Here is a 63,209-nt window from a genome sequence, read left to right on the forward strand (position 1 = left end):
GAGGGAGGAGGCGCGCCCAGGCCGCGAGGAGGCAAAGGAGACTTGGGCCGAAACCGGCCCAAGGGAAAGAAGGGGAATTTAAATTGTTTTCTTTTTATTTTAATTGATAAAATGAACTTTGTATTATTGTAATTATTTCTTGATCTCCGAAAATTCACGGGAAATTTTAGAGAGTATTTTAGGGCACAAAGAATATTGCAAAATATTCCCGGCCAATGATTTTTAAGGGAAAATTTTAATTCTCCCAATAATTCACTTGATTAAATTGCTTTAACTTTTATTTAATTTCTAGAAAATGCATTATTAATTGATTTTTAATCCCAAACGAAAATCGGGGCGTTACAGGAAGCGAGGGAGGGGAGCGTCGCCGGCCACCACCCTCCCCCCCACCCCCCCCCCCCCCCCGCCCTCCTCGGGCCAGATCTGGGAGGGAGGGAGGGGCCGGGAGCCACCGCCCGCCGCCACCCTCCGCCTCTCGCCGGTAGCCGCCGCCCTCACCCCGCCCCTCTTAGGCCAGATCTGGGAGGGAGCGAGGGAGGGGAGCGCCGCCGGCCACCGCCCTCCGCTGCCGCCTCCATCGGTAGCCGCCACCCTCCGCCGCTGTCAGCGCCAGGAAGAGGACTTAGAAAAAATCTAGGGTATGTAGCCTCTATTTATATTCACTATGTATTTTCGCAAGCGGACCACCTAAGAGGTCTGTCTATAAAAATGAAGGGTATTTCCGCCTACAAAAATGAATTTTCACAGGCGGGCAGCGGGTTTCACCCCGATTTACATTTTTTAGGCGGCTATTTGGCTCCGAAGGTCATGTCCGCCTGTGAAAATAAATACCCAACGTCGGTAAAAATGCTTTTTCTAGTAGTGTTTCGCTGGTATATGTGTCGGTAAAAATAGGTTATTGACCCAGCGCCTGTAACCGGCCAGTTCAGGATCAACATTCTGATCCATGAGTGCGAGTCAAGGTTAATGAAATTTTAGTTTTCCAAGTCAAAAAGAAAAATGCATATGTTTTCGCCCGTTTAGTAGTATTTCTTGATGGAGATTTAAGTTGGAAGAATGGAAATTATCCGTGTGGTTAAGAGCAAGTATAATAGTGAGCTATAAGTCTACTATAAGCTTAGGTGGAGGAGAGAGGTAGTGAAAAATTAAGGATGCTGCTCTTATGCAAGAGCTAGCTTATCACAAGCTCCAAGACAAATCTATTAAATGCATAAGTGAGAGATAAAGAGAGGAGAAGAAAATTGTAGCCAACCTTATAGCTATTCTATTATATATATTGGCTTTAAGATGGGCTAATAGTAGGAAGTGGGCTCTATTATTATCCTTGCTCTTACGGTTATGGTTAGATGAAATTAGAGTCTATGGTGCAACAATCTCCAACTTTATTATAAGCATGGATATTAACTACCCTCTGACAGGAGCTACGTAATCTGGGCGTGAGAGCTAATTGGCACAGCTGCGTTGACCGTGCATGCTTGTCTCATGCCTATGGCACTGCGTTGGGCCCAATAGGCATACAAGTATATCGGTTTAGCTCATTAGCTTATCAGTCTCGTAGCAAAAACTTAAATTTTAAAACCTAATTTTAGAACTAATTTTGATGTTTTTGTTATGGTAGTTTATTTTTAACATTGCCTTTTAAGTCACACACATATAAAGAGAAATTTTCTTTGCCAAGTTCACCAGTTTCTTTATACGTCAACGGAAAGTTATTATTTCTTTATATGCCATTGGTTGAACTTTTTCTTACCCTATATGCCATCTATATCACCATCTTTTATACTTGTTTTGACTTTAGTCAAAGTCAAACTACTTCAAGTTTGACTAAGTTTATAAACAAATATAATAATATTTCCATTAGCAAATTAGTTTTATTAAATTAATAATTAAATATATTTTATAATAAATTTATCTTGGTTCAAGAAAATCACTATTTGTTTCTATAAATTTGGTCAAATTTGACTTTGAGTAAAGTCAAAACATCTTATAACCTGAAACGGAGGGAGTAATAGGGACACAAAATTACAATATTACCCTTTTAATCCCTCGAGGGGATGTCTACTCGTTTATTTGCGTGTCATCCAAATAATTATAAAAATATATTTTTCAATAAGATAGAATAATATGTGATATATCGCTTCACAAATATGAAACTTTAAATTTCACTTTTACAAATTTTTTTAGAAAAAAAATTCAAATTTGGTTATGAGCACACGTATACTAGTTTCAATTAAATTTATTGTTTTTATTACAACCTGTGAAGATCAAATTTGAATTAATTTATTGATATATCAAATATTAATTTATCTTATCATTTATTTTTTAAATATTCATAACAATTTTAATGACTGTAATAACAAAGGGACATCCCATGGATGGACTAGCAAAAATGATAGACCAACTATAAGGTGAAACCATTATGCTTAAGTGCGTATGTTAATAATGGCTGAACAGAAGCAATTAGAAGAATATATGAGGGTAGTTTTATTATTTTGCTGAAAGATTGACAAGGTGAAAGCACTTTGACCGCGATAGTGGCATTTAAAGGATGAAATTTTAGTTCGATGGTTTATAAGGAAACAGTAACTTTTCAGTGGTATATAAGAAAATTCATAAACTTTGAGTGGCATATAATGAATTTTCTCATATATAAAATTTTTACTCATAAACTATTTTTGTCGCTACTAAGCTCTACCGCTAATAATCTAACTATAGGCGATACAATATGACTTACAGGTTTGAAATTTTTGTTTAATTTTGAGTTTTTGAAATATTCTTAAATAAACTAAAATATTGTAATAGAGCCTTTGTAACAGAAAGTTTTATTTCCCCCGAAAGAGAAAGTTTTATTTAAAATTTTAAAAATCCGAGTAAAATTTCTAAAAAAGTTTAATCGTTTAGCTCATACTTTAGAACTTTCAACTCAGAAAACTTTTATAGATATTTCAATGACACTAATGCTGGCACTATTTCTTTACACAAGCAATGGATTGTTTCTTTCTTTTGCAACCGATGTTGGATAAGTCTGCTTCTTTGTCTACTATTAATATGAAAACCACTGCCCTAGCAGTGTTCATGCTAAAAAAAATATGAAAATTACGCTATACTCTCTTCAGACCATTTTACAATTTTTTGGCTACTTGCATGCTGGAAGGGGCAATTAACTTGGGGAAAGGATTGGGGGAAGCAACACTGGTGCGATGATGGAATCATGGACGAATGACCGCACCCAATAGGATTTAGGCTCTGTTTGGGGAGCTTTAGATTCTGAGAAGCAGCTGTTTGGTAGCCAGCTTCTGTGAATCTGGAAAAGCTTTGAAACCCAGCTTCTCCAGCTTCTTGCTTCTTAGTTCATTTTTCAGAATCTGTAACTACAGATTCTCAGAAGCTATGGATTATTTGGGGTAGCTTCTAGCAGAAGCAGCTTTTGGAAAAAGCTGCAGCTGGGAGAAGCTCCCCCAAACAGGGCCTTAAATCCTTGTGCTCTCAAAATTTATGGCCATGTTTGAAAAAAGGAAATGCATAGTTCTGATCCTTTGGAATGGTCTCGATGCCTCCTATTTCACAGGAAATAACAACCAAAGCTAAATGAAAAATTCATTCTGAGGAACACCTAGAGGTCTTCCGACTAGCTCCACAAGGTGGTGGGCTAGCTAGCCTGGGTTCGGAGTCTCACCCCTTCTATTTATTTGATATTAGATCATTTCTTAATTAATATTCGCGTTTTTATGAAAAAATTCCTTCTCGCTCTCCCCTATGTTTCCTGTGATCCAAAAAAAAAAAAACCTCAGGTTTCACTGTGATCCAAACACCTCATGTTTCACTGTTCCTGTGTTTTGAATTGCTTAGTTTTTCATTTACACTCAACCACATTCTTATGTTTCTTCCCTGTCCCTGTCTTTTTCATTTTTTTTAGTGCGTGTTAAGGGGGTGTATTCGTGATCATGTGCGTATGGTGTATATATGTCTTCAATGTAATTAAAAAAGAGAGGAAAATTTAGGTAAAGGAGTGTCCAAATTAATATACAATACATAACCTTTCTTACTCCCTCCGTCCTATAATATAAGGGATTTTGAGTTTTTGCTTGCGCTGTTTGACCACTCGTCTTATTAAAAAAATTTTGGAATTATTGTTTATTTTTTTACTTACTTTATTATCCAAAGTACTTTAAGCACAACTTTTCATTTTTTATATTTGCACAAATTTTTTGAATAAGACGAGTGGTCAAACAGTGCAAGCAAAAACTCAAAATCCCTTATATTATGGGACGGATGGAGTAATAAGCATATGTGGATGTGTATATGTTTTGAATTCCTGTGTTTTACCTTTTTTATAGTGTGGGTTTGTGAAGGGAAGTGTAGAGGTGGCCATCCAAGGTAGCCTCCTGCTTGTTTGTTAGCCGATGGTGGGACATTGGTCGGTGGCTGTACGTCAAAAGGGTTTGGAGGGTGGGGCTAGCTGCTGCTATATCCACAGAGACACTTTGGCATGCGAGGGTTGGGAGATTCTGAGCGAAAGCCTAGTCCTTTCAGGGCCGACAGTGGGATGCTCTTGAGCATCGTAACCCCGTTGGGGGGCACTGTCATGGTGTCTCTTCTCTCCATAGTGGAATCCTCAGGTGAAAACCACATCCTTGTTTCCTAGGGCAAGCAATGGCAACGCCATCGACATCGTATATTCTTCCTAAAGACGTCGCTTGGTGGTACATTTCCGACCTAACTTTTGTCCAGACTTTGTCCTCTTGTGGCATCCTAATCGTCTCAAGTTGATCACGTTGGAGCGCCTAGTGGGAGAGAGCGGATCCATTCTTCTCTCTTACCCTCTTCCCCTTCAACCCTAAGATGTGGATGGAGAGAAGTGTGTTGGGTATCGTGCCTTTTGCTCCCAGTAATTGGTGTGTCATAGACGCTTAGTTTGATTAGCCATTTTTGTTTTTCCTAATTAGCCTCCCAGGATAACTTTTTATATTTTCTCCTACTATATTAATATGAAACCTCTATTGTCTCGTACAGTTCGTTTAAAAAAAAGAAAATATAACCTTTCTTCATAATATACATAACATTACATCTGCATGTGTATGTGTGCAGCTTTTTTAAAAAAATAACAAAGAGAGGTACACCATGCCAAGGATAGAAGTGGTGGATGTTATCCACAGAATATCTGGTGTCTTTTTCAGGTGAATGCCTTCCCACTTCCTATATCAAAATCCCCCATCATTTGCAGCATTTGCACTCCCTCTCCCTCTCTCTCTCTCTTCCCACTAAACTCTTTCAACCTGGAGACTGGGACAAGGTGGAGGAGATCAAGGTGGCAACCCCTGCAGGTGCTGAGTGCAGGAGGTGCATCCTCCCTCCCATTGTGTGCTCCTCCTGCTATGCACCTCCAGCACCCAGCAGCTGCAGCAGCCATGGCTGCTCCTGCTCCCCCAGCAACAGCTCACCTCCAGCAGCAGAAGCCTGCAATGGCAGCAGGCAGCAGGCTCATGGGACAGCAGCAGCTCCTCCTCATCCAGAAGAGAAGAAGCCTGTGAAGAGCAACCTCAAGAAGGCACCACCAGCTGCAGTTGCAGCTCAGGAAGAGAAGAACAGGGTGTCGTTGGTGGTGAGCAGGAAGGTGACCTGGCCGGATGCTCAGGGCAAGGATCTTGCCCATGTCCTGGAGTTCCATCCCAGGTAGGCATATTGAAAGAAAAAGCCCAAGAAAAATGTAATTTAGTGGTAATTAAATTGGATTGTTTCAAGGTTCAGACAATGGTCTGACATGAATGGCTGGCTGCTATTTTCTGAAATATGATTCTTTTTAGGCTCATTATGGCATATAAATTCAAAGTTCATGATTGATGCTAAGTTATATACTGGAACTGTTTTTCTTGATAGATTTGTCTTTTGGATTGCATGGATCGACTAATGGTTTAACTATTTAATTTTTCATTGAAAGCATATTGGAGGATGGGAATCTGAAAGGAGCAACAAGATCCTGCATTTGTGTGATTATGTGAGCTAGATTGAGGTAAAATAAATTTATATATGGAGTTCGCGCGTATATCCCACAAATTTGTCAGACCGTGTGTGGATTTAAACAAAACTGTTACATAATTATGTTTTCAATCAAACTGGAGTAAAATGGCACTACATATATTGACCTCTTAAAATTGTTTTAGATCTAAAGATACTGGTCACTTTTGCTACAACGCTAGCTAGCCAACTCGCACCAATTTTTGGTCAACTAATATAGAAAGCTGGCTTGTTCTCTTATTCGCAACTGTTATATGACATTGATGTAATATCAACTGTATGTCCAGAGTATACGGAAGTTGAGAACTAGTAATCGACTTCCAGTTTTCGAAACATATAAATATTCAAAACAATTAAGAGCAAAGCTCCTGCTTTTACTATAAAAAAGTTCAAAACAATGGTGTTCAATTATGTTCTGTTCTTATTCTTTGGTGAATTTGTAGATCTTCTGCCCTTAATTAGTTTCGGGGAAAAAAATTGTGCTCTTCGATTATGTAGACAATTAATGTCAAAAGAGTGTTCTTTTCAACACACATAGCGGTAGAAATGAATCCGCTCAGATTTTGTTTGAAATTCAAGATTTACTTAAACTAAATCAGTTCGTCTAAACTTCTAGTACAAAAACCTAGTACTGTGAACACGTGGGCTGAAATTAATGTACTAGACGTAGGAGTACCTCAGATTAATGGCCCAGTGATGATCCATCAACATCTCTCTAAGGCACAGACACAGCTGCTGCTAGCTGGTCTTTGCAAAACCGACAACGAGCTCTCTTGTCGGAGGGTCCCACGCGCCAGACAGCTAGATCCCCTTGCCCCTCTCAAACTTCACCTTCATGTCATCCTTCCATCATCGAGAAAAATCAATGATGGAATGCCTGTAATTTCTTATGGGATTGAAAGTTATAAAAATATATTGTTTTATCATTGTTTTTAAAATAAATATGAATATTAGTTAGGTATGTATGTTGCAAAAAAATAATCGCTTTCACTTTATCATGGGCTGAGACCATTGTTTATTTTAACCATTCTTATCTACTCCAAAAACATTCATCAGGAAAGCTTAGGGCCTGTTCATTTGTTATGCTATTTTCAACCTTACCAAATTTCGGTATAGTTGCCAAAAAAATGGCTACATTTACTTTGCTGCCAAATTTTGGTAACTATATAAGAAATCCTACCAAAATTTTGGCAAGTCAATGCAAAAATTTGGTAAGGTATTTTTTGGCATCAAAGTGAACAGGCCCTTAGACTATCTCTATAGTTAAAAATATAAGTTCTAGGCTACTACTTTCTAATTTCTCTGTATCGCTAGTCTAAGGCCATGTTTGATTCAGATTAGGATTATTATAATCTGGATTATTAAGAGTAAGCTGAAACAACCAGGTAGATTATTATGATAGATTATTATAATCTAATAATCTCCTTTGGAGGAGATTTTTTCAGATTATTGAGTGGCTAAAGACTCACTACCCTTAGATGCCTCCAATAATCTAGAGAAACAAACAACTCACAGCTTATTCTATATCAGCTTATTATAATTCAGCTTAGAGTAATCTGATTTAATAATCTAGATTATAATAATCTTAAACTGAAACAAACAGGGCCTAAGGCTCTTTTTATTTAGCTTAAAATTATTAGAATCTACAGATAGCTTATTATAATGTATAAGCTAGGTTATTATAATATGGCAATCCACTCTAAAGGTGCTTTTTTTAAATTATTGGGTAGCTAACAGCTAACAAACAGCTAATAATCCAGATAATCAAATAGCTAACAGCTTATTCTATGTCGGCTTATTATAATCCAGCTTATAGTAATATGGCTCAATAATCTAGATTACAATAATCTTAGGGCCAATTTGATTTGGAGGAAAAACATGGGGATTTTAGAGGATTTCAATCCTATAGGAAATGTTTCTATGAAGCCCTTTGAAACAAAGGATTGAATCATATCCAATCCAATCCTTTAAAATTCCTATGGAATGGACAATCCTATAGAGATTTTGGAGGAAAGTTACCAAGAGATTGATTTTCCTCCAAAATCTCTATAGGATTATCCATTCCATAGGAATTTCAAATGATTGAATAGGATTCAATCATTTGTTTCAAAGGGCTTCATAGGAAAATTTTCCTGTAGGATTGAAATTCTCCAAAATTCTTATGTTTTTCCTCCAAATCAAAGGGGCCCTCAACTTCTTGGTAACTTTCCTTTGAGTCTATCTATCTCATCCAATTCTTAGGTTTTTCCTACGATTCAATCAAACGGTTATTCATGTGTTTTTCATGCGTTTTGCAATCAACTATTTTACACTTACATTCCTATCAAAATTCTACGTTTTTCATGTTTTCTCAATCCTACGATTCAAAGGTACCCTTAAACTGAAACAATCAGGACCTAAATCTACTCTCTATCTCTCAGCTCTCATAGCAAGAGGTAAGTGTATTTGAATTTTTCACAAAAAAAAAGGGGCAGGAGTGGTAGTGGCAACCGCCACCAGTACCAAGTATATAAATATTATTGTTGAATTTATACGGAGCATTTTTTTAAAGAAATTTCTCCACTATTTTTCCATTAGAATATAGCGATTATTTCTAACAAATAATACCTTGACTTTATTAATTTGACCGGATAAAGTCTAAGGTAATAGTTAGAGGCAAAAATTTGCTTTTCTGTCCACATGATTAACCATGTTGAAATTTCAGTATTCAGATGATTTGTTTGCATTGCATCAGGTATGTGAGCATGAGTCAAAGCACATCTCGCAAGGCAAAAGGAGAAGGTACTGTTTGTCTGAATGCATGAGCTGATCTGGTTCTGCATGAGAAGAGCCAAAAAAGCCAAAGCTTTCCTTGAGCACCGTCATCAGTGCCTGCTCTTCCAATTAACTGTATGCGTGTGTCTCCTCCGTGGTTTACATCCTGGCATGTCCAAACAAATTACTTCAGTGCTTTCCGTCCTGGCCACCAAAGCAAATGTCAAGACTTGGACAATCTAGAGAGAGAATAACATTTCGCCGTCTGCAACTATCTTTATTTATTTTAAGAGATAATTATACCTTGGCTTGGGCGTATATTTTTATCTACTTGCTTCGTTCCAAAATATAAAGGATTTTGCTTGGATATAACACATTCTATGTCCAGATCCGTAGTACTAGAATGTGTCCCATCCAAAAAAAAATATGTTATATTTTGGGATGGAGCATGTCAGAATTTGGATGGAGAGAAGATCTTCTGTAGTATTACATATGCAGTACTGCTCACTAATATGTGGGTCCCATAGACCCTCGGGTCTACATGTCCAGTGCGCAATACTGCACATACATTGATATAGAGGATCTCAATCTATCTATCTATCTATCTATCTATCTATCTATTATCTATCTATTATATACTAAAAGTCCATTAATCTTCCTACAAACACTCTCAAACCGCCACATGGACATCCTATAAACGCTCCTAGATCGCCACGTGGCAGGAAAAATCCAAACCTTCTATTTTCATTTAAGTCTGTGGACCCATTATTTTAGACCGTTAGATTAGATCTTTTAAAATTCCACCACTCCTAATCTTCTTCCGTGTACGTAATAGGGTGTAGAAAAAGAACCTCCCTACTAATCTACTGCACGTGCACGTATGACACAATTATTTGTGTGCGAATTTTTCGTTTTGAACAACTCTTATGCACAAGAAGTTTTGTAGAAGTTGGTCTCGGCAAGATGAACAAACCTGCCTTATGAATATCTTATACATATAACAACTTAGCACGACGCATAATCTGTGCATTAATTTGTACACCTATCGAAAAGTATCCATCCATAATCACAGTACAGAATTGTAGTGTTGTGCCCATTGTCAATGTCATTAGCAGATTGAAGTAGTGTCTGTGCGATGACAAGAAAAATACGTACAAAATGTTTGCTAGATAAAAGCCAAAAAAATTGCATACATACCTAGGACACACCATTCTCCAAAAAAAACATATATAATACCTACCTATGCAAGATCAGGAAAAAAATAATGATCCCCTCTCGATGCTCAGATTAAAAGTTGTTATGTTTGTATGCTTATGATCTGTCCGCCTAAGCTTACATACTTAGTACAAGCTATTCGCTGAAAAAAAAACATATATGGATGCTACCTAGGAATGTACTATTGCACGGGGAAAAATAAAGAAAAATAAACAAAAGTTCGGATCTATAATAAAAAAGATATATCAAAACCCACTAACTCCTATGTTAGTGAGAGATTGTTACTCGAGCAAATATTTTTCCACATGGTACTCGGTAGTGTCAGCCGACTTCACATGTTAGGGAGACATTCACATTTAATTCTAATCGTATTACCCTATTAATTGGTACTGATGGTTATCTATAATACATTTGGACATAAGACATGGAGAACTATATATGTCTGAAGTATTCGTGATTTTTTTATTGTATTACTAATGTGTTAGGCTCTTTTTATGGTACTAAAACAATTCCATTTATTAAAAGGGACCCAACTTTTAAGACAATAATAATCTGTAGTGGTGATAGGTGTGATAGGTGAGTTTACATGTAAGCAGGACTAAGTGATTATTGTTTGAAATTTGAGAGACATTATTATCATTTAGTGTATCAAAGTCTATCATCTATTTCACTTTCACGGTATAAGTATTTTTTTCTTCTTTTTTAGTTCTCATTATATGATAATTTACCATCTCCTACAGTGAATATCTAAGATGAATATGGTGAGATAATACTTCTTTTTTAGTGTTCTTTTTATCATCAAAACATAAAATACCCGCGCATCAGCGCGGGCTTCCTTCCTTGTTGATTTGAACAAGGGGTAGAGAGACATTTTCACTTAAGACCAGGTAAATTTGCATAAGGTTTCATCATGTACCCTTCTACATCCTCCCAAAATCTCTCCCTTCTGCCTTGAGCTCGCTACGCCGGTGAACAGGCTGCCACGGTTGCCGGCAGAGGTGAAGGGCGGTGTGCACCACCACACTACGCTAGACAAATAGCAACAGTCGCGAGTCCATCTCCTCTTCTTTAGCTTCCTTCTCCTCAAGGCTCAAGCTAGCTTGTGCTGGTGAGCAGGCCCCTTGCTCGTAGGCTAAGATTAAGCATGCGAGTCGGTCGAGTTCAGGTGTAGGTGGACATGGAGCTCGCCTTTTTATTTCTAGCCTGACCTCTCACTCAAGATCTGGCTGGACCGGAGGTCGAGCCAAGCGCCTACAGAGGAGAGGCGAACTGGACGAACCTTGGCAACGAACAAATGTGATTTGGAGCTTGGAAAGAGTACACCCAAGATCTCTCATCTTATCACCGAACACGAATTACAAAATCATCTCTCAACCCAAAAGGCCAAAACCAGATACAAAACACATCCTCTAACTTCCAAACACAAGTACAAACAAGGTCTCTCAGCGGTATTATCCATGTTTTTGGCTGGCATAGCGTATACGTGGCTCCTTTGAGTGGATTTTCATCACACGTAACATTGACAAGGTGCTTACATGGCATTTTGATCAGGAAAGAAATAATAAAATAATAAAAAATGGTGGGGTCCATTGGTCAGATCCCCTTCTTCCTTTTCTCTCATCTTCCTCAATTTCTTGCGCAAGCAGGGAGAAAGGGCAGAGGAGTAGGTGACCTCGACGGCAGCGGCGCTGGGGATTGGAGTGGTAGCCGGCGGCAGGTGGCTCAAAGGAGCACCAACGACAACGGCGGTGGGGAGAGTTTGAGGGGAGAGAGTGTGTGGAGGAAGCTCCTCGTGGGTCTCCAGCGTCGCTGCCGTTGATGAATCCATCCATCCATTGCTTTCTGGTCGCGCAACTCTCCAGCTCGTTGGCTCACCCCATAGGCCACAGCATCGCTACTATTGGAAACGATAGGCTACTGGGACCGGCACGACTCTAGATCGGGGGCGGGAGGAGCAACCTAGGTTGTGTGGCGATAGCACGGCATTGGGAAAGAGCAGCTGTCAGCAAAGAGGAGGTGGGCATCGATGGCGGCGTCACCGAGCCCATGAATCGGGAGCTCAATGACGACCTTGAGCTCGAGGCCGCATTCGACCACGGTGAGCTCGCGGGGGTAGGAGTGGCCGGGAGACCGCCATGCTCCTTCCCTGCCGACCGCCGGCCGCGCCCGCGACGCCGTCCCTCCTCCCCATTGGCCGTCATCAAGAAGATGGGGACGGTCGGTCGAGCTCGATGACGCCGTCATCGGCGACACCCAACTCCTCCAGGGCCAGCCGTGCTCCTCGAAGGGGAGGATAGGAGAAGAGAGGAAGAGAGGTGGTGAGGGAGAGGAAGTAGTCATTGACATGTGGGGCTAACATGGATCCCACGCTAACTCAGCTGCCACGTCGGACAAAACCGTCTAAGTACCTAGAGTGACCTGGTTTTGTAAATTGAGGGATGCCATATATTTGATTTTTTGGTTGAAGGACGATTTTGTAATTCGGTAACAAGATGAACCTCCGATGTACTTTTTCCTTGGAGCTTTAGACCAGATCTGGAGCAACACGTGAAGATGGTAGGCCACGGGCTGATCTCCTGTTCACCAAGGCTGTAGTCTGTAGACGCATGAGGATAGCAGCAGTGGGCAAATCTCCAAAAGTCGGCACCGTGACCAAGGTTGCTCGCCGACGTGATGAGCTTGACTGCTCGAGGAGGGTGAAGGGAGTGAAAGAGGGGAGATGTTTGAGAAGAATGGCACAAAGAAGTGGCACACGTAAATGTTGAAATGATATGATCTATATGGGAATATGGGATTTGGCAAGAGATAAAAAAAATAGCTGAAAGAAACCAAACATGGTGTAATAGTCATTTGTGCTCTAATACAGCACAAATGAATTGAGTTTGATTTTGAGAGATCTTATAACTTGTACCTATTCTACTAATGATGGGAGTTTCATCCATCGACCCTCCCGTCGCATCACACACAGATAATAACCCACTCCAAAAACTGATCCAAAAATATCACCACACAACACCAAGAACAATGCCAATCAGATCAGCTAACACAACCCACTCCTGCATAAAAACTGGCACTCCACATCCTCACCTAACTTGTTGGGTGGCAATAGAAGAAAAACAACTATATTTTTACGTATGTTCATATGTTTCTACTCTCTTCCATCATAAATACTACTCTTTTGTGTTGTATGTTCGTGGTCCGCATGACCGTGAGGTGCTAACCTTATCTTTTTATTTTGCTACAAGTTTAGGTACACTAAAATTTAGGAAAAAGTCCAAATATCCCCCCTCCTAAACTTTAGATGAAAGTCCGTCTAGCACCCTGAACTTTAAAACCGAACATCCAACCCAACTGAACTTTGCCATACTATCCATATTACCCCCTAAGGTGGTTTTAGATGACGGTTTTGTATATTTTGGAAGTTTAAACGAACAATTTTGAATAACTAATATATCATATTTACATTTGATCAGTTATAAATCATCATTTTATTCTTATACAGTAATATCATGCTATTATTATGTTGGTACTTGTTTGGAAGCGGGAGGTAATAAGGAGAAAAAACATTTAAGTCAAAATTTTAATATATATGTTCAAAGTGTATGACATGTAATTAAACTCATCCAACTTATATACAAATTAGATAAAAACCATTATGCAAAATCATCCTTGGGGGTTATATAAACGGTATTGTAAAGTTTAGGAGGCAAATGTCCGGTTTCAAAGTTCAGGGTGCTAGATGGACTACTTCCATCCAAAGGTTAGGGGTTATTTGGATTTTTTCCCTAAAATTTTTAATATAATGCTCATTTAGAAGATGTGTTAATTACCCAATAAAATGAGATGCTTAATCTGTCTGTCAAAGAAAAAGGATATCACTATATTATTTTTAATGGTGGAAAGTTGAGGTTAAGAATGCAATTTTAATAGTCAAATAAAAATTGAAGCGGAAGAGGTTTTCTAGACATTGACATGGGAAACTATTTTGATCCCAATGTTTCCTCATTTGTTTAAAATTACTGGAATAGTTATAAAAAATCTTTTTAAAAAAATTTAACGGCACTCACACAACATATATATACCATTCAAAAAAAAACTCTAAGTCCAAACTCCACTCACACGACATATGAAAAAACAAATTCAACGTATGAATAGTAACGGTACTATTCACACCTAAATTTTTTCTCAATGTATAGGTCAAATTTAAACTTAAATTTTAGTGGACTAATATATGTCAATATACTTTATATTGGCATTTTTTTTGAAAATTTTCACAATTATTTGCATTGGAATTAGGGGAAAAGATACACGACATAATATCCCCTCAAGCAATTAGAATCCATTCCCCATTGACATCCAAGTTTCTTTTTATGGGAATTACTATCAGGCTTTGCCCAACGGTATAGCTTTTATAAAAAAAATATTTATCTCATACAAAGAGGACATAGAAAAATATGAAGAAAATTACAAAGTTTGTAATCAATCAAACACTAGGTGTTTAAGGAGGTCCTTCATTCTACACATATGCAAGAGAAGTTCTCTCCTGAACTGAATCCTCCATCCTTAAAAAAATATCAAATCATTTATCTGTTACCAAAAATGCCAATAAGCTATAAAGAAAATCCCAAGGAAACCCTTCATTACAAAGCACATTCTTGCCAAAACTATCATCTCGAAGAAGTTGACATTGGTGCTCCAACTGATACCCAAGTGCTGCCAACATTCCAAACAAAATGGACAAACAAAGAAAAGACGCAGTCTTGTTTATCTCCTCCTTTCAGAGCAAAGAACACAAGTAAGATCATCATCTTTTTTTTCACAATGCCTACGGTCTAACATATCTTTTGTGTTCAGTCGGTCCATCGATAAAAGCCAAGCAAACATTTTTATTTTCATTGACATCCAAGGTGATGTCGAGGTTGAGAATAATAAGATAACAATAACTATGAAAAAAATGATAGCAACAATTAAATTAATATTTGGTTTTGACAACTGTGGGAAATGAACTAAAAGCAGAAAGGGGAATTAAGTGCATGGTAACCGGATGGGAGACTTGGCTAAGCTTTCTTTTGTCATCAGAAGCCAAGATTCCCGCACTCCTAGGGTTCTTCTTTCTCTATTTGAGAGGGGGAAGCGTGTGGATCTTACTATTTCAGTTTCTTGCTAGTAAAGCATATACTAAACGATCCAATACGAAAAGTCGACCATGTCATCATGCATTGCAAGCTTGCACGATACAACGTGTTCCATTTAAGCAAAGGAACGAATACAGCAACGAACTAGTAAAAGATACGTCGTCATAAAGAATGGACACACACACACAGAAGCGATCGAGTAAACTCCAATGCACCGATGCACATCATAATTTAGAGGTCCAATGCACATCTGTAAGAGAAGCTAGGTCAAGCCAACAAAGAATTGCATTCGAAAGTGACGGTACCGAAGATGATATTTAAGGAGCAAAGTTTTGCATCTAGACTAGACTGCTGGATAATATACATTGATATATAGCGTAGACCAACTAAAGAAAAATAAATTTGAGTTTGGCATTACTATTTACAAGGATAGCTTTGGCTGTTTGCCAAATTAATTTATACAGCAAGAGCAATGCTGCTTTAGATCAATCACGGATATGATGGCTCCTGTGGGTGTATCTCAAACGCTGCCGTCTGGGCACAAATGATGGGTCATCAAGGCTCCTGTTGATACCTGAACGATGGCTACTACCATTCGGCTGATCAAATAGCTGGGGACGAAAGCCATGATAGTCGCTGTTGTTCCTGTAGGGTCGATTCAACAAGCCTCGACGCGCTAGGCTCTGTCTACTCGGCCGTCGGATACGGTGCCAATCTGACCGTGAGCTGCTCCTATTGGTGAACGAAAACCGGGGCAACACTCTGTTATTCTGAGGCTGAAACCTTGGCAGTCCATGCCTTTCATCTGCCCAGATTATTGATGATTCTGGAGCTTCATTCGGCAAGAGCCTAGGGGAGTTATACCTGTTATCAGGTGATTCTATTGAGTCGCGCCACCACTCATCGTTGCTTTCATCTCCAGTGTTTTCATCAGGAGACATCGCATCTCTAGTCTCAATAACATAGTCACCAACTATTATTGCCCCAGGATTCTGTGACCTAATTGCACTTATGACATCACCAACCTCCTGTTCACGCTCAAGGCGATCCCAAGTCCTTTTCCTCGAAAGATCCACATGTGCAGGCTTTGCAAGCAAATGGGCGGTTCTAGCGTGTTCACGCAGCTGCTCGTAGGTTCCAACAAATTTGCAGGAATCATGAGAACATGTTCTCAACTTCTCGTTAAGATACTTCCTCACTTCTCCAGCAGGAATCCAGCCAGATACAGAACCTCTACAGAGAGGGCACTTCAAGTCAGCTGAACTTTGCATGGCATCATGACATTCTTCCATTAAAATGCTATCTTCTACGGGTAATGTTGAATTTGCAGGTTCTTGGTTATTAGCATTATTGACATGTCTTCCTAGTCTTGGGCTTTGTAAATGTCTGGGAATCATACTATAGTGAGAGCTTCGTTCAACAGTTCTGTTATTGGAGTTTGAAATCACCGAAGTGGTTGAGTGTGAAGCACGGACCTTACTATCTCCATTCATTTTTCTGAATCGATCTAGGCAATTAGAGTGTCGATGACTTGTGTTACAAATGTAACATCTACAGCCATTCTTGTAGGAACTGCATACAAGTAAAACAGCATTGTGGGGTTGCTCCATACAAATAGGGCAAGAAATCCTGTCCCATTCCATATGCAGAGCAGTGCATGATGTGACTGTAGATCTGTTACTTTTCCTACTTGTCATCTTGAAATCAACTGTGTTGAATTCACTTGATCGTTAGAATTTTTGAAAAGGAAAAACTATTCAGTGTCTCAAACTTAGCATTTACGCAATTAGTGAAAAACATTACCTTGCTAAACATATCCTTATATACTCATTAAAAACCATCAATTTTATAACAACAAACATGAATGATCCAAATTAGAAGTGCCAAAACAAAATACCAAGGCAAATTAGTCAGGTCTAACACAATTATTAAGAACTGTATAAAAATGAATTTCAGATCATTTAGCAGGCATCAGATTTTAGTTTTCCAAATAAATATTAGTCCTAAAGAAAGTATTGTGGTGACTAGTGAGGACGATCTCATGCATAAAATAATTAGAAAAAAAAACGAAACAAGTGAATGAGAAAGTGCAGCTAAACAACAACTATTCTTGAATCATTATATCCATGGTTCCTAAACAAAGATTGCACTAAAAAAGAACAAACTGCAGAACTCCCCCCTAAAAACATTATTTTCGGTCTTCTATGGTGTATAGAAATCAAGAAAGTTTGTTTAAATGCAGAAGAGGTGTTGGCAACATGTACACAAACAAACAAAACAACAGATGAAAAACGAACAAATGGGACATCATTAAGCATATACAAATAAGTACATTTAACTTATCTTTGGACAGAATGCTAGTACTAACCTACAGGGAGCAGTTGTATGCACTGAACACTTCAAAAGAACAAAGGATGGTTATGGTATTCACGATAGGAATCCTGAAAAAAAATGTTTACAGTTAGTAAAAGAGAAACTAGGTAAGCAGAATCTACGTAAACAGAATCCAGTGACGAGAATAAAGAATCCAAAACAACTCTGTACAGACACAACAATAGGTATCAGCACATTGTGGTTCATCTGGACCAAACATAAATTCACCATACTTTCTATCAGTTTGGACAGGAGTTGCAGAAACCATTATAATCAAACATATTCAGCTGCAAACGGCTAATTTTGTAGCCATTCTCCAATTTATCTCATTATGCTAGACACAGGAGTTACCGTAAGAAAATATTAGATCTCCTTCAATACATTATGTACGTGTATGCATCCATCTATTTCAAACGTTCCTAACCAAATCTACACGTACGAACTAGAATTAGGTAAAGTTTCCTGTAGGAAAAATGAACAAAGGTCCTTGAGCCACAACATTTAGTGAGCACGCATGTACAGCGTGCGTGAGTTTATTATAGCATTCATGATTGCATAAAGATTCAGCACTACATAAGTTTTCATCACATGTATTACGGTGAATATCTCCTAAATTACCATAGAAATGGACTATTTTCAACCACAGGCTTCTATATAAACACTAAAAAGCGTAAAATCGCGCAGTGATCCATGCACAGTTGGCATCAAGCAAACTTGGCCCTAACGGATTCATATGTATCCTGGATCGATCATCGTCAGACCTCCGTACAAATCAATACACGAACGAACGACAAGGACAGCAACCCACGAAAGGGGAGAATTCCTGACGCTCCTCGTTCATCGATGCCTTGAAACGATAGAAATTAATCCCCCCGCAACCCACTCTTGTTACAATCTCCGAACAGATCAGAACCAAATCGCTGCCCCCCCCCAACCCAAATTCACCCAACGAGACCTACCCCAACGAGACCTACCCAAATCAGCGACCGATCACCGCAAACCGAACCCTTCCCCCCACACAACCCACCGATCGATCGGGACGGATCGACCGACCGATCGGTCGATCCGCAGGCGCAGATCAAGAAGCAGGACACCGACGGCGGGGGAGGGAGAGAGAGAGAGAGAGAGAGAGAGAGAGTGGAAAGAGGGGGGAAATTTTACGGGGGGGTTTGACGCGACTCCAGATCGGAGGACCCCCGTCGCCGTCCCTCCGCCGCTGCCTGCCTCTTCTTCTCTTTTTCTTCCCCCTTTTTTTTTTTCCTCCAGTTTTCTTTTCTTCTCGAGGAAGAGGTGGGTGGGGGGTGGCGTCGCTTGCTGCGTTTGCGTTGCGCTTGCGTTTGTGTGGTCCGCGCGTGAGAGCATAGGTCGCGGTTTTATAGACGGGGGCGAGGGGAAGGGAGGAGGATTTGCTTTCTTGGTTTCGTTTCGGATTTTCTTTCTTTTTTTTTTTCCCCTTCGGTCGGTTATAGGAACCGACGATATGTTCATGCGCCGGGTTAATCGGGTTAGGTGTACCGCCTCTCTCTCTCTCTCGTTTGCGTTCTGTTCTGTCACGCACTTGTAGTGGGTCCGATGGCCCTAGGCAGTCAGCCTAGGGGTGGCCCACGCCTCACATCCGACGGCCTTTGGTTTGATTTGATTATTTTTTTTTTCGAGGGACTGTGTAAGCAGGCGTAAAGTGTAAAAAAACGTGATTAAGGTTATCCTTTATCCGTCTCAATACAAGTGCACATACTTCATAGTACAGAATGTGACATATTCTAATACTATAAATCTAAGTAGATAGATGTTAAATTATGAAAGGAGTCAACACTGTTTTCGTAAAAAAAAAAGGAGCCTAGCAAAAACCCGTAAGGGTTAAATTAAGAGGTTTGAATTGAATTCAATTTATTCTCATTTTGGAACATGTCGTAACTCAAATTTTAAATGCGCTATTTCACGAAAAAAATGATGGAGAATGATGCAAAAGGCCTCCCATTCAACCCTACGCTATGATGGGTGTCATAACTATCAAACAACAGCTCAGCGGGGAGATTGTGGCGCCTAACGCAAAGCGCTAGAAGGAGGAGAAATGGATTCCTGTGATAAAGTTGTGGCTGTGGCGCACAGAATCTAGAAGATCAAGGAGATCTACCTTCATTCCATTCCCATCAAGGAGCATCAGATCGTGGAGCAACTTGTGTCGGGGCCCAAGAAAGAGGTGATAAAGATCACTTCTATGCAGAAGCAGACCCGTGCCTGGTAGTGCATCAAGTTCAAGATGTTTGTTGTCGTCGGCGATGGGGACAGCCACATTGAGCTCGGTGTCAAGTGCGCCAAGGCAACAACGATGTCTGGCGCAATCATTCTTGCCATGTTTCGTTGTGCCGGTCAGAAGGGGCTACTAGGGAAACAATATCAAGAAAGCCCCACACCGTGTCGTGCAAGGTTGCCGACAAGTACGGCTCTGTTACTGTCCGCATGATGTTGCCACCCATGGGCTCCAGCGTCGTGGCGACGCGTGTGCCCAAGAAGGTGCTTAAGTTCGCCGGCATCGAGGACGTCTTCACCTCGTCACGTGGCTCCACCAAGACCCTCAGCAACTTCGTCAAGGTATCTTCAATTCATCTATGCTCTGTGAAATGTTAGCTTCAATTCGTCTTCACCTATTGTGCGGTTCCACCTAACCACACCACTGCACCATCGTGCTCGTCATGAGGCCGCCGCCAACAGTGCTTGCCTTGGGAGAGAGATGGAGAAGAGAGGAGAGATAAGAGTCGCTAACATATAGGTCCTACCTACTGACTTAGCGAGTTAACCGTGGTCAATATGTCACGTTAGCAGAAATCATTTATCAAACCACAAAAGAAATCTATTTGCACCGGTTTTGCTCTTTGAGAGATGTGACTGAATCATGAGCAAGCATTGGGAGAGGCAATATAGACTTTTCCTGTCCGTGGCGTCGTAAGTTTATATGTGCTGTGCTTTAATGGGCTGAGCTCAAACAACGAACAAATTGGGTTAGGATTTTGTTCAAAGTGGGCTTATATGGGCCTGACCGGATTGGATTACGTCACTATAAAGCCTGTTGAGAGCGTCGGTTTTTTTAGTGCTAGTTCAGATTGTAACTAAAATAAATCTTACCAAATTTTAGTAGGATTTCTTACGTATTTACTAAATTTAACAACATATTAAGCGTAGATATTTTTTATAACTTTACCAAAATATAATATGGTTGAAAATAGCATCAAATGAAACGGGCCCTTAATTTCCAATACAAGCCGCCGCCGCTGCCTCCGTTCCTGCGACAGTCTCGCCCTCCGAGACGCGGTGCGGCATCGCCGACGCGGAGCAAACGGGATGGTAGTGGGTCAGGGGAGGGATCGTCGTTCGCCGGGCTTCCCCTCGACGCGCTGTTCGAGATCCTCCTGCTCTGTGGTTTGGTTGCCCGCCAGCAGCCCGAGGGAGATCTCCATCTCCCGCCCCAGCGGCTCAGCGCCGTCTGCCGCGGCCGTGGTCATCAACGCGCACGCGTCCTGGTCGAGCCCGTCGTTCCTCGCTCCATCGTACGTCAGCCAGGTTTAAGGCGCATCACCAGTTCACCACCGACACCACGCTGAACCCGGCCATTGGTGTCGACAAAGAGCATCTAGATTCTATCTATGTGTGGGATTAATTAGTAAAACAGCATGGATCAGCACGAGACATGATTTCCGTTGATTGCTCCGGCTGGCCAGCTGACTACCAGAACGTACGATAAGTTTTAGATCAATCAGCATATACTCATCCGGCCGGAGACTAGGTCATATTTAGATTATAGCCAAAATAAACCTTGTCAAGTTTTGACAATGCTAAAATTTTAGCAAGAAAGCAATATTGTCAAAATTTTGGCAGGATTTCTTATGTATTGATTATGTATTAATCAAATTTGGCAACAAACTAAACGTAGATATTTTTGGCAATTTTACCCAAAAAATAGTATGGTTGAAAATTGTATCAAAATGAACCGGCCCTATAAATGCCATTGTCACGTCTAAAGTAAAATAAAATTTTGGTGAAGTGTATCTCGTGATCACGTATACTTCCTTTGAAGTAGTACACGTATATGAACTTTTTGGGTTTACGGACTCGAGCACTCAATTGACTTCCGATTTCATGCATACAAATCCCATTGGCACATATTGCATTCTCAGCGGTCTTATGTGTGACCTTCTGATTTACTTTTTGAGTAAATATAAAAAAACTGCAATTATCTATATTAATATAAAAAGAAGGAGTTGCCCCTTGCAATCCTACTGGTGAAATCATCCTATCTCATCTCATCCGTCCATCCACCATCTCATCTAATCTATCCGTCCATTCACCATCTGATATAATCTAATCTATTCTCAATCGCTGTGCCAATACCACCGATTCCACCTCCGAAACGAGATGATTCCGCCCCGAGTGCGCGATGAGTCCGCCGCACCAATCTCCGCCCCCTCCTCCACTCCTCGCATCCTCCCTCCTCTCATCTCATCCACGCGAATCCCCGCCGCCTCACTCGCTCCACCCGATTCCCCGCTACTGCCAGACCAGCCGCCCCCTCCTCCCTCCTCCTCAGCCGCGCGAGGAATCCCCGCCGCCTCGCTCGCTCCTGATTCCCCAATGCCGCTGCAGTCCACTGCCGGACCAGCCACCCCCTCCTCGCTCCTCCTCCCTCCTCCTCTCAGCCGTGTGAATGCCCGTCGCAGTCCATCGTTGGACCAGCGCCGCCGCTACCGCGCCTCCACCGCCGGACCACCTCAATCGCTGCACGCCTCCTCGCGAGTCCCCGCCGCACGCCACCGCATCGTGTGCCCCTGCAGGCGCCGTGGTGGTTCTCCTTCCCTAACCCGTCGAAGTTCACCGGAGAAGCCCGGCCCCTTCTCTCAAACTCGCTCACCAGAGACAGAGAAGATGAATAAACGCGTGGAGAGGAGGAAGAGGGTGAGTCGCATGCTGCCTGCTCCGATTCCCCTCCATGTGCGCGAGTTCTGGCATCACGGCATGAACTACCTCTTCGGCCCCAGGGATCTCATGCCTGTTGTGAATGTGGTTGTCTGCATCGGTTGTGATCCGTTCACGGACTGGCTTCTTGGTTCTTTCTGAACTCCATTTCTTGACTCGAATCCACATTCTCTGATTTTTTTTTTGGTCTTGTATCTATGTAGGATAGCAGGAGAGAGATGGTGCAGTCCACCGCTGCCACTGACGGAGCCGGCCGTGGCTGGAGCCAATGTTGTCCCCAGTCGCCGCCGAAGCTGAGGTCGTCCCCTTCCGCCGCCGCACTCCACCATTGCCCCCGCCAGAGCCGAGGTCTGCCAGAGCCGTGCTCTTCCCCATCCGCCGCTGCCGGAGCCGATAGCGTAATGTTAATCATATTTTCGCATATTGTGTGAAATATTTTGTTGTATAAATTAATGTATGGAGTCAGGAGCAATATGCTCTAGAAATACATGGTTATGATGCTACCTTCAACGTGCTGCTGCTGGCCTGATCTTCCCTTGGTGATGAACAACAAGATACATGGGAGAATGGCTCTGCAAGCCAACATTGTTGACAAGGACAGGTAAATCAGATTCACTATGTTGCAGCTTCAATCCAAAAATATTATATTGCACACACAATTCACATATGGTAAATCAGATTCCCTTGCCGCCGCCGAACTCCACCGCTGCCACAGGTTTTGCCCCGGAGGTGTTCGACTGAATGCCACTCAACCAATACGGTTTCTATTTATTCCTAACCATTGCCTCATATATTTTATTGTTCATGGGTCTATCTATCTCCTTACAATGGAGGGATACATCGTTGGGCTAGGACTAACAGCTTGCAGCTTGTTCACCATTCAGCTGTAAGAAAATATTGTACATGGTTTATCCAGTTGACGATGATACATGTTGGTTGGTTTTCATACTACTTTAAATGTTGCTCTATTAACCTCCAGAGAAGATCAAGGAGGTTGTTCCTACGAATACAAATCATGCTCAGACGCTATTAAATCAGCCACTGATTCACATATTCACAAAGCTTATTTTACATGGTACATACTCTCTAGCATTATTCAACAAACTATCTTTTGGTTGAACAGAGACTATTGATGAGGCTCTTCAAGACCTGGATGATTGCCTAACAATTGTGATTTTGTTTACAACTACTAGGAGATGATGGTGTGTGAATTGAGAATCCTTAATTGTCATCGGTTCAGCGCTATAAACTCCCCTATAAAACTTACCATGAGGCATCTATATCTTGATTCCATATCTCTTTTTGCTTTTGTGGTATGTTCAGTTTCCCTACAAAACTCTATCCATTTTACCCAATTCAGTTTAATTAAGAAAGTTTTCAAGAATTAATCATGAGTTTAACTCTCAATTGTTCGCAATGCTAGCACAGGTGCAGTAATGTCATATGACAATGAAGATTTGATTCGGCAATGGAGGCAAATGCAGTTCTTTTCCCTTCCCGTACCTAATTCATATGCTTTCTATTTAATCCTTGCAATTGCCTCAGAAGTTGAATGTATCTAATCTTGTTTTCTTCCTAGGCTCCTCGGTTATCTTATTGGTTTGTTGTTTGCTTGTTAGGAGTGAGTTGACGACAAATTGAACTGAAGAAGAATTTGTGGGCGAAAAGTGCTACTGGTACTGTTATTAAGTGTTTTCAGTCATTTTTCACCGATCGATACCTGTTCAGTCATTGATTTCAATCTTGACGGTTTTCCACATGTACTTTTGGCATATTGTTTCTTGCATGTGACCTTCTTTATGATTGTATTGCAGAACTATATTCTTCTTGTGAGCATTCATTTATCCAATTCTCAAGAAGTCAACCAGGCTCCTGTTTTTTAATTTATTTCTACATATCTATGTATTTATGAATAATTGTTCCAATTCTTATTTGGTTACCACTGCTTCAATCTTTTTCAATTTTAAAAATGATTTGACTAAGGTAAGGGCACCGAGATTTTGGAAAACAATATCATCGAGAATGACATGAAATCTGGTTTGTTCTTACACATGATTTGGGCATGATTATCAATTTTCGGCTGTACTGATATTTGGTTTTGAATTTAATTTGTGTCACTACAATAGGTATTTGTTAAATGCAGCTATGGTAATGTACAGTTCTAATTTGAAGTTGGAAGATTATATCACTCCCAATTATTGAATGTTTTTCAAATGAATACTCTGTTGTGCTATTTTAATTAAGTATATGCATGTCAAGGGGTAATGCACGTGCAATGTGTCACTGTATCAACTGAATAAACATGAACGTGTAAGGACATTAGAGCTGTATAACCAAATTTAATGATTGTTTTCTATATCCAATGTGGTGAAAGTTAATTATATAATGCAAGGATTACATGCTGTCAATGTAATCGTATATTTAGTTACATAGACTCCTTCCATCCACTAAAGTTACACCTATTACTTTTATCACCATGACTAAGAAAGAAATTAATTAATCATGCATATAACAAAAATTAAGGAGCGTATACACGTATGCAGCTACTGAATATTAATATTGCTCCTTGGGTTCTAATGAAAGATTTAATTTACCTCTCTATTTAAGTTTTCTTGCATAGAAACTGCAAATAGGAACAAATTATTTAGAAAAACTAAAATATGAAATATGGCTAACTCTTGGGATGGAGTGAGTATATCTATCTATTATATATTAAAAATCAATTAAACTTCCTACAAATGCTCATAAATTACCTTGTGACACTTATACAAACACTACTAGGTCGCCATGTGGCACTAGCCATCGATTTTTATTTAATCTGGTGGAGCCATTATTTTTAACCATTAGATCTATCTGATAATAGGCTATAGTATTACTCTGCAATGCAATTCTACAAATGAGAAAAATGAGATGCTAGCTGATCACTTTTTTTTCCAGCTAGAGATGCTAGCAACCTCACATAAGCAGTGAGCATAGTGACTCTCAGACAAAGATACTTCGAAGTTGTTTCTGTTTTTTATACCAGTGAAATATTTATGTGTAGTTATCTTTTTGTCCTTGGGAGCACCTGGGCCCGGAGCACTCATATGGAGCTTTGGAATTTCTGTTAATAAAGACGGATGGTGCATTGCATCTTATATTGTCACTCTAGGAATAGATGTTGCAAGTTTTTATAGAGATCATTGAAATTATCATCCCACTATAGTCTATGAAACTCAATTTTTACGTGAAGAATTTATATAGAGTATTGCATAAAAAAGGTAGCATTTATTATTCTACTTCTGTGTATATAATGTTACAACGTGCCTTGCACGCGCACGATAACTAGTTTGAATAAAACTATCACTTTACTATAGTTTTAGCTTTGTATTTGACAAAACTGTAATAACAGCAAGCGATTTTATCATAAACTATAGCTTTATGCCTTTATCACAAAACTATGACATGTGAGCCAAACTTAAACAGGGTGGGTATGGCAACTGTACATAACCGGTGGGTCCAATTCTATAATACAGTCAAAACGTTTTGTAGCTGATAATATTGTACACTATTATATGCAATTCTCTGAAGCGACAAGCTAAATTTGCACTGAACTGATAGTTCTGATAAAATAATTAGGGGGTTACGGACTCGACCACGGAGCTTCAATTAACTTCTGATCCGTTGACCAAAACTGCCATTAAGAGCAGGTACAATAGCAGGCTATAAGCCAGATGTAAACATATTTTAATAAGATAAATAAGGAGAGAGAAGCAGCGGGCTACAGATTTATACCCAGCTGTAGCACGAACTTCGAGACAAAGTGTGTGTATGATATGTGGAACCATGTATTAATAGTATTAATAGTATAGTATGTAACTATTGTATGAATAAGCTATTAGATTGGCTATAAATTAATTGGAGCTAATAGTTGGCTATACTATTAAACTTGCTCTAAGCTATAGCTAGTTTACTTACACGGCGCCATTAATGACATAATATCCATGCGTAATAATCTATCTTACCTACTGATCTGACTAATTCGCCGGAAAATGAGGGAAAAAAGTCGTACCATGTTCCCTTCACCAGGACGAAAGCAAGCGGCATACTCTAAACCTATACAGCTCCTTATAAATTTCACCAGCTCAGGAGGACGCCATGCAGATCAACACATAAGCACTTCCACCGAGGCGAGAGCTAGCTAGCAATCCCAAATCCCAATATCCCATCGAGCATTATGGCGTCATCCCGGCTGGCCTTGCCGGCCGCCATCTTCTGCGCCGTCGTCGTCGCCGCGTCGCTGGGTGGAGCGGCGGCGACGGGCAAGACCGGCCGGATCACGGTGTACTGGGGGCAGACGAGCAGCGAGGGCGGTGTCGAAACATGATTTCGGCAATAATAAAAAGGGGTAGCACACGAGACCTAAAAGTGGATGGATGCAGAGACAAAGGATTTAGACAGGTTCAGGCCCTCTCAATGAGAGGTAATACCCTACTCCTGTTTGGGGATTTGAATCCACCGGTTGTGTATTGATCTAACGATCAGGTTGTCTCATGCCCCCTAGAGGGCCTCCTGCCCACCTTATATAGGATGGGAGCAGGATTACAAGATAGAAACCTTAACCAATAAGGTACCGATTTCCTAAATCTACTTTACAATCTTATCAAACCAGGACTTTAGGCCGTTCCATAATATACAGGGAAACGTAATACCCAAGTCATGATCTGTTACATATTCCATACATATATGTTATCCCCTATTACTAGTCAGATAACCATGCCGTGTGGGTATGGGGTACCCATAATCTCCACAGTAGCCCCTGAGACCTTCAGAGTCGAAAATATAATCTTCTCTCGAACTAGATTACTCTAAAGCCGAGTGCTTCAATCATCTTCGCCATGGTCTCCCGAGTACTTTTACCAAATCTGAAGACTGTGGAGGGCTGAAAAATAAAGTCAGGTGCATCGAATAGATGCACCTAATAGGTGTAGCCCCCAACTATGTGATTAGCTGAACAAACTAAACATATAGTCAAGGAATAAATTATCCAATTAACCGAGTGGTTTTTGATAATTATAGTCAACCAAGTGACTTGATACCAATATATAGCATATGCGGTGTGAATCCCCGAATAATATGATCCAAGTGATATACCGACTGTTTGGCAAAATATGATGCGTACAACGTAAAGTTGACAACATCTTTGAAAGTTCACATAGCAAAACAACTATAAAGAAGCTTGAATGCTGTGAATAAAGAAATTTCCAAAGTATTGGGCATACGCCATGCGCACACTGCTTTAACAGATGTGCTTAAGTCCCTAAAAGACACATGGTTTCACCACACCTGGAAATATATGGCATATATGGTATAACATCCGAGTAAGTAAACTCATAAAGGATTTACCAACCGCCTGAAAAATGACCATAATATATAATCAGCCTAAGCCATAATATTGGTCAATAAAAATGCACACTTACGTGGCAAAAAGCAATGATATTGTATCCAATCAATTGCTTGATAAACCCAAACAGCACCTTGACTATATAAAAAAGTCAGCGGGGCAGCTATATAAAGCTTTACTGTTTGACACCTTTTAAGATGCATTGTACCAACTCCTAAAAAGTCGAGTAACTGCGGTATAAAAGGATTTTAAGGTATTGGGCACTTGATCACGCGCACTTTGGCCTAAGCGAAAAGTGCCTAAGTCCCTAAAAGAACGTGACAGGCCACACCTGAAAATATGGGCTGCAGACATATTAGGCCTAGGCCAAAAAATATGCCTTCGACACCCTTTAAAGGATGATGCATGTAACATGCTCTCGAGTAATAAATTTTCCGGGTAATATAGACCAAGTGTAGCTCATATGAATAGCTTCTGATCTGAATGATTATCCCTTATGGGATACACCAAAATAAATATAATAATTGAATCCCGACTGGCGCAAGTATTCGGTTGATAGCCCTTACGGGGAATAATAATTGGTCCAGTCTTTGAGCATAGAAAATAGACTCATGACTATGAATCCATGTGGAATGTATCCGGAACAAGTCCAAATTGGAGATATAATCCTCACGCTTGAGTTGATGAGCCCCTGAGCATATAGCTTGTCCTTCTGTCATAGTCAAAATTGTCTATTGGCAATAGCTGACGCAGTCGGCATGGAGATGAAATGACCAACATGAAGACGAAATTGCTCATCAGAAGTAACGGAAGATGTCAGTGGTAGTAAAAACAGTGACACCAATCAAAGGTAATGAAGTTGCATAACCATGGAGGCGAAGAAACCAGTCGGCAACAGTCAGGTCAGCTAGCAGTGAAGATGTAGGCGCCCAACAACAACGAAAGAACAGTCGGTGGTGACAAAAGCAAACCGACGATGAAGACGTAGACGCGCATCAACGGTGATGGCGAAATCCACCAATCATGAAGATGAAGAAAATAATCGGCGGCGACAAACGCATCCGACGGTAATGATGATTAGCGGCAACAGAGATAGCCGACTATGATGACGAAGTTTCCCATCAACGGCAGCAGAGTAGGCTATGTTGAAGAGGCTTGACAAGATGTTGATGAAGATGACGATGTCGGTGATCCAGTCAATAGCGATGTAGCAGCCGATGATAACGATGAGATCCTCTATCGGCAGTTGCGTAGTAGGCCAACCGTGAAGACAAATAATTGGAGGAGAGTTGATGTTGTTGCCCAACTCGTCTAAACCGAAATATTTGAAGTTGTTGAAGTAGAATGTCTGTTCCGAAGCAAAGATGAAGATAATGACTCTTGGAGTTGACTCATTGGCTGATTAATTGATTTCTTCAGCTTGACATAAAATTTATCAAATTTTGAGCCTTGTATTTGTGTAGCCCCCGACTCTTTGATTAGTTGGGAAACAACTGAACATAGAGTCGAGAACTGTAGCTTCTTGTCGTCGAATAGTCATTGCTTGATTGAAGATATGTGTTGAAGATGTCCAAGTAGAAATCCTGAATATTGGAGAGCCACTTGTTGTAGTAAAATAACATGGCATTGCATGCCGAGATGTCGAGATTCACAAAGACGTCGTGGTTGGTGAAGTAGCGAAACTTACGAAGTAGCAGCAATAGAATTTGTCAGTGCCGAAGATAATAAAGATGAAGTCGCTCTACCATGATGACAAAGTTGCATTGCCGTGATGAAGTGAACACGAGTCGGCGGCAACAGAAGCAAACTGGTAGTGAAGACGCGCAGTTGTGAAGATAAAAGCACCAGTCGGCGGCGGCATAACCAGTCGGCGACGGAAGATGATGATGTCCATCAGTAGTGGTAGCTGTATAAACCAGACGTAGAGGTAAGGGCACTAGTCAGCAGCAGACGAGACGACCGGCGATGAAGATGTAGATGCCCAACAACGGCGGCATAATAGGCCAGCCGTGCAGGTGGAAACACCAGTCGGCGACGGACGAGGCGGCCGGTCGGTGAAGACGTAGACGCCCAACAACGGCGGCATAATAGGCCAGCCGTGCAGGCGGAAACACCAGTCGGCGGCGGACGAGGCAGCCGGTCGGTGAAGACGTAGACGCCCAACAACGGCGGCATAATAGGCCAGCGAGCAGGTGGAAACACCAGTCGGCGGCGGACGAGACGGCCGGTCGGTGAAGACATATACGCCCAACAACGGCGGCATAATAGGCCAGCCGTGCAGGCGGAAACACCAGTCGGCGGCGGACGAGGCGGCCGGTCGGTGAAGACGTAGACGCCCAACAACGGTGGCATAATAGGCCAGCCGTGCAGGCGGAAACACCAGTCGGCGGCGGACGAGGTGGCCGGTCGGTGAAGACGTGGATGCCCATGAACGGTGGTGTGACCAACCAACCGTTTAGGCGAGGACACCAGTCGGCGGCGACGGAGGCAAGCCGATGGTGATGTTCTGACTGATCCATTCCTGGAGCGTAAGAGATAAGCTTAAAGCCATGTGACGGAGCGTGGGGGCTCCTCACCGGGAGACCGCGCAGGCCCCCCTTTGCAGGTTCGGCCGGGGACCCTGGGTGAGATTCTAAGCTCCTAGTTTGTGGAAGGTTCGCGAGAGTGGAAAAAGCACAAGACACGGGCGATGTATACAGGTTCGGGCCGCTGAGAAGCGTAATACCCTACTCCTGTGTTTTGGTGGATCTGTGTATGAAGAAGCTACAAAGAGCTGGAGAGCTCGAGAACTCTAACTCCCTCCTTCCTTTCTTTTTCGTCCTGGATCCCCCTCCCCTTTTCTAAGTGGGCAAGGTCCTCCTTTTATATCTCAAGGGGATACCACATGCACCATCTCTCTTTTTTGTGTGGGGACTTATCCTATCTTTTCATAAATGGACGGAGATTTGTATGATTGCCGTCCGAATGACCTTCTGATGGGACGGCCCATACCTACCTCCACTTCCGCCGGAAGCAGGCGCGACGTGGGAACATGGCTGTCTGCTGACGACATGACCAGTGTCAGACCGGTCACAAATCGGTCATTCTTGTCCACCACGTGTCAGTTTAGCAATCTGCATGTTCGTCCTTCTTCATGCAATGTCTTGCTTGTAATGGTTAGGATGAAGCCTGGCATATATCTGACCGGGTCCAACGTGCCACCTCCAGGAGCTAACACGCCGGCTCCGGCTAGGGACGAGTACTTGGAGGCTCTCATCCTGACGGGATGGGGCGAGGCGTGCGTCAGACTGCCTGTCGCCACCTAACCCACGATCTGATCGGTCTGTGACTGGTCACATACCGGATAAACGAGCGCGCTGCACTGGGTTACATGCGGCGTGACGCGCTCGTCCAAACCGCAATAAATGCGGTTAGGTGAGCCCCGCTGCGCTCACCTAACCCATACACGCGGCGCAAAACCTACAAGGGGTCGGGGCGCCTCAACCCTCGGGGCCGAAACGGGAGCGGTCCGACCCCTCGGGAAGACAAAGAGGGGGCGGCCACATCACCCTCGGGCCCGACCCCCCCGAGGGGGTCAGGCCTCGTGGGTGATTGCTCCTGCCCAAGCCTCTAGTCATGATACTCCCGGTCCCATGTCACCGACAGTAGCCCCCGGCGTTATGCCAGGGCGATCGCCCTCCTCGAGGGAAACGGTCGGGCGTGACGCCACTTCCTAAGGCCTGGTGACAGGTGGGACCGGTCTCCATGGTTGGGCAGAAACCCAACGGTCGCCAATCACGCACATCGGCAATGGTAACTCGACTGTCAATAATGAGCGGCCTCTTCAAGGCTGCCACATTACTCGAGTAGCACGCGAATCGGGACGAGCCGGTTCGTCTTGCCTGGAGATATGGTGATGGCGCTTCGGTCGGCGAGCGTAATTAACGCGCACACGATATGTTCCATCTCGACTGCCACAGCCGCATATCCACCTCATGCGCCGCAAGCGGGCGAATGGGATTAGTGGAAGCGTGGGCGCGAGAAACGAGGGAGCGAGATAGTGGGCGCGAGAAGCGAGGAGCCGGGCACAGCGTTGGCAAGGGTATAAAGACACCGAGGAAGAGATTTGCTTCCTTCCTCTCGCCATTATTCCCCTTGTCTTCGCCGCTTGCGCCCTAACTCCTTGTTTCCTGTGCCCTACCTTCGCCACTCGCGCTCGCCCTCAAACATCTCTTCCTCCGGCGTCATGGCACGGGGCTCCGCTCTGCTCGATGGTAGCGTGCTGCCGCCTTCCCGCATCGTGAGCGAGAGGCAGGCCGGGCTGCCGCGCCGCTTCATGCCGGAATCTGCCACCGGCCGGGAGATAGTCACGCTAGGCGAGGGACGCCCGGCGCCATGCTACCCGGGGCGGTCCGTCTTCTTCCTCCCTTTTGCAATGGCGGGGCTGGTTCCGCCATTTTCTTCTTTCTTCATGGATGTTCTGGAGTTTTACGATCTCCAGATGGCGCACCTCACCCCCAACGCGGTAATGACATTGGCCATCTTCGCGCACCTGTGCGAGATGTTCATCGGGGTGCGCCCATCCCTTCGGCTGTTCCGGTGGTTCTTCACCGTACAGTCGGTGTCGCCGCCGTCGGTGGTTGGTGGCTGCTACTTCCAGCCGCGGGGGCCGGTGCTGAATCGCTACATCCCCTGCGTCCTCCGCAAGAAGTGGGATGACTGGAAGAGCGACTGGTTCTACACCCCCCTCGCCGACGAAGTGCGCCTCCGACTTCCGAGCCAGCCCCCGGCGCAGGCCTCCAGCTGGCGGGCGTCGGTAGATCTGGGAGACGGCTATGACGCCGTCCTCGACCGCCTGGCGGGCCTGCGATCCCAGGGGCTCACAGGGGCCATGGTGTACGGCGACTACCTTCGTCGTCGGATTGCGCCGCTCCAGCGGCGCGCCCGGGGCGCCTGGGAGTACACTGGGTCCGAAGACTACATGAGGACCCACCAGGGGGTCCGATGGGACTGGGCTCCTGAGGACTTCAAGATAGTGGTCCAACGGGTGCTGAATCTCAGCTCCGTGGAGGCATCCCTCATTCCTCAAGGAGTCCTCCCCCTCTGCAGCGATCCAGATCGCGCCTCCATCCTGACCATCATGCAGGCGGTCGGGGCGTCGGAGGAGCGGGCTCCTCGAGGCCACGATGGCGCGGGCGGGAGCCGCAGGGGGGAACAATCTACCCCGGGAGGGGGTCGTGCTTCTGGGCCCCGCGACGGGGGCCCGGGGAGCAGCCGCCCTGCCGACGCCCGGGGGAAGAGGAAGCAGGAAGGAACCCCTCCCCCATCTCCTCCCCGAGGGGGCGGGGCGGCGCGTGACAGCAGCAGGCGCCCGGAGGGGGCCACGCCGACGTCGCAGCCCGAGGGGGAGCGGAAGAAGAAACGGCTCCGCAAGATGGGGGGGACAGAACCATCCCGGGGAAACCTTATTTCCCCTCCAAGGTGGTCGTTTAACCGACCCCCTCGCAGGTTCGTCCCACGCCCATCGTGGCTGTATTCATTCTCTCAACGCGAGTTTTCACTCACCCATCTTGTTTGTCCTCTGGTCTTTCTTCTGTTTCAGCGAGATCCCGTCGCGTCCCTCCCGCCATTCCAAGTCCGGCCAGTCTGAGGCCGAGGATCCGGCGGCCGCAGAGGCTCGGAGGCGGGAATCTGACCGGCGAGAAGCCGCGGATCGCCTACGGGAAGCCGAGGAGGCCGCTCGGGAGGCCGCCCGGGCTCGCCAGGCCGAGGAAGCCGCTCGGGAGGAGGCCGGACTCCGCCAGGCCGAGGCGACGACATCCTCCGAGGCGACCCGTGAAACTGACCAGCAAGAGGCCACGGATCGCCTTCGGGAAGCCGAGGAAGCTGCCCAGGTGGCCGTCCGAGCTCGCCAAGCTGAAGAAGCCGCTCGGGAGGAGGCCAGACTTCGCCAGGCCGAGGCGACGACGACTTCCGAGGCAGCTCGCGACGAGGCCGCGGGCGCATCGCTTGGGCCCACTCCCTCGGGCGACGCTCAGGACAAGCCAGGTCCGGGGGACATCCCCGAGTCCGGCATGTCCATCGGTGGCCCGAGCCGTGCGGCATCTTCTCCGAGGCGGCTCTTCCCCACGCCTTCCGTTGCCCCACTGAACGCAGAGCCCCTTCTGCAGGCCTTGGCCGTCGCAAACACCACGGTGTTGGACGGGTTAAGTGCCCAGGTGGAGGCCCTGCAAGCGGAGCGGGCGGAGCTCGACGCCGCGTGGGCGCGTGTCGAAGAGGGGCGACGCTCGGTGGAGGCCATGGTGGAGGTGGGCCGCAAGGCACACCGCCAGCACGTCTCAGAGCTTGAAGCCCGTCGGAAGGTGCTGGCGGAGATCGCCAAGGAGGTGGAGGAGGAGCGGGGGGCTGCCCTCATCGCCACCACCGTGATGAACGAGGCGCAGGACACCCTCCGCCTTCAATACGGGAGCTGGGAGGCGGAGCTAGGGAAGAAGCTCGACGCCACCCGGGGGGTCCTTGACGCTGCCGCTGCCCGAGAACGGCGGGCGGCGGAGACTGAGGTGGCATCCCGGCGGCGCGAAGAAGCCCTTGAGGCCCGTGCCATGGCGCTGGAAGAGCGTGCCTGCGCCGTGGAGAGGGACCTGGCGGATCGCGAGGCCGCCGTTGCCATCCGGGAGGCAACGCTGGCGGTGCACGAGGCCGCCTGCGCCGAAGAGGAGTCCGCACTCCGCCTCCGCGAGGACGTGCTCACCGAGCGGGAGCGAGCTCTCGAGGAGGCCGAGGCCGCGGCGCAACGGCTGGCGGACAGCCTGTCCCTCCGCGAGGCAGCGCGGGAGGAGCAGGCGCGCCGTAATCTGGAAAGTGTCCGCGCCGAGAGGGCCGCACTGAACCAGCGGGCCGCTGAGCTCGAGGCGCGGGAGAAGGATCTGGACGCGGGCGAAAGCGACTTAACCGCCCGCCTCGCAGCTGCCGAACACACCATCGCCGATCTGCAGGGCGCGCTAGACTCGTCCGCCGGGGAGGTCGAGGCCCTCCGCTTGGCAGGCGAGGTAGGGCCCGGCATGCTTCGGGACGCTGTCTCCCGTCTAGACCGCGCCGGCCGGCAGGCGGGCCTCTGGGGCGGGCGGACTGTGAAGTACGCCGCCAACCAGGGGGGCCTCGCCCAGCGCCTCTCGGAGATAGCCGGGACTCTCCAACGGCTCCCCGAGGAGCTCGAGAGGACGATTAAGTCATCCTCGAGGGACCTCGCCCGAGGAGCGGTGGAGCTCGTACTGGCGAGTTACCAGGCCAGGGATCCCGACTTCTCCCCATGGACGGCGCTGGACGAGTTCCCTCCCGAGACCGAGGACGACGCGCGCGCGCAAGTCCGGGACGCCGCCGACCACATCGTCCACAGCTTCGAGGGTTCTGCCCCTCGGCTCGTGTTCGCCCTCAACTCCGACGAGGAGGACGATGACGGTGGAGTGGGCGGCAGTGGCGACGAGGCTGGCGACCCGGGTGCATCGGATTGAGCCCCCAGGCCCCCGCCAATCTTTAAACAGTTTTTTCTTTCTTCTTCCGAGGCCTTCGGGCCCCCTTCTTGTATAGACTAATTTAATCTGCAATCAAATAAAGAGGAAATTTTTTGTGTCAATTCTATTTGTTGTGTGTATGAGACGAGGATGTCTGTGCCGCGGTCCTTTTGTGTCTTGGCTTGAACAAGGGCTCGTGCCCAGGTCCTAGTCCTCAAATGGCTCGGGTCGGGGCTAGTGCCTGGGGAGATCCACATGTCGAGACTGGCCAGGCCGGGAGCGTGGTGACCGAGGGTTATGGGTGACCCGATTGTAGGTTTTTGCCGATTCCCCCCCGGAGTTCACCACGCCCCGGGGCACGGCTCGGTTCTGGGCCCCGTTTGGCGATTTTAGCCGACCCGAGCCCCCGAGGGCAGGATTGAACACGAGTGACCTATTTCAAGTCAAGACTCTTCAAAAGGAAACAACAGTACAGATACAGCCTTTAGGAAATTGAAAATGCTTTTATTGAAATACAAATATAAGAGAAATAAAAATATGCATATGTGGTAGCCCCCGGCCAACCCTGCACGCCCGAGGGGGGTGCGGGGTTGGCCCGAGCCCGAAACCTGACACCCGATCCCCCTTTAGGGGTAGAAGCGACGAAGGTGTTCGATGTTCCACGGGTTAGGCAGCTCTGTGCCGTCGCCCGTGGCCAGCCGAACGGAGCCCGGCCGGGGGACGCCGATCACTCGATACGGATCCTCCCACATTGGTGAGAGCTTGCTCAATCCAGCACGCGTTTGGACGCGGCGTAGGACGAGGTCGTCGACGCAGAGTGATCGGGCCCGGACGTGGCGCTGATGGTAGCGCCGCAGGCTCTGCTGGTAGTGCGCGGCTCGGAGGGCCGCGCGCCGCCTTCGCTCCTCCAGGTAGTCGAGGTCATCTCTGCGAAGCTGATCTTGATCAGCCTCGCAGTACATGGTGGCCCGAGGGGACCTCAGGGTGAGCTCGGATGGGAGAACCGCTTCCGCGCCGTAGACGAGGAAGAAAGGCGTTTCCCCGGTTGCTCGGCTTGGTGTGGTTCGGTTCGCCCAGAGCACCGCTGGCAACTCCTCGATCCACGAATCGCCGTGCTTCTTGAGGATGTTGAAGGTCTTGGTTTTAAGGCCTCTGAGGATTTCCGCATTGGCGCGCTCCACTTGGCCATTGCTTCTGGGGTGGGCGGGGGAGGCGAAGCAGAGCTTGATGCCCATGTCTTCGCAGTAATCGCCGAAAAGTTCACTAGTGAATTGGGTGCCGTTATCCGTAATAATACGGTTAGGCACTCCAAACCGGGCTGTGATGCCCTTAATGAATTTAAGTGAGGAGTGCTTATCGATCTTGACGACCGGATAAGCCTCGGGCCACTTAGTGAACTTGTCGATCGCGACATACAGATACTCAAACCCGCCCGAGGCCCGCCTAAACGGTCCCAGGATATCGAGCCCCCAGACAGCAAATGGCCATGAAAGTGGTATGACCTGCAGGGCCTGGGCCGGCTGATGGATTTGCTTGGCGTGGAATTGACACGCTCTGCATCGCCGGACCAGGTCGACCGCATCATTAAGAGCTGTCGGCCAATAGAAACCTTGACGAAAGGCTTTGCCAACCAAGGTGCGCGAGGCGGAGTGGGCTCCGCATTCGCCTTCATGGATATCGGCAAGAAGCCCGACGCCTTGTTCCCGAGGAATGCACTTCAGGAGGATTCCGTTAGCCGCGCGCCGATAGAGGGTCCCTTCTACCAGCACGTAGCGTCTGGAGATGCGCTGGACGCGTTCACTCCCTTCGCGGTCCTCGGGTAGAGTCTTATCTGTGAGGTATGCTTGGATCTCAGCGATCCAAGCAATCAATCTAAGGGAGCTGGGAGCGCTCCCCTCGGGTCCCGAGGCCTGGACTCCGACGGGCCTCGGGGGCCTGTCAGGCGCGTCCGTCTCCCCTAAGGGGTCGGGTCGCGCCGACGGCTGGGCAAGCCTTTCTTCAAAGGCGCCCGGTGGGGTCTGGGCTCGCGAGGAAGCGAGCCGTGAGAGTTCGTCGGCAATCGTGTTATCCCGTCTGGGCACGTGCCGAAGCTCTATCCCGTCGAAATGGCGCTCCATACGCCGTACTTGGCGCACGTAAGCGTCCATCTGCGGGTCAGAGCATCGGTACTCCTTACAGACTTGGTTAATGACCAGCTGGGAGTCGCCTAACACCAGGAGGCGGCGGATCCCCAGTCCAGCTGCCACCCTGAGTCCCGCAAGGAGTCCCTCGTACTCTGCCATATTATTGGTCGCCCGAAAGTCAAGGCGAACCAGGTATCTGAGGACGTCTCCGTTCGGCGAGGTCAACGTGACCCCCGCACCGGCGCCCTGAAGAGACAGGGAGCCGTCGAACTGCATCACCCAGTGGGCGGTGTGAGGCAGCTGCGAGGGGCCCGAGCTGGCCTCGGGGACTGAGACGGGCTCGGGAGCCGGGGTCCACTCTGCCACAAAATCGGCGAGGGCCTGGCTCTTGATAGCGTGGCGTGGTTCAAAGTGCAAATCGAACTCAGAAAGTTCAATTGCCCATTTCACCACCCGTCCAGTACCCTCTCGATTATGCAAGATTTGGCCGAGGGGGTAAGACGTAACCACCGTGACCCGATGCGCCTGGAAATAATGGCGCAGTTTCCTTGAAGCCATCAGAATAGCGTAAAGCATCTTCTGGGCCTGAGGGTATCGGGTCTTGGCGTCCCGGAGGGCCTCACTAACAAAGTAGACGGGCCGCTGCACCTTTCGGTGGGGCCGATCCTCTTCGCTAGGGGCCACATCCCTGGGGCGCTCTTCGTCCAGGCGGCCTCGCGGGGCGCACTCGTCTTCTGTGCCGTCGACCTCGGGGTCAGAGGAAGACAGGGGCGGCCTTCCCACAGTGGCCTCGGGGCTGTCCTGGGGGTCGGGGGCTCCTGGCGTCGTCGGACAAGCGGGCAAGGGGCCAACTCCGGTCGTCAGGGGCCTTAGGCCACCGTTCGGCTCGGGGGCCTCTTCTCCCTGCTTTCTCCCGGGTCGAGTCGGCACAGGGTTAGTGTCACACCCTGAAGTTTTCCCCCTTTTGCTTGCTTTAAAAATTTGTTAAATAAATCGTCCGAAGAAATTATCTTAATTAACCTAGAGCTAAATCCCTAGTTAATAAATGCACTTAATAATCGGAAATAGCGTGGTGGAATTTTTCTTGAGTTCCCCATGCTCCAATGCATTAACAAGATTTTTAGTGGGATTTTCAGAGCCTTGGAAATAATTTTTACCAATTAAAAATCACCAAAGTGCAATTTTTAATCCCAGGAAAATCCTTTTTCTTTTTTTTTTCTTTTCCCTCCTTTTCCTTTGTTGGGCCGTCGGCCCATCCATCTCCCGCTCGGCCTTCCCCTTGTGGGCCGGCCCGTTCTCCTTCCCCCTCTCTCCGGGACGCTGACAGGTGGGGCCCACCTGTCAGGTCGTCCCCTTCCTCCAGCCACCCGCCTCCGACGGCAACCGCCGCCTAATCCGCCGCCGCCTCCTCCGCTCTTCCCGCGCCCACGCCGCGCCGCTCTCGCGTCCTCCCCACGTCGCCGCCTCTTTCCCCGCATCTCCCGGCCCGCGCGCGCGCTCGAGAGGACGGGATTCGATTTCGAATCCCACCCCTCTCTCTTTCTCTCCTCCCCACGTCGCCGGCCAAATCGGGAGGGTTCCCGGCCACGTTCTCCCCTCCCTCGCCCATAAAAGCACTCTCCCGAGCCCCCTCTTTCGTTTTCCCTCATTCGCCGCGCTCTCCCGTGCCTCCTATCGCACTCGCGCCGCTTGTTGCTAGCGCCGCCGCTTGCCGTCGCCTTCGGCCGCGCGCCACTGCCGCTAGGGTCGCCGCCGCGCCAACCCGCCACCGCCGTTAGCTTCGCCGCCGCGAGAGCTACCTCGGCCGCCGCTTCGTTGCCGCGAATCACCGCCGGAGCTCCGATTTCCCTGCGTCGTCGGTGTGCTCGCCATTGTTTCCATCTCCGGCCGGCCATTTTGGTCGTCGCGGTCGCTTTCTCCATCCCTAACGCCTCTCCATCTTCTCCTAGGGTGTCGCCGCCGCCCGTCCGTGCCTCCGCATCACCGGTCGTCGCCGCCGCTTTCTTCCTTCGCGCCGGCCGCCGTGCTCGAAGGTGAGGAATCCCCTCTCCTCCTTCCTTTCCTCTCTCTCCCATGAGCGCCGCCGCCCTCCGCGCGTGCGCCGTCGTCTTCGGCCGCCGTCGCCGCCTTCGCGCCGGCCGCCGCCGTCTCCCGCGCCGCCGGTCACCGCCGGTGACCGCGCGTGCCGCCGCCGCCGCCCCATGGCTGGCCGGCCGGCTTGAGCCGTGCCGAGCATGCCGCCGCCACCTCCCTCCCTTGTGCCGCTGCCAATGGGGCCCACGTGCCGGCGCCCCCTTCCTCTCTCTTGAACCGCTGACAAGCGGGGCCCGCCTGTCGGCGCCCGCCCCCCCTTCCGCTGACGTCAGCCCTGGGCTTTATTGCGCAATAAATTGATTAAGGACTTTTCTTTATTAGTAAAAACATAGTTTATCTTCTAAAATTCATAAGTAATTCATCCGAGCTCCGTTTAAGTCCATTCAAGTCTCAGTAAATCAAGAAAAATGCAAAGAATCCATTAAAAATAGTTTTGTTTCCTGTTTCAGTAGTCTTATAGCATGTTTTGCTTGTGTGCTTTGTTTGTCGCGTAGATTTCAGTCGTTTCGTCGATCCGCGGTTTCTCGAAGACGTTGCTGAGGTCTCGTCAGTGCGAGAGCAAGGCAAGTCATGCAATACGTTTGATCATATTGTACCCAATTTACAAATATCCCGCATTTCTATTAAATGTTGCATTCTTTTACAATGTAATGTGGGATGGGTCCTATTACTCAGCCATTTATTGTTTACCATATGCCATTGATAACCTGGGTATCAAAATGATTAGATGTTGGTTTAGGAAATGCTTAGCCATGCTTAGCTCAACTAGTACACAAATGGGGATCACTTTATTACATAGACTTTGTCTATTGGCATAGCTTTAGATTGGTGCCACCGCAATGGTGTTAGTTAATTAAAATACATTGAATGGTGGGCTGTGGGTGCATGGTTTTGCTGGTCGCACCCATGGCAATTAAGGACCGGTTCACGGGAAACCCTGGGAGACTTACCGTGCTTACCACAAGCGGGAGTGGGTAACTGCTTGATCTGAAGTATAGCTCGACCCTTTCCTAGGCACCGGTGGCGAGGGTGGGCGTGATGGAGTTGGGTCGGCCGGGGTGTCCGGTTGTCCAGCTGCCGGATTCACCACGGTGCAAGAGGGGACCGCCCACTGCCTTTTGAGGGGTGGGGGTGAAACCTTAGCGTGGTGTGGATGGTTAGGGGAGGGTTATGTGGAGGGTCTTGTCACGATTTCCCCCTTTGCAGTATCATGGTGATACTTCGGGGCATGGCGACATGTGTGGAATCGTGTCTTGTGGGTACAGTTGTACACCTCTGGCCAGAGTAAAACTATTCGAATAGCCGTGCCCGCGGTTATGGGCGATCAACCAGATTCACCGTGATTAGTCTCACCCTTAGTTTAGCTTAATGAACTGGTGTAGTTCAGGTGGTTGGTTGGGCCTGTTGCAACGTGGTGTAGCGTTGGACAGTGGTTGGTTAATATTGATTAATTACTACAGCTGTTTTACTGCTTTCAACTACTGCTTTGAAATGCCTGCTTTATGCAAAAGAACCCCTAGCTTCCTTTGGTTATATCCTGCATCATACCTCCTCTTCCGGTATGACTTGCTGAGTACAGTGGGTAGTACTCAGTCTTGCTCTCTTTTCCCCCACACCAGAGTTGAAGTTCCTCTCAGTTGGAGCCGTCTCAGAGAGGTTGGTTTTGTTGCTGCCGTCAAGGTTTTGCCTGTGGAGTGGAGTCGCCCGCTGCTGAAGTCAAGCTTCCCGGTTTAGCTCGCTTTAATCTTTCCCGCTGCATTTGTAATCTTTTCTATTTTTTTTGTAAGACGTGGATCTGTATGTCAACAATTGTCGTTTGTGTACCCTGGCTGGTCCTGGACAGGGATTTAATGCACATTCAGCTTAGAAATTCTGGTTCGAGAATTTCTGGGCGTGACAGTTAGCCTCGGGGTCAGAGGGCGATAGGTGCGGCCTTCCCGCAGTGGCCGCCGGGCCATCCTGGGGGTCGGGGGCACCTGGCACCATCTGACAAGCGGGCAGAGGGCCAACTCCGGTCGTCAGGGGCGTTAGGCCACCGTTCGGCTCGGGGGCCTCTCCTCCCTGCTCTCTCCCAGGTCAAGCCAGCACAGGGTGGGGGTGCGCGGAATGAGGATTGTCCTCATCGCGCTCCACAACCAACGCCGCACTAACCACTTGCGGGGTCGCTGCTAAGTAGAGTAGCAAGGGTTCATTTGGCTTCGGGGCGACCAGAACTGGGGGAGAGCTGAGATACGCCTTCAACTGGGCGAGGGCATGTTCAGCTTCCTCCGTCCAGGTAAACGGTCCGGAGCATTTGAGGAGCTTAAATAAGGGTAGCGCCTTCTCTCCCAGCCTCGATATGAACCGACTTAGGGCGGCCATGCAACCGGTGACGCATTGCACATCCCTAAGCTTGCTGGGGGGGCGCATCCGCTCTATAGCTCGTATCTTCTCGGGGTTGGCCTCGATGCCTCGAGCAGAGACCAAGAACCCGAGAAGCTTGCCCGCAGGTACACCGAACACGCACTTATCGGGGTTCAGTTTTATGCGGGCGGAGCGGAGACTCTCAAAAGTTTCCGCTAGATCCGAGAGTAAGGTCTCTTGGTTGCGCGTTTTTACAACCAAGTCATCGACATAAGCCTCAACATTACGTCCTATTTGGCTACCCAAAGAAATTCTAGTACGTTGAAAAGTAGGACCTGCATTCTTTAACCCGAAGGGCATTGTAGTATAACAATAGGTTCCTATGAGGGTAATGAATGCAGTTTTTTCCTCATCCTCCCTAGCCATGCGAATCTGATGGTAACCAGAGTATGCATCTAGAAAACACAAAAGGTCGCACCCCGCGGTGGAGTCGACAATCTGATCTATGCGAGGCAGGGGGTAAGGGTCCTTAGGACATGCCTTGTTAAGGTCGGAGTAGTCGATGCACATCCGAAGCTTGCCGTTCGCCTTGGGAACGACCACCGGGTTCGCTAGCCACTCCGGATGGATGACCTCGCGGATGAATCCGGCCTCCAGAAGTCGCGCCACCTCCTCGCGGATGAAGGCTTGACGTTCCGGGGCCTGCCGCCGCACTTTCTGCCGGACCGGCCTTGCGCCCGGCCGCACGGCGAGACGGTGCTCAATCACCTCCCTGGGGACCCCGGGCATATCCGCCAGTCTCCATGCGAAGACGTCAGCGTTTGCCCGCAGGAAGGAGACGAGCGCGTCTTCCTATTTGCCGTCCAAAAGACCACCGATCCGTGTGGTCTTGGACGGGCCGTCGCCCAGGGCAACCTCCTTGACCGGGACCTCGTCACATGTGATCATCCGCTGCCTCGGGGCGGCGGGGACGGAGGTGCCAAGCCTCTCGTCGCCACAATCGGGCTTGGACGCGGCGGCGAGGTGGTCCGCGCGCTGCTCCATACAAGCGAGCGCGACTTTGAGGTCGCCATGGACAGAGATGGGGCCACCGGGGCCCGGCATCTTCATCTGGAGGTAGGCGTAATGGACTGCCGCCATAAACTTCACCAACGCGGGCCTCCCTAGGACCGCGTTGTAGGGCAGACTGAGGTCCGCCACATCAAAGTTCACCCGCTCTGTGCGGAAGTTGGCGGATCCACCGAAGGTGACCGGGAGGTCGATATGACCTAGCGGCCAAGTGTGACCCGGCGTCACACCGATAATTGGCTGGGACGGCCTGAGCACCATCCCCGGGGCCTGGATGGCGTCAAAGGCTGCGGGAGAAAGGATGTTGAGGGCTGTTCCCCCATCAATGAGGACACGCCCCAGCTTCACGTTGCAAACAGTGGGGGAAACCACCATTGCGATCTATCCTCCCCGGGCAACGCACGGTGGGTGGTCGGTCTGGTCGAAGGTGAGGGCAACCTCCGACCACCGCGCCCGGCGCGTTGCCTCATGAGTAGGGGCCGCGGCCAGAAGCTCTCGCTTCATGGCCTTGAGGCTTCGGCGAGAAACGTGAGCACACGCTCCCCCATCGACAGTGGCAATGGTGGCCCCAGGCTCTTGGAAACCTAGGTCATCATCGCCGTCATCGATGTCCTCGGCGGGGGCCTTCTGCTTGGCCTCACTTCGCCGATTGCCGGAAGGAACCGCCGGGGACTTGCCCTCTCGGCGCTCCTGCCTCCTCTCCTCCTCCCACTTCCTCGTCCGCTCAGCCAAACTTTTGACTGCGCGGCAGTCCGCGAGGTCGTGAAGGGAGGTGTTGTGGACGATGCACCACTTGCCGGTTGGGCGCTCCCTACTGGGAGCGCCGGCCTCCTTCTTTTTGTCGCTCGCAGGCCTCCCCTTTCGGGTGGCCCGTGAAGCGTCCTCGACGGCGAGGACATGACCCTCGTCGTCGGAATGGGCTGACCTCTTCTTCCTCCTCCTGTCACGCCGCCCTGTCTGAGCAGCGGATCCGGGGGCGGCCGAAGCTGCCACACCGGAACCGGAGGGGTTCCAGGTCCATGCCTCCTCCTTACGAGCCACTCGGTCCGCGAGCTGAAAAAGCTCCGCGGTAGTCTGGGGCTCTTTGGAGGCGATCTTTTCGAGCATGCGGTTGTGCCGCACACCCCCCTGAACGCGTAAATCACCGCGTGTGCAGGGATGCATGGTATGGTGTTGCGGACTTGACAGAACCGCTGAATGTATGAGCGAAGTGACTCATCATCCCTTCGCTGGACTGCATGTAAGTCCGCTTCTTCACCTGGGCGCGGATATGTGCCTTGAAAGTTCATGGTGAACTGTTGGCACAGATCCTCCCAAGAGTGGACCGACGCGGGTGGCAAGTTCATTAGCCAACCCCGCGCCTGTCCCTTCAGGGCCATGGGAAAGAAATTCGCCATGACCCTGTCGTCACCCCCGGCGGCCTCGATCCCGGTCGTGTAGACCTGGAGAAACTCGGCGGGGTTGACGCTCCCGTCATATTTTTCGGCGATGGTGGGCCGGAACCTTGGGGGCCAACGGACGTTCCGAAGGCTCGCCACAAAGGCTCTACAGCCGACACCACCAACCGGGGGCACGGAGGGCTGATTCCCGCGTCCGTGTTGTGGTGACACTCCGGACGAGGAGGCGCCCTCCGTTGCGTGGGCAGCACGTCGGCCATTACGCCGGCGCTCGATACTGTTGCGGGCATCTGGCCCCCCACGCTGATCTTCCCGGGTCGGAGGTGCTGACGAGGGAGTGGCAGCCGAATGGCGAGCAACAGCCGCCGCCCGCCGCGCCCTCCGCCTTGACGACGCGGAGCCGGTGGTAGCAGCACCAGAGGCCTTGGTGGCGGAGGACCGCCCACCAGCATCTAGGCGCTGCCGCGCCGTCATGAACAAGTTGGCCACGTCATCCAGCCAACGTTGGGCTGGAGACTCCGGGTCAGGGACAACGGGCGGGTGACGTAGGAGCGCACCCGCCGCTTGGAGTGCGCCCTGGGCGTGCTGCCGTCGCCGTAGACGAGGAGGCGACGCTCCCCATCTCGGCGCCCTTCTCCATCACCCGTGGATGTCGAAGTCGCGGATCCTTCGACCCTCTCGAGCGCCTCCTCCCGCCTAGGACTTTGGCGTGGAGGGGGCGGTGGAGTACGAGCTCGACGGCGTGGGTTTGGCTCCCCGTCGTCACCGCTAACACTCGGAGAGAGGTTGTGCGCCTTTGCTTGTTCGGCCATTGGGCTGAACAGGAAAAGCTTGGCGCACACGAAAGAGTGCGAGAGCTTAGAAGAACACACGCAGAGCCCCCTACCTGGCGCGCCAGATGACGGAGCGTGGGGGCTCCTCACCGGGAGACCGCGCAGGCCCCCCTTTGCAGGTTCGGCCGGGGACCCTGGGTGAGATTCTAAGCTCCTAGTTTGTGGAAGGTTCGCGAGAGTGGAAAAAGCACAAGACACGGGCGATGTATACAGGTTCGGGCCGCTGAGAAGCGTAATACCCTACTCCTGTGTTTTGGTGGATCTGTGTATGAAGAAGCTACAAAGAGCTGGAGAGCTCGAGAACTCTAACTCCCTCCTTCCTTTCTTTTTCGTCCTGGATCCCCCTCCCCTTTTCTAAGTGGGCAAGGTCCTCCTTTTATATCTCAAGGGGATACCACATGCACCATCTCTCTTTTTTGTGTGGGGACTTATCCTATCTTTTCAAAAATGGACGGAGATTTGTATGATTGCCGTCCGAATGACCTTCTGATGGGACGGCCCATACCTACCTCCACTTCCGCCGGAAGCAGGCGCGACGTGGGAACATGGCTGTTTGCTGACGACATGACCAGTGTCAGACCGGTCACAAATCGGTCATTCTTGACCACCACGTGTCAGTTTAGCAATCTGCATGTTCATCCTTCTTCATGCAATGTCTTGCTTGTAATGGTTAGGATGAAGCCTGGCATATATCTGACCGGGTCCAACGTGCCACCTCCAGGAGCTAACACGCCGGCTCCGGCTAGGGACGAGTGCTTGGAGGCTCTCATCCTGACGGGATGGGGCGAGGCGTGCGTCAGACTGCCTGTCGCCACCTAACCCACGATCTGATCGGTCTGTGACTGGTCACAGACCGGATAAACAAGCGCGCTACACTGGGTTACATGCGGCGTGACGCGCTCGTCCAAATCGCAATAAATGCGGTTAGGTGAGCCCCGCTGCGCTCACCTAACCCATACACGCGGCGCAAAACCTACAAGGGGTCGGGGCGCCTCAGCCCTCGGGGCCGAAATGGGAGCGGTCCGACCCCTCGGGAAGACAAAGAGGCGGCCACATCACCCTCGGGCCCGACCCCCCCGAGGTGGTCAGGCCTCGTGGGTGATTGCTCCTGCCCAAGCCTCTAGTCATGATACTCCCGGTCCCATGTCACCGACACCATGAATCCCTTTTATGCATATCTGGATTTGGATCCTGCAGAACAAACATATAGGATGAGTAGTATCTGATGTAAATATAATACTCGAGAAAAATTCAAGTATTTTAAAATGTTTATAAATATGTATTTCTCCTCTTGTCAATTTTGATTTCCCCGAGCAGATGATTCATTACGTTTAAACGCTCTGTCCGACTAGTCATAGCCCCCAAGCACCGGGAGTCGGCCTAGGCACTTCCCAGACATGCATATGAGTGACATGAGTTCGCCATTAATGGAACAAAGTTTCACGAATCAGAATTTACTACTCGGGTACTTTTACAATTATTAAGAGTAGAAAATAAATTATCTTATCTCTATGCTTTTGATTTCTTCCGAGTAATACTTAGCACCTTGCGTTACTCGGTCCATCCAACGAGCCCCCGGGTGCTAGGAATCGGCCCAAAGGCAACTATCCATCGACAAACCAAACGGAAAGCATAGGAAGATAGAACTCCATAACTCGTAGGCACTTTTGTACTCAGATTATATCGCAAGCAATCAATATAAATATTTATGAAAATTGTTACAAAATATGATATAACATCTGTAGCCCCCGACTCACTAGTCAACGGCGAACCAGTTGATGTAGTGAGGCAAAGGAAAAGGCAAAATATCACATAAAGAAATAAATGATGACTTAGCTTTGTCGTATTCCCTCGGTGACAGCAAAAGTAGCCAATGTGGGAACGAAGCAGTCCATCAATGGTGACAAAAACACCAGTCGGCGCCAGTGGAACCAAGCCAGTGGTGTAGATGATGAAGCCCATTAATGGCGGCGAAGTCCGCCAACCGTATAGGCGAAAACACCAGTCAGTGGCGGCAGAGGCAGGCCGGCGGTGAAGTCGTAGACGCCTAACAACGGCGGTATAATAGGCCAGCCGTGCTGGCGGAGACACCAGTCGGCGGCGGCAACGGCAAGCCGGTCGGTGAAGACGTAGACGCCTAACAACGGTGGCATAATAGGCCAGCCGTGCAGGCAGAAACACCAGTCGGCGGCGGACGAGGCGGCCGGTCGGTGAAGACGTAGACGCCCAACAACGGTGGCATAATAGGCCAGCCGTGCAGGCGGAGACACCAGTCGGATGCAACGAAGGCAAGCCGGTCAGTGAAGACGTAGACGCCCAACAACGGTGGCATAATAGGCCAGCCGTGCAGGCGGAAACACCAGTCGGCGGCGTACGAGGCGGCCGGTCGGTGAAGACGTAGACGCCCAACAACGGTGGCATAATAGGCCAGCCGTACAGGCGGAAACACCAGTCGGCGGCGGACGAGGTGGCCGGTCGGTGAAGACGTGGATGCCCATGAACGGTGGTGTGACCAACCAACCGTTTAGGCGAGGACACCAGTCGGCGGCGACGGAGGCAGCCGGTCGGTGAAGATGTACATGCCCATCAACGGCGATGTGACCATCAAACCGTATAGGCGAGAACACCTGTCGGCGGCAACGGAGGCAAGCCGACGGTGAAGTCGTAGACGCCCAACAACGGTGGCATAATAGGTCAGCCGTGTAGGCGGAGACACCAGTCGGCGGCGGCGAAGGCAGCCGGCAGTGAAGACATGTTTGCAACCCATGGGCAGCGATGGAGTGCATGCACACAAGGAGCAAACTAATTTGATTAGTAATAACAAAGTATATAGAAAAAGTATATGCATGCCACAAACATGCATATTTGCATGTAGATGTGGCTGTCTGATTTGGTTGTCCGGATGGGCTTCCTAGGGCGACACAGTGGCGATTCGGAAAAACTCACCGACGGTCATACATGCAACCAAAAAATCAGTAAAGATGAATATGTGTTAGTCTGTTAGGAATCAATGCAGCGCAGCACAGGAGGCGGCAGCACAGCCCAATCCAATCTCCCAGCGTTAGAGAAGCTAGACAGCTGTTGATCTTGATAGCCTTCGCGTTTGCTTGCATGCAAAACAAGCAACGTAGTTTGACTAGTGCACACAGCATGCCGTGTGATTCCCGACGTAGACGTGGCCAGCCGATGACTTGAACTTGCACCGAGTAGGACTCGGATTCGAGCGGCCACGCCTTACCCGTGTGTCCTCGGGGGAACACCTCGGCCACCGGCAATATGTGCAAACAGGAAAAAGACAAACACATCAACCTGTGATTAGGAATTAATCTAGTATAGATTAGATTAGAACGATGAATCCGGATTGGAGATTCGAGCCATCGTCGGTGAGATTGATTCCATCGCACTTCTCGACGGAAACTCGACGCACCCCTACCTGGCACGCCAACTGTCGAAACATGATTTCGGCAATAATAAAAAGGGGTAGCACACGAGACCTAAAAGTGGATGGATGCAGAGACAAAGGATTTAGACAGGTTCAGGCCCTCTCAATGAGAGGTAATACCCTACTCCTGTTTGGGGATTTGAATCCGCCGGGTGTGTATTGATCTGACGATCAGGTTGTCTCATGCCTCTTAGAGGGCCTCCTGCCCACCTTATATAGGATGGGGGCAGGATTACAAGATAGAAACCTTAACCAATAAGGTACCGATTTCCTAAATCTACTTTACAATCTTATCAAACCAGGACTTTAGGCCGTTCCATAATATACAGGGAAACGTAATACCCAAGTCATGATCTGTTACATATTCCATACATATATGTTATCCCCTATTACTAGTCGGATAACCATGCCGTGTGGGTATGGGGTACCCATAATCTCCACAGGCGGGCTCCGGGAGGCATGCGGCACAGGCCTCTACTCCACCGTGATCATCTCCTTCCTGACCGACTTCGGCGGCGGCAACTACAAGCTCAACCTCGCCGGCCACGCCTGGAGCGCCGTCGGACCGGACGTCAAGTACTGCCGGTCCAAGGGCGTCCTCGTCCTCCTCTCTATCGGCGGCGGCGTCGGCAGGTACTCCCTGGCCTCGCAGGCCGATGCCAAGGCCGTCGCCGACCACCTCTGGAACTTCTACCTCGGTGGGACCAGCACCATGTCCTGGCCGTTCGGCGACGCCGTGCTCGACGGCGTCGACTTCGACATCGAGCTGGGCAGCAACGCCCACTACGGCGACCTCGCCAGGTACCTCAAGGCGTACAGCGGGAGGAAGCCCGGAGGGAGGAAGGTGTGGCTGACGGCGGCGCCGCAGTGCCCGTTCCCGGACAGGATGCTCGGCGAGGCGCTGCGCACGGGGCTGTTCGACCGAGTGCACGTCCAGTTCTACAACAACCCGGTCTGCAACTACCGCGCCAGCAACGTGGCCGCGTTCACCTCCGCATGGAACAAGTGGGCGGCGAGCCTCCCCGGGAGCTCCGTCTACCTCGGCCTCCCGGCGGTGAGCGGCGCAGCGAACAACGGGTACGTGGCTCCGGCGACGCTGAAAGAGAACGTGCTGCCGATCGTGCAGAAGTCCAAGAACTACGGCGGTATCATGCTGTGGAGCAGGAACTGGGACAAGCAGACCGGCTACAGCAAGAGTGTCAAGTCTGCCGTGTGATCACCGACCGGACTACCGGTTGGTGTTTTACGTGTGCATTTGTTTCAGTGCCATTTCCACTTTGAATAAAGAGCAGGTACAATAAGACTGACTCATCAGCTCCAAAAATTACCATGTCATCTTATTCCTACATGGAAGGGAGAGAAACGAGGAGAGAGAAGAAAGCGGACGACTAATCTGTCGCCGGGCGTTACACAATTTTTGATGTGCTATCGCCCGCGTGCAGTCGGCCCTGGCGGTAAAAGACACGGTTTGTGGGGCCCGCACACACCTCCCGTGTAATATGCGATCTCCCCTCCCTCGATCCTTTCCGGCTTTCATGGACTTCTCACTGGCGACTGTGGTGGTTTCTCTTCCGCCCTCACGCCGTCCCCTCTCCTGTGCTTCCTTCTCCCTCACCACGCGTGGGGACCCACCACCGCACCACCGGCCGTAGGGCTTCGGCTCCACCATCCCCATCCGCCGCCTCTTCCCCTCCCCGCAGCCGTGGCGCCACCGCCCTCTGCCTCGGCAGCGCCGCGGCGACGGCAAGAGGGAGGAGCGGACGAAGCTAAGGGAGCGGCACCACCGGGCCATCACCAGCCGCAAGTTGTCTAGGCTACGACAGCATAGCAACTTCCCGCTCTCCGCGCGCGCCGACATGAATGATGAACGATGTTCTCGCCGCACTCGTGCGCGCCGCCGGTGTCAGGCCCGCGCGAGTTTCAGGCTGAATTCAAGAGGAAAACATAGAAGTTGCAGAGATATTTGGCTAGGTTAGCTACTTAATAGGAAGAAAATTGATAGAAATTACACTGGATTGAAAGAAACAGTGTAGAAACGATGAACTGAAACTTGCCTAAGCCAGTTCCATGCTTCAAATTTGCCCTCATCAACTTCTCCATAGCTACATCAAATTCATATTGCCTATAAGCATAAGCAGCAGCTTCCATCAATTTTTTTAAGTCATCCCCTCTATATCCAGCAGACACAAAGTTGGCATGCAAATGCCTAAGACAGAACCTATGCTCAGCTGTAGGAAAGACATCAGGTATGGCTACCAATATTCCCTATAAAATACAAAGAAGTACATTGTAAGAAAAAGAAAATTTTCAAACATATCTAATGTGAAAGTAGTAATGTCCAATGCTAAGATCTGGAACATATCTTCTGCCTATCACTCATGAAAACCCAGCCACCATGCTCATGTCCATCTCCAATGCATTCTTTTAAGCAGTTCAAGAACCATTGCCATGAATGATTGTTTTCAGATTCAACTATTGCAAATACTAGTGGACAGAGACATATTGTTATTGGCATCTCTACCAGTTGCTGCTAGGATCTGTGCTCTATTTGGTAGCTTAACACGGGTTCCATCGACACCTATAAAAGGTCTACAGGCAGCTATAAACCCATCAATCTGAGCTTTAAATGATATGAACATTCTTACAAACACAAGGTTCACATCTGGATCCTGTGGTACAACACACTTCACTACTACCTTGCTGCCTGGGTTAACAAGCAAAAGGGTATGAGCATAGTCTTGGATCCTCTTGAACTGATCCATATGGTCACCTAACACCATTTTAACTGCTTCCCTCTTAGCCCTGTAAGCTTTGTACTTCGAAATTCCAATATGTGTGTCTCTTAGCAGTTAGCACAGAGTCCCACAGATGTCTAACCTTCCAATCTCTATCACTTCTAAAATCTTCAACATAGTCCTTTGCAATCCACTTTGCATCCAATTGCTTCACATCATGGGACCTTCCACATGTATGATCTTTTATAAACTTTTTTAACTTGAATGTCTTCTCACCAGGGATCACTCTTCCATACATGTACCATGCACAACCTTGTCCCAAACACTTAGCAGAACCTTTTCAGGATCATTCTTCCTTTCAACCTTCCTCCCTTCTCTAATTATCAGATTCTTCATGGCCTCCCTGAATTGACCAACATCAGTGAACAACATACCCTCTTGGATATATGGATGCCTCATGGTACCCTCATCAAACCAATTGTCGTCAACGCCCCTTGATCTGTGCACAAAAAGTTGAGTTTCATGTGCCTCATCTAGAGTGTGTTGCCATCATTTGGTTCATCAGACAAATATACTACATCAGTATTTTTCTTTTCTGAACTTGATGCAGTAGCATTCTACTTTGCTAGGCTCTTTGCCCTTCTAATTGATCTCACACTAACCTGGTTATTGCCATTATCATTACTTCTACCATTAGTAGGTAATTTACCATCTTGTTTTGCCCCGATGTGCTGCTTCTTCCCAGAGTACAACTCATCATCTCCACCATCACCATCAAATATATAATCACCAGCATCCACAACAAGTTTTCTACCTCATGATCAGGTACAATCTCAACAAAAGACGAGTAATCATCAATTTCATTCAGAGCAAAGTATGTCTCATCTTCCACACTATCGTCGCTATTTGATGTTGCTACTATGTCTCTTATAGCAGCACTACCTTTTCTTCTACTAGGACCGTTCACTAGAATTTCATCATTCATCACTAGCCTTGCAGGACCCAGGACAATGTACAGGCTGCAACTACTTTTTCCTTCATAATCAGTCAATAGTTGAATGCATTGGTTGTCATCCATTAAAAGCACAAGACCATTGGGTGCAAAATATCCAGGCTTCAAGTAATACAAACTATCATTTTCCTTGAGCCCAAATTCTTTCAGCTGATCTCGCAGCTTGAAATAGCTCAAGTAATCCTTGTTGAATTCATGGATACTTGAACGACCTTGATATGTGATATTGTCCTTACTAAAAGAACAACCGTTGAAAAATCTTCAGCCTTATCACACCGATTTTCTCCATCTACAAAGATTTCATCAACCAAAGTGATGAATATGCATAAGCCAACACAAAACAGAACAAGTACTTGAAAAAAATTAATCAAATTTTAAGCCCATGGCCAAACATCTATTACTAAGAACTATCGATCAACCATGGGACTAAACCCTACCCACAAATTCCCAACGAAATCTCTACAATTTGAAGGCCTCATGTGCTCCTACCATATAGATGTCATTAAAAATCCCATTATCAACTTCCCTAAAACCCAAATTCACACGTCTACCTTCTCCCACAAATTTGCTCACCATGCCCTAACATACAAGAAGAGGAAAGAAACTTGCCGTGTTGTTGCACCGAGGTAGCCAGAACTGATTTCTCAGTTCTCACCAACAGAACGGAATGAAACTGAGTTGTCACCAATGGAAGGAAGGAGGAAGGGGCACTCGATCGCCGCCAGTCACCCTTGCCGATCGCCGCCATGCTTAGCCCTCCTGCCGACGGCGGAGGTATTAGCGCTACAAACTTGCTTGTGATCAAACTCGATTCAAGGGTGTGACTAAACCAAGCCACGCTGGAAGACCTCGATTTTGGCTGATCTAGCCCGCAGCGCATCCACGATGGCAAAAATGAGCTGACTCATCTATTCACGTGTGGACACTGGGGAGGTAGTGCTTTTGGCATAGTTACTTCGGGGTGGGTGGGTAATTGCATCAAAATGGGTTTTGGGAGAATATCAAATCAAGAGTGACAATTGGGGTGGTGTTTGCAATTTTGCCAAATATTTTTGCCACATGGAGCGAGATGGTATGACATGTGGGTCCAAAATTACCAAATAATAAACGTGTCCGAATATACCCAAAATTGGACTTGTTCTGTTGCATATTACGAATAAAAAATATTGGTGTAAACAGATTTCAAATTTGATGCATAGTTTAAAGTTTTGAGGTGTTAAATAAGAAGAGAATGACTAGTACAGATAAATCACGTTGGTCTGTTAGTAACGATCACGTGTGTTATGCTGATTATCAAACATGGTAACCACTGTCATTAGCAAGTGACATGATTTTTTTTCTTTAACAAGTCGGGTGGATTAACTCGTCTAGGCCTAGGCTTATCATGAAAATTAACACGTGATTCTATCGCTTGGCGCTGGAAACTCAAAGGTGGTTTCCATCGCCTCTGCCTATATGTTGGTCTTTCTTAACCTCACTGATAGAATCCGCAAGCACACGGGAAAATACCGATGTAGCATTTCACCCGGGAGTATTCTTAGGTATCGATTTTCACAGGGAACGTGTGTGTCGACTCTAAATTAGGTTCATCCAAGGACACGAAGCGATGGATAGGCAAAAGGATAGAGAGGTTTCACCAGTGAGAAACAATGTCTACATAAAGCTTAACTTTAATCCTAACACAATACTTCGGGCACTGGCCAGCTCGCTGCTCCCAGATATCGCTCTACTGTGCACCCGGACAAGGAGGACTTTAGTGATAATGAGGGCTGTCACCATCTCTACACCCACCTCACACCTATTGTGGGATGCGGAGCAAACACTGGAAATTAACTACCTAGACACCGTGTCTAAGCAGATTAATTACTTACTTTAAAGTTAGCTACACACTAAAGTAAAGCACTATATTTTAGTTGATTATAGTGAACGATGATCCTGTATGCTGATTAGGAACTAACTAAGAAATAATTCTCACCAAGCAAAACTAAATTACTCAAAAGATATTTCTATTATAATCAGAGTAATTAACAGAGTAAAAGAAATAAGAAGAGGATTACCGACAACTCCGAAACTCCTACTTCTTCTACTCTACTCTCTCCCTAATCTAGTATACAATAAAGTACAATAGAGCCTCTTATAATTCAGCTCAAACTTGGAGTGTGTGAGTGAAGTGAGGAGGTGAAGTCTTTATATAGGGCAGGTATGACGGTTACAACGATGCGAGTTGTCGTTTGTGCCCTCCAACCACCATCCGGAGCTCATCAAAACCGTTCACGCCAAAACCTAGATCGGAGGACTGTGCTGGGGTTTCGGCACCCATGTTTGGCACAACCAGCCCCAACTTCGGCCTGTTACTCCTTCTCTGCATCCTTTATCCATTTCTGCGAGTGGAAAGCCCCATTTGAAGATGTTTTCTGATAGTTTCTGGCCCACTGTTTGTATGGATAGGATTTCATCTTCACTTAAGTCTTTTTTTGGTCCAACTTTGACGGTTCATCACCTGCATACAAATATATACCAACACTCGTGGAAGATATTAGAATTAAACCCTATTACTATGTTGGATGTTTTATTTCTTTGATTTATGCAGCTATTGGCGGCATAAAATTGGCATTTAACAGCCGCCAACACTATATAAGATGCAGACCCTTCTCGCAGAAGGCCGCACACGAGACTGGAAAAATAGGCAGTGACGAGAAAAAACGGAAAGACTATCTCCTGAAGAAACCACAAATAATTCATCTGCAGGCGGTGCTTTGAGAAAATTAAGACTTGTTGGTGGCTCGCAAACAGTCGTGCCGTGCAGTGGAGATTGAATTCCCCATCATCAAGCTGATGTTGTAGGTGGAGATGATCGTGTTAGATGGCGAGTTCGAGGAATAAATTCCTCCAATCCTGTTGGTAAACCGGTCGTTCTAATGAATGATCGGAATGATCGGACTACATCTTTTCTTCTCAACAATTGGAGCGCTCTGGAAATCAAATCGCTTCTACTTTCTCGAAACATAAACTTGGGTACGTCTAATATGCGTATCGGACCATCCTCGTATTTTTTTATAATCAAAACACATGTTTTTATGATGCACATGCTGGGAGGGAGCCCCAAATTACAAAATAAAGGAGTGGAGATTAAAAATACTTGACGTTACGTTCAAGACCGATAAGGTCTGGGAATGCATTGGCTAAAGCTGAAAAAGCTATGGACACCACATATGTAATAGACAAAATCACGACCGAGTGCCAGCAAGGCCAGGTCGTTACATTATTAATACGTCCAAACAACAGGAACAGATGCACCATTGTTGGGCACCGACGAGGCAAAAGCAACTACAAATCCATGTCTGATGAAGGCCGAAATACATGACTGGGCACCGACGGGGCAAAAGTCATCCCCTTCATTGTGACACTTGTTCTATACACTGACATAATAATAATGTACCGTGACCGGATTGGTGAAGCAAAACCGCCCGTTCTACCGTACTCAACATTAAATCTGCACCAACATCAACCTTCGACGAGCAAATTATTTTGAAGACGACGAACACAGGCGCAGCTTAGTCAGAGGCATTCCATAGGCTCGTACTATCGATGTAATTAACCGGTAATCTCATTGCTAGGCACCGGGAATCAGCGGACTGCATACAATCTCCTGTCAGCATACCTTTCTATTAAGCATTCTCGCGAAGGCAAAAGGTGAACTCCTGCGGGAGCCCTCATGTATTTGTAAACATTCATGTTAATGAATCATGATTAATAAAATACGTGGTTTCCCTATTTTCTTTGTATTTGTTGTTTTGTTTTCATGAAACAAAATGGCATGCCCAGTGGGACCTATTTCTCCTCCCATCTCTGCTGTGCTGTGATGGTCATCGTCAATTCTTATAAAAAATGTTCGCTAAATGGTGCTGATTAAAATCATTAACTGGTATAATGATGGCCGGTTGGAAAAATATATGCGCACCATGTACCTGTGTGCATGCATTGTTTGAATATTCATCAATCGAAGACCTGTTATGTCTGCTATAGTAATAAAGCAACTAAAGAAATGATCGTGAGTATCCTTTATGTGAGGAAATAAAAAAATGGAGGCCAATACACATATATTGTTGGTAACAATGCAACCCTCCTATTAAATTTGACTTTGTGTACATACTGTTCTGGTGCAAATCAAAATATATAAAAGCAATAAAGGAAATGTTCACTTCGCTATATTTGAAATAAATAAAATATTTGAAGAGCTATTACAAGCCTGAAACAAGATTTTGAAACTAGCGTCTACTCATTTAATGAGCAACCTATGAAAAATAATCAAATATATTGTAGACATATTGAGACAAACCAAACTTGACTGGCTTAGTAAAGTCTACATTATCTTGGAGAGACTCTTGGTGCATGCTCGCCTGCTCTAAATGCTCCACAATCTCAGATCCTCGATCTTTAGCTTGACGATGTCACTCAAGATGGGTGTTCAAGTTCTCTATTACAACATCTTGTCGGCATTGCGCACTGGATTAAGCATCTTCCACCTATTGAAGTCTTGCTTGCAACACTGCTATCTCTGCTTTGATTTTCTGGGCTTGTCACAAGCACTCTCTCTTATTGCCTTCTTCTACTACTCGTTCTATGTTATATTGACTCGTTAGTGCTTCCAAGGCAATGCACGATCACTCCAACTTGCCTTAAGCAGTACGGAGCATATTGACATGTTGGTTAATCTGGTCTTGTTGTGCGAGAATAAGATTAGTAATTGGCAGTGGCGCTTCCTCTGATAGCGCTCCCTTTAGCACACGTAACCCTTCCATTAGCCTAATTTCAGGAGGTGGCTTTGAGAAAAAGTTACTCCACAAATCCAGATTGATGCTAGTCTCTTTAAGTACAATATCCTTCTGTACCGGGCATTGTTTGAGTAATTCTTGAAATGCTTTGATCTCAGACCAGACATGTTTAAGACCATGAGCCGAAACAACATCTGAAAATTTTGGAAGGGTCGCGGAGTTGTCCCCATGAAATTCATTAAACTGGGAGCTTTTCCCTGCATCAGAGTTCCTGTTCGGTGCTTGCGGGACTTGTGCTTGATATGCTCAATATCCATGGATAACTTCGTGGATTCACTGGACAATTTTTTAGCACATGTCAATGTGGCTGAAACACATGAGAAGGGGAGTGCGTGAAATTGATTATTTATAGAAAAAAATGAACAAAGACAAATATAAAATAGATGAGTTATACCTTGATGACACTTTCCTCCCTTCATGTATCAGGGTTAGCCTCAGTACACGCCTCATTGTTCTCTGGGAGATGTGAGTCAACATGGTCCTCCTGAGTAGCATCTGGGAAAATAGGTGAGTCCAGATAGAGACCGGTTTCAGGGTCTGCCCCTCCATCTAAAAGAGCTGCTATATCAGGAAACTCGCTTGTAAAAAGATCTATGGACGGAGTGCCTATATCATCGGGTGCACGTGGAATAGCCAACCCTTCACTGTAGGGGTCAGTATGAGTCGTGGCTGACGAATTGAGTACAGTCTCACTACGAGGAGATAATGCCAATGACTCCTGTTGTGAAGCTTGGAAAGAAGCAATAGTTGTGACGTTGTCTGAATAAGCAATACACGCTCTGATTTCTTCAATGTTTTTTCCGACTGTTTTGATCCTAGCTTCACACGACCTATGTAGGCTTTGGGCTTGCGGCGGGTGATGGCGATGTGGTCTTGACCTCAGCTCGAGTGCTCTTCTTCTGGTGCTCAGGAGGGGTCAAGATGGACTCGGCTAGTTTTTGTTGTTGAGTAGGTGTGCCCTTGCTAACTCCTAGATCCACTAAAAAAATCAGAGGAAGTAGTACCAATGATCGTTCGGACTTATATTTAGAGGAAACAAATGAATAAATAAAAATAGACTGTAATGAACCATGCACCTGATGTTTGGGTTGCAGGTGCACTATTCTTGGGGGCAATGTTTATGTCCCTGAAGCGTGTTAGCCGTGAACAAAATGAGGCTGGATGTTCTAGAAAGTTGAAAGCTTAGGAGCACCATTTGATATAGTGAGGCGAATGTCTGGTCGCACGTTCCGAAAGGCTGAACTGATATAGAATGACCCTTGGGTTTATAGAAGGCGATATGTCGTCATTGCAAAAGTTGCAGTGATTCTTCCTTGGGATTACTATGCAAATAACTAGAGAAATCGAGGATGCTTGTTCTTCCAAGTGTACGCATAAAAAAAGTTCGACACATGTTGGTCATAGTTGAACATACGGGTAAATCGATGCGAACAATATACTTGATTACCAAAATGATCACCCCTCTTGTAGGTGACACTACCAACAGTACAGCTCACGAACAAATCGACAGCTGCCATAGAAATCACCCATTGCACATGAAGAGCTCTATTATCAAATAAACCAAACTCTTGGTTGATGGTCTAGAAGCGTATCCCAGACCATCCTAAGAAGTCCAACGAATGCAGACCACTACCATCTTGGTTGAAATCCCAAAATAATTCATGTACACTCTTAAAATCCATGGACCAATAGTTCCTGAAGTCCACATTAAAGGGCGGATCAAGTACTGGACATGCTAAGGATGTTGTCATTTGGACCTCGTTCCAGAAAGAAGCAAACCAACCCATGATAAAATGGCCTGGTACAAATAGAGAGCAATCACTGGCTGAGGCCTTCCGTGCCGCTACGTAGTGGTGTACAGTGGCGGAGCCAGGATTTTAAAGTTGGGTATTCCCGTCTAAGCGTTAAGTTGTTGCCCGTCCCTGCCCCTCGCGGCCGCCGGCCACCCAACCGACCTGACCGCCTTAGCTTGGCGGAGTGTCGGGCGCCGCCCGCCGTGGCAATGGCCTCCCTCTGCACGGTAGCACGGTCCAGCTCCCGCCGCCGATTGCCGTCTCGCTGCGCCGCCACCTAGGGTTTGCAAATGGGGAGTGGCGCGAGGGAGCCGAGCCAGGGAGGGATGGGTCATGGAGGGAGAGCGAGAGGGGGCTGTCTGGAAGAGTGGTGGCTAAGTGGGTCAACTGATGTCTGATGGGTCATGACGGAGTGGGTCGGGTTGGTTGGAGGCATCGCAAGAGACCAATTGGGCTGTGTTTGGATAAAAGAGTTGAGGATTTAGGTGTACAAATATGTGTACATGTATATATACTAGAAGTATACTTATTTTTTGATAAAAAATGTTGGGTATTCCCGGGAATACCCGGGAATCATGGTGGCTCTGCCACTGGTGGTGTATATTATCAAGGGCACAATATAAAAATGCCATGCTTGTAATGCCAATAGCTCGATTGCTGCCCTGAGCAATTTCCACTGCCATAGTAATAACTTCGGGACGAATAAATTTCGCCTCCTTTATTGGAACACAATAGGTGCATAACCACGCAGCAATAAAAGTTGCACGATACACCACTTATGGGTAGCTGTATATGTAAGACATCTCAAGGTCGCACATGATAGCAGTTGACCGGTCATTCCGAAGCTCAACGTGGAAACCCTTGTCCTCGTATAAGGGCTCTGTATGGTCAGCAAAGCCGTCTGGCAAGAATGACTAGAAAGACACAGGGTGGTTGCCAAAGAAGTGATTGACCCATGTTGCGATGGTTACTCTAGTCTAGGACCTTCATTCAGCTGTAGGGGACACTCCTCACCATATATGTTGTGTACAGTTTGTACATGGCCATGAGCAGCGGATAGTAGCGGAATAAATTCTTCGTCAAGACGTCCAGAGAATTGGTGTGCCCATAGCATTGTACATTGTGTGCAGAGGATAACTCATGTATGTCCATCCACATTCCAATAAGTTAAGAAGGATGCCACTAATGTAGGCTCTATTTGGCATTTGTAAATCGAGGCCATCACGCCTCGAAATATGCCTGCCTTCTTGAGATATGCAGAGTCTTCAGGATTCATTAGCATGCAGGCCCAAAGCATCAACTTATCATTAGGAGAAACTTCCGTCCTTAACTGCATTGATCAACGTTCCACCCATCGCTTGGTCGTTGAGTTAATAAACTATCGTGCCAGAGTAGCAGTACGGCGCGGCAAATCATAAATGCCAGTCTCATTAAATAAAATCGGCTTTAGGGTCTACAAATCGCCAGGTTCTGCTATAGGTGTGGCCCCAGGCTGATATTGAGAGTAGAATATTGTGTCTTAAGGATAATTAATTATATGGCGTCGGAACACGGAATTGGCCCCAGTTGCAGCTCCGTGTGAGTGAATCCTTTTCTGCCTTGTTTATAAGTTGGCTCCCCCGTTTAATGTTCAAACATGAGGCAACTCTACTCATGAAATCATTTGTTTTCTCCGCTACGTCGGTATTTAACGGCTGCACACTCTCGGGTAAAGCAACAGTTGGTTCTATACCATGAAAAAATCGAAACCATCCCTCTACAGTAGCACTTCTCCGTCTTCCTCTTGCGGCGGTGCTCAACTAGCGTACCCGCTAAATAATGTATATAACGAGGCAATTCTTTTCTATAAAAAAATGGAGAGAAGGGGAAAATCGTGAAACTCATTACTTGATCAGAACTGCTCTACTCAAGCCCTTAACAAAATAATAAAGCAACTTGACGGTGAAAGGAGGATCAATCTTGATCATACCTTACGAGCTACTATTTTTACTCTACGACCGCATTGAGGCCTCTCCGAATTGCCGTATCTTATAGGGTTTTGCTTGAAATTGGTGGCATTGTGCTCCTCTTCTAAATCAATCACGATAGTGGAAGCGTTATGACGAGGAATAACACGCTGCGTGCTTTGGTCTTTGACAGCTTATTTCTTTTTGGCCTGACCACCCTCAGAGGGATTTGGTTGCTTTTTTTTCTCTCCCCATCTTGAATTCTGTGAGAAGCTAGAAGCGTCGACAAGATTTAAAAAAAAAGTGAAGATCACATTCATGATCATGGGGTGGTCAAGGCGCTGACATATTAATCAAGGAATACAAACCTGTTTGTTGTCAGGAAGGTTGGTTCGTGTCATGTCCCGATTTTCGTTCGGGATTAAAAATTATTTAATAATACACTTCTTTTTTGGGCGTGGCAGTTCATTTGCTCCAACTATTGAGAAGGATAATGGTCTAAAAAAATATATATGCGCCTGGAGATGAGGAGTCCGTATAGGATTACCAGTTAGTTTTAATACAGTTTAAAAGTGTTGGAGATATATTGATGACCGACACGTTCAAGATTAATCACTTACTATCGACAAGGATACCTGTAGACCGGATGATAAGGGTATTGGGCTACGTTGGTACGAGGATCTACACGATTTAACATCAAGCAAACAAAGAAATAAGGATTATACTGGTTCAGGCCCCTCGTGAGGTAATAGCCCTAATCCAGTTTATATGAGATTGATATGAAAAACCATAGAATACAATAGAGAACAACTAATCCCGAGGGTCCCGACAAGATCTCCCGGCGAGTAGTATTCAAGTCCTCCGGATTGCTTCTATGGTGGCAGGTTAGCTAGTTGTATGATTCGATGTCTTGGAACCCTTAGGGGGTATGCATTTATACCGTGAGTCATCTTGATCTCCAAGTAGAACTCGGAGATCTCAAATCCTGCACGATATGGTATAGTCATAACCTTTTCCGAGTAGTACTGTGCCATGTACCTACCCGTGGGGATTATTTCCATAATCCCTGTTGATTTCCTTTCTGCATACGGAGCTTTACATATATACGAAGCTATACCGTATCCATATATGACTCGAGGATAGAGGGTATGCTTTATCCATAACCATGACACTTACGGATATTATTTAAATTGATGATTTATTCACCGAGTATTATTCTGTCATGCTTCGCGTACAGTTTATACTCGATGGGGCACATTTGTTTGATTAATTTTTTTATTAAAATTCATCGAATAAATATTCCAAATAATATGCATCAATTTTGCATTGATATAGAAAATATTTTTGCCACATGGAGCGAGATTGTATGACATGTGGGTCCAAAATGATCAAATATATCCAAAATTGGACTTGTTTTGTTGCATATTACGAATAAAAAATATTGGTGCAAACAGATTTCAAATTTGATGCATAGTTTAAAGTTTTGAGGTGTTCAAATAAGAAGAGAATGACTAGTACAGATAAATCACGTTGATTTGTTGGAAACGATCACGTGTGTTATGCTGATTATCTCTAGCGAGAAGAAAATTATAAAAACAAAATCAAATGTGGTACCCACTGTCATTAGCAAGTGACGTGATTTTTTTCTTTAACAGGTTGGGTGGATTAACTCGTCTAAGCCTGGGCTTATCATGAAGATTAACACGCGATTCTATCGCTTGGCGCTGGAAACTCAGAGGTGGTTTCCATTGCCTCTGCCTATATAAGACGCAGACCCTTCCGGTAGAAGGCCGCACACGAGACTGGAAAAATAGACAGTGACGAGAAAAAATGGGAAAGACTCTCCTGAAGAAACCACAAATAATTCATCTGCATGCGGTGCTTTGAGAAAATTAAGACTCATCGGCGGCTCGCAAACAGTCGTGCCGTGATGTGGAGATTGAATTCCCTGTCATCAAGCTGATGTTGCAGGTGGAGATGATCGTGTTAGATGGCGAGTTCGAGGAATAAATTCCTCCAATCCTGTTGGTAAACCGGTCGTTCTAATGAATGATCGGAATGATCGGACTACATCTTTTCTTCTCAACAATTGGAGCGCTCTGGAAATCAAATCGCTTCTACTTTCTCGAAACATAAACTTGGGTACGTCTAATATGCGTATCGGACCATCCTCGTATTTTTTATATTCAAAACACATGTTTTTACGGTGCACATGCCGGGAGCGAGCCCCAAATTATAAAATAAAGGACTGGAGA

At 47.0% G+C, this 63,209-nt stretch overlaps 2 protein-coding genes, 3 long non-coding RNA genes and 1 pseudogene across 18 annotated transcripts; 5 read left to right on the plus strand and 1 right to left on the minus strand.

Moving 5' to 3' along the window:
• The first annotated feature begins 5,215 nt into the window (after positions 1-5,215).
• LOC107281690 (uncharacterized) lies at positions 5,216-9,074 on the plus strand. The gene is made up of 3 exons (XR_010742338.1): positions 5,216-5,673; positions 5,939-6,010; positions 8,750-9,074. It is a non-coding gene; the product is annotated as an uncharacterized lncRNA (long non-coding RNA).
• A 6,312-nt stretch (positions 9,075-15,386) lies between these two features.
• LOC4343039 (uncharacterized) lies at positions 15,387-18,835 on the minus strand. 8 transcript variants are annotated; one of them, XM_015791822.3, is made up of 4 exons: positions 18,654-18,835; positions 17,488-17,560; positions 16,595-16,691; positions 15,387-16,505 (listed from the first exon to the last, which is right to left on the minus strand). In XM_015791822.3, exons 3-4 carry the CDS (start codon positions 16,606-16,608, stop codon positions 15,605-15,607), a joined length of 915 nt encoding a protein of 304 aa, XP_015647308.1. In that variant the 5' UTR covers positions 16,609-16,691; positions 17,488-17,560; positions 18,654-18,835; the 3' UTR covers positions 15,387-15,604. The 8 variants fall into 8 exon arrangements, 7 of the variants coding, with proteins under 7 accessions (XP_015647308.1, XP_066168429.1, XP_066168430.1 ...); XM_066312332.1 differs by having other exon boundaries at positions 16,595-16,827; XM_066312333.1 differs by having other exon boundaries at positions 18,467-18,835.
• A 143-nt stretch (positions 18,836-18,978) lies between these two features.
• Positions 18,979-20,120, plus strand: LOC107281605 (small ribosomal subunit protein uS5x-like; annotated as a pseudogene).
• Positions 20,121-22,418: 2,298 nt separating this feature from the next.
• On the plus strand, positions 22,419-22,754 carry LOC107275310 (uncharacterized). The gene is made up of 2 exons (XR_010742638.1): positions 22,419-22,560; positions 22,664-22,754. It is a non-coding gene; the product is annotated as an uncharacterized lncRNA (long non-coding RNA).
• Positions 22,755-22,911: 157 nt separating this feature from the next.
• Positions 22,912-24,510, plus strand: LOC4343040 (uncharacterized). 7 transcript variants are annotated; one of them, XR_010742637.1, is made up of 7 exons: positions 22,912-23,061; positions 23,139-23,175; positions 23,294-23,346; positions 23,440-23,535; positions 23,654-23,773; positions 23,884-23,934; positions 24,080-24,319. It is a non-coding gene; the product is annotated as an uncharacterized lncRNA (long non-coding RNA). The 7 variants fall into 7 exon arrangements; XR_003243516.2 differs by lacking the exons at positions 22,912-23,061; positions 23,139-23,175 and having other exon boundaries at positions 23,199-23,346; positions 23,884-23,959; positions 24,080-24,136; positions 24,275-24,510; XR_010742636.1 differs by lacking the exons at positions 22,912-23,061; positions 23,139-23,175 and having other exon boundaries at positions 23,199-23,346; positions 23,889-23,959; positions 24,080-24,136; positions 24,275-24,510.
• A 2,040-nt stretch (positions 24,511-26,550) lies between these two features.
• Positions 26,551-49,960, plus strand: LOC107281711 (hevamine-A). The gene is made up of 2 exons (XM_066312181.1): positions 26,551-26,812; positions 49,077-49,960. Exons 1-2 carry the CDS (start codon positions 26,677-26,679, stop codon positions 49,847-49,849), a joined length of 909 nt encoding a protein of 302 aa, XP_066168278.1. The 5' UTR covers positions 26,551-26,676; the 3' UTR covers positions 49,850-49,960.
• Positions 49,961-63,209: the final 13,249 nt, after the last annotated feature.

This window comes from Oryza sativa, chromosome 7 (assembly GCF_034140825.1).
Source record: "Oryza sativa Japonica Group chromosome 7, ASM3414082v1".
In the NCBI taxonomy this organism is placed as follows: Eukaryota; Viridiplantae; Streptophyta; class Magnoliopsida; order Poales; family Poaceae; genus Oryza; species Oryza sativa.

Coding starts and splice junctions, on each gene's coding strand:
- LOC4343039 (XM_015791817.3), bottom strand. CDS start 16,816: ATGACAAGTAGGAAAAGTAACAGATCTACAGTCACATCATGCACTGCT.
- LOC107281711 (XM_066312181.1), top strand. CDS start 26,677: ATGGCGTCATCCCGGCTGGCCTTGCCGGCCGCCATCTTCTGCGCCGTC. Junction 26,813..49,076: donor GCAGACGAGCAGCGAGGGCG/GTGTCGAAACAT, acceptor TAATCTCCACAG/GCGGGCTCCGGGAGGCATGC.